Here is a 72,089-nt window from a genome sequence, read left to right as displayed (position 1 = left end):
AAGTTTAAAGTATTTTTAGTCAATTCAATAAAAATGCTTTCCAATAATGATATGTAAAAAAAAATTAAAATTAAAAAAATAGCCTGGCTGGAAAGTAGAAATGGCAAATATCACAGGCCAAGCATCTAACTTAGATGCACTGCTTTCTCCTTCCTGGGCATGGCAGGGCACTAGAAGTTTTGGAGAAGTTCACAGGTCCATTTAAAAACCAGTTTGGCTTGTCACTCAAGGCTATACCTCAAACTGAGCTTCCTTATTTTGTACACCACCAGGAAATACGAACAGACTAAACAACTGCATGTTCTATCAAATATAATTATCAAAACATCACATTTACTGAGTGAATTCAATTATAAAAATAGGGCCCTTTCAGTCACAGATTTCTCTTTCCATCCCAAATAATGTTTTGGAGATTAGGACAGCTAGAAAATAAAGTTTCAATACACAGCATTCAAACACCAAAACTGACATCATCCAACAGAAACCTCAGGAGACATTGCCCTCTCCACCTGCAGGAATGACTGTAGTGCAATTCAGGGTGTTTGCCAGTGTAGGCCATCATGAAATTGGCAGAGAAGTGGCAGATCCTGACATTTTAAATTAGTTGAAAACAAAGAATGAGACTAATGAAGAGGTGGAATGTGGGCAATAAAAATGTACCCACATCACATATGCCAAGTAAATAGAAGAATGCCTGATACCTCAAGCTTTGGTCCTGAGAATAAGGAAAATTTGCAAATAATTAACTGGTGTGCTTGTTGCAATACGCAGCCTTAAGCTGGCAAATTTCTTGGGATAAATGAAGGTTAGTTACTGCTAAATCTAAAATAAACCAAAACCTGTCTGGAACAGAACTAGATAAGCATGTGCATGAGGGAGGAAGTTACAGAAGAAAAAGTGCAATATACTTGAAGCTTATAGGGTGGAGTCTAAGCATGTGAAACATCCTCAAGGAAACTCAGCATCCCTGGCTCAGGAATTTGAGATGGAGCTCAGCCAATCTCCTTAAAACAGAGAAAATAAAGTAGCAGGACATCAGGGTGTAAAAACAAACCAACCACCACACAACTACACAAAGCACCACTTCCCTCCTGCCAAGCCCACATCAAATACATTATCTGTGAGGTCAGTCTTCTCTCAGTGAAGGAAAAACTACAGGAAATGCAGTTGGATCACTATTTGGGGAATGCAGAACACCTTAATAACAGATGGACCATCCCAGCTTCACATCCTTTTTGTCCCCAAGCAAAAGTGCCCTTCACTAAACTGCTGGACCTTGGGTCTGTCAGAGCACACTCAGAGCCAGGACACCCTTCCTGAGAAGGGGAATTCTTTTCTCTCACCCTGACCAGAGGTAAACCTCAGCCATCCAAACAGCCAAGGTCTGATTTTCATCCAGACTGCAACACTCCTGCTCTCCTTGAGGGCCTGCAACAGTGATTAGGCAGGAGCTCTCCTATTAGAAGAGTCCTGTTCATTGAACTTAGAGAAAACATTTATAAAGGAAAACAAGTGGGTTTAGGTTCTGGTGGTTTGTTTGGCTTGGGGTTTTAGTTTGGGTGTTTTGTATATTTTTTAAAATTGTTTTAAGTTCATCTGGCTGTACATGAATTTATGTTTTCAACTTCAGAAATGCACTGAACCTTCCTAGCATGTAACTTCTGGCAAAATATGATGCCTTATCACCTCTTGGAAACAGGATTTTTGAATGCAGCTGATGGAGTCCTTTAGGGTTCTTGGTGTTTATTTTTTAAACTTGCATGCACATACAAACCACCAGAAAGTCATTCTATTGCTGTTGAGCTTTACTTTCTTCTCTCTACCCTAAAGGGAATCAGCAAATTGCTTTCACATAGCGAGCTCCTGTAAAAGAGAATAGTCTTTCTTTGCTGACCCAATTACATAAAATATTAACAGAAGGGAGATTATTGCCTAACAACATCAACACTGAGTTACAACCAAAGTTACACAGTTCTTGCTGATGACTTGTGGTACTCTATATTAATTTCACCCATTTCTCTTCAGTGCATAAAATTCTTATGCATTAACTCATTCAAATAATCTAAGAAGGCTTCCATACAGAAGTCTTCATGTGAAAATTATTATTTATGAGGTGTCAAGTGAACAGTACTACAGCTGTAAGAGACTATGTGGTAGAGACATGGGACAATGAAATTTTTAAAAACTGACACACCTTGTTAATTAGAAATGCCAATATTTGACATTTTTATTCCCAAGAAAATTGATTTCTTGTAGATTCATTTAAATTTTGGGAGAAAGCTGATGCTGGGATTCACAGCAGATTTCCAACCACAGGTTTCAGATTACCTTCTGTAGCACAAATAGATATAAATGAAATGCACCAAGCCCTGTATATCTAAAACTCAGAGTAAGCACTGCTGTGTCAAAGAACTGATTTCCAGCCACTTTCTGATTCCTTATTTCCCACCCAGGACTGTGCAAAACACTTTTTAGCCAGTCTTCCCAGTGGCTGGAAGGAAATTTATGATTTCACTCCTCAGTAGACAGAGGTACACCAGTGATCAGCTGTGGCTTTTTCTGTGTTTCTTTTTGTGAAAGTAAAAAAGATGATATATGAATACAAACAGAATAGACACATTCCTGATTCTCAAAATTATTTTTATACCTGGAAGTTCTATCCAATGAGGGCTGTTCATATGCAGGGAGAAGATTCTCTTCTACAGTGGTAGAAGGGAAACCTCCTGTCTTAGAAGTTGCTTTTTTCCAGAAAACTTAATATTTCTGTATACTGGGGTACTTAGAGCATCAGAGAAAACTGCCTTCAGTGTCGCTGTCCATCCCAGAACTGGAATTTGTTTTCTTCACTAACCCAGATATTGAACGGTGTCATATGACCAACCTACAGCCTCTCTGGAAATCATCACAGTGGCTGATAAATTCACACAACACAGCAGTTGGGCTAACTGTGCCTCATGTGCCAACATGGACTTACAACAGGGAGGAGACAGGTACAGTATTTGCCACACCCCTGACCATACACCAGGAGTAAGAGGCTAAGTTTTTAACTTTTTAGGGCAGCATTTGGAGAGTTTCAGGCCAAAGCCCATCAGCAGTGATCCTTTTAGTCTGAGAAAAACAAGTGCTGGCTTATCCACACAACTGTGTCATAGTTCATAGAAAACCTCATTCCAACTCCCAGCAAGGTTGCGTGTTTGAGCTTCTTTGTTTCTTATGCAAAACATGAATCCTTCTGCAAAACCTGTGTACCAGAGGGAATTCTCCTTTTCAGCTCTTTGTAGCAGCTGGTTGAGTAGCACAGGATAATTAAATTCCAGCACTCAGACGGCTGAGATTTACTGACTGTGAGAAGTAATGCTGCCCCCAGTGAAGAAAGCAACATAAATAGCTCTGGCTCCAGGGGTACCTTGGACATATTGACATTGGCTTCAGGAGGTATCAGTATGCCAAGGTCTCCCTGTGTGGGATTCACAGGCAAACCTGCTGGGATGGGGTTAATGTGCCAAGAGAGTCATGGAGAGGTTATTTGAAGCATCTGCAGCATCTCTCAGTTTGAATCGAACACAAAAGAAGAGAAAGTTTAAAGGAAAGATACAGTAAGAAAGGCATAGCAAAAACAAACAAAAAGGTCAAGGAAAATGAAAAAAACAAAGAAACCAAGTTTGAAAAATGTTCTAGAATTAGAAACAAAGAACTAATCTACAACTTCTTAAAATCCAAATCATTGTGGACTATTCTATAAAGAGCTGCTGTGCTATGGCTGTGTCCAGGCTTTAGGTTTCACCTGTGTCCCTATAATATTTTTGCCCAAGTTACCTACAATCCATGAGTGTATTCTTCAGGCCTTGTTGCCACTGGAAGGCAAGAGTTAATAAATGCCCTTCTGTATTTGGAAGGAACATTCTTCCATGGCTTCCTGAGGGGGAAAATAATCCTTGGACATTTGGCACTGAGAATGTTGCAATCCATCTGCAGAGACACAGGTGAGAATAGCCCGACCGCCAGGGTGCCAACAGGACAGGATCTGCTCAGAATCCCTGCCAACCCCATGGACTGATTGTGCAGCACACTTACCTTCAGCTGCATCCCAGGTAATTTTGGAAGAGGGGCAGGAAATTGTTACAAAAGCAAAGCTTTGCAAGAATCTTTTGAGACACCACTAGGAAGTATCAAAAACTGCTGAAGGTAAGAAGATGATAAAGGCAACAGAAAGAACATAAGGCATAGCTTGTCTATTTCTCCTGCTGATGTTCAGATGCTGTTTCAAAAGGGGTTATCTCAAAGAATACAGACACGTGCTAGGCACTGAGCATAATTATTTAGACTGACTGACTCAGAGATGTCACCTTTAACTGTTTTGTCAGTTGTCATGCACTGCCTGACAATCCTGCTCAGAGATGAAGTACAAGCAAGGCTGCACATGTACTGTCTAACAGTGCTGCACATTGCACCAAAGGCATTGTCAATGACAAATCTAGAGAGCAGCTCTTCAGGCAGATTCTTACACAGTAAGACATGAACAGAAGAGCCACATAACTCACCCCTGAGATACTGGCCTTCTGCTTTATGTACTGGGGTCCAAGGTCAGAGACATGCAGGGCTGAGGCGTTAAAGCTATTCAGAACCATTAGGAATATTTTGCTCTCAGGGTATGAGGTCATACCCAAGAAACTTTTGCACAAGTCTGACCTCAACAGACAGTTAATCTAATCTTAATGTGGAGATTTCAAGTCATGATGCATTTATAAAGCTGTAGATGTCACCAATCTAAAAGAGTTTGAAGGCATTCTGAAGAGACAGAATAAAAATTGTTTTTGAAGCTGTTCGCTGGAGAACTGTATTCTTTCCATGTGTTCTGTGACAAAAACAATCAAGACTGACAGACTGGAAAATCTCTGCCTTTACTGCAAAAATATTGATGCCCTGTATCTGCTAAATTAAGCCCACCTCTGCAGGTGTTTGTTTTGCCCACTAGCAGGAGATAAAACAGTCAGTGACATGTTCTAGGCAGCAGGGAACTGTACCTCCATATATGCAAGCTTAGTAAATACAAAGTAATTAACTAATTATTTTCTTTTACAGTTGATATAATTTTTTATAGTGACAAATCAGAGGCTTGTTAGGAAGCACAGCAATGAAGCATCACTGCCTGTGCCAAACAAGGAGACTGGAATGGTGCAATATTCTTGGGTCCATGTAGTGACCTCAGTCATTATAAAACAGCACAGTATGGACACTTTTGCAGCTGTGCTTGGTTATATTTTCCAGGCCACTGCAAAGATTTCAGAACAAATACTTCAGTTAAAGAGACAAAGCAAAATCCTACCCATACAAATTATATTTACAATCAAGACTTCTGCTTCTGCCATTGTTCAGAATTGAAATGACAAGGAGAATTAAATGAAATTTTAAATAACTCACATGTAATCCAAATCTAAGTCCATGCTTCTAATATATTTCCTGAAAGAAGCTCTTGAAATATTCTTACACACTTATTTAACACTGCAGCTATGCCTAGTCACTATCATTAAGAGAGATAAACATATTCAGAATAATTCAGCTCCACTAATTCCCTTAAGGAAAAGAAAATGAATTTTTAAAAAAACAACTGCATCTTTGAGTGCATCAGCCCTAACATATGCTAGAAATTAGAAAGCAATTACAGCTGCTTAGAATGTTTTAAATATTGGCTGAAATATTTTAACTTCCTTTAAGACACCAAATAATTGAAGCCAAATTCTCTGCTCAGAAAAATTAAATGTTTCTCCTTGAAAACAGAGCTTGAAGGTGATAAAAAGGTACCCTTTTAGTTGTGCTCCTTAGAATTTTTTGTTTAAAAAAGAAAAAAAAAAAGTTTCTGAAATTATGGCTGAGATAAACATACCAAATTATCACAGCTAATTTTTGGGCAAGTTTTGAAATGTGTTGCTTGAATAAAATTTGATTCCTTTTTATTTGACTAGATTTTAGCTTTTCCAGTGTCAAATCAAGGAACATTTCTAAAAGCTACATTTTTTCCATAGACTGGTCTCTCCTGCCTGAGGTCTGCATCTGCATAGAGGAGAGACACAAGGCAGTACCCCACAGAGGATTCCTGCTACCAACCAAAGAAAACACAATGACATTACTGGAGTTGATAGCAGAAAACAGGGACTCTGAAGCCCAGAAGGAAGAGTTTAAAAGTAGACATATCAAATACACAAACAGAAGTATGGGAAGTCTTGGCACATCCCCAGATTAAATCCATGAGACACTACAGACACCTCAGAATATGAAGGGGTACGATACATACAACTGCTGTCCTGTGGCAAAAAGGCACATTCCTTCAGACCATGACTGGGTCAGGTGGAACCTTCTGATGAGAAGAAAATTGTTCTTCCTCTGCAAGCTACCTCATTTTCAGGGAGGGAAGCTTCAGTCAAGTATACAGGCAGGCAGAGAAAGCATTAGAGAACAAAAAGAACTCAGCAAGATCTGTGAACCTGGAGTTTGTTCAAAGACCAGGAGACAACAGAGAAAATAGAGCTATTAAGGGTAACAGCAGAATACCAGCTCTGGGATTGACCAGCAATAATGGATACCAGGAACTATGAAGGAAATTTGAAAATACCAACCCCTGTAACAAACCAGGAGAGAGATAACACAGAATTAACTCAGAAAGCATCCAAAGATACAATGGGATAGCAAAGTATCAAATTCTCACTGAAAATGTGTTGGAAACAGGTGGCTGATTCTAAAGGTTCCCCTAAACCACCTCTGTCAGCCTGTAGTTTCAAATTAACACTTAAATCAATTTCTTCTCAGGACATTTTCAGATTAAAAGAGAGTCCATTCTATTTCAGATTGCTTCCTATCCCCACGTTCCTTCTATTTAAGCAAATGAATGCTTCCATATTTCTGATTTAATGCAGTCAAGAAAAGAAAACAGAACTTGTAGCCTCATCTTTATTTAACTTTAGGCTAAAATTTCCCAGTCACCAGTGATTTCACCTGCTTTGCCCCATATAGTATTTACTGAAGGGAAAAAGCCTTTCTGATGACATCTGGGACAATAAAACATTGGTATGCATTAGAGAAGCAACAGGACAAGCAGAACATCTGCCAGGGGCTGTTTTACCCTCCCTGCCACCAGTATCAGCTATTCCTACTGCAGAGCTTAAGCCAGGCTACAACAGTACCAAGCTTTAAATACAGATGAATTCTTCCCAATATCTTTTTCAATGTAATTTCTAGACTTATTTTACATTTTTATTGCAAATTCAATTCCCAGAGGAACTCAAGCATTTTGGACACTATGTGAAGGGCTGAACTTCAACAGACTATTAAAGTTTGGAGTAAGAGGCAAGGAAATATTTATCAGCAAGAGGCTCCAGGTATGGGTGAAGGTAACCTGGGACCAGGACTGCAGAGAGGGGACTCCAATAGATGCAACTTCATTAAAATGGGATTCAATACCTCCACAATATTAGTTATGGGATTTTTTTTTTGCCATACTTCAGCACGTCTTGTTAGACATTTTGTAACCATACTGTAGTTTCACAGGAGGAGTTGTGAAGTTTAATATGCTAAACACATCCACAATATATATTATCTTACAATTCATAAACAAAGAATCATTTAAAAAGGGTAAGAAATTTACCACATTTGAATACAATTACACATTCTTAACAAATACTTAACACATCCAGTCTCCTCACATGTGGCAGATCCTCTAGCTTTCAGTGGGCACCAGCTCCCAGCAAGGATCTCAGCCAGCTGACACCATTGCTCTTTTAGTATGAGCTTTGGCCATTCTCTGCAGCAAGACATTCAATGCATCCAACCATGCTGGGTGCACCTTACAGGTATTATTAACCCTTGAATCATCACAAGGTATCTTTGCATGACTATATAAAGACACATTGCATGAAAATTCACAAGCTGTTTTTAAATTTTTAGGAGTAACCAAGTGTTCTGGAAAATAACATGTTAAACCAGCAGATTCTTCTAGTTGCATACTTAATAGTTCATCCTGTGAGTCTCATCCTAGTTAGAGATTTTTTTTAACCTGGGAATTCCTTTTGTGTTCTTTTGCCTTACTTCTAATGCCACTGCCTTTTGTGGGCTGCTTTTTCGTAAGAAACTTCCAGTTCTAGGAAGTACAAAGTCCTCATGAAATAAAAATTAATAACTGAAACATTTTAATATTTAAGGTAATGAATTAATGCTATATTCTGATAATGTATTTAAAAAGACCAAAAGAAAAGTATCCTGGAGGGTACTTGAAATACCATATCAAATTGAATCAAAACGCAAAAACTCTCCTGCTTTCTAAACACAGAATGGTTCCATGCCGAAAGGAAAAAAGCTGACACAGGAGACCTATGTTAGGAACAGATAGAGGGAGCAGCCAATTAAAGACTTACAGATTAATCAAGATTGGGAAATGTAATTTGGATGATTGAGTATCTTTGGGCTTCTCATGAAAAGGAACAGAAGGAATATATGGAGAACCAGGTCCAGATTAACATCTACACGTGATGGGATCGCTGAATCCTCCTGCATCTTTCAATACAGTTTCATCACACCATGCCCAAGAGGCACCTTCCCAATAATTCCTATTAGAGAATGAACTAATTAACTGGGCAGAAAGACAGCCACCAACTCCCTTCAGCCTAAGTCAAGGATTAAATCTGGCAACATGGCTTTTAATGTTTTTGAAAAGGGTTAGGTAAGATTTCCAATTAGTGTAGATCAAGTAGAGTCACAGATTTCAAAGGCTTTCTAACACTTCAACAACTGTTTCAAATCTCCAATAAAGCATTATTTGATAACAGATGCTACTGGCCTTTGTTTCTAATTCAAAAGGCAAGGAACAATACCTTCCAAAACAAGCTGGAAAGCTGTTTCAATAAAAAACAATGGAATAAAGCTTCCTATTCACAGGATCAGACTGATGATGATGATTACATTGATTTAAAAAAGAATGGGAAAAATTTAAAAAGGAGGAAAAATCTAGAAACTATTCCCAGTAAAATGCAAAGAGTAGCAGCAAGAGATAAATAAAGACCCAATGGAATTGCTTTTCAGAGAGAGAGAATGGAAAAAGAATTTAAAAAGTTGCTTTCCATTAACACAGAAATAGCACTATTACAACTACCCAATCAAGAGATGCAGAAAATGTGTAACTAGAGGAGAGTGGCATAAACAGATTTTAGTGACACAGTGATAAAAAGGAGATTAAAAAGCAGCAGAAAGCACAGAAGCAAACAAGTATTTGTAAACAGCAGATAAAGAACAGCTGAAGGCAGTAACTCAGGCTATAACATGGCTGATAAAGCAGCCTTGCAACTCTCTAATCACCTAAGTCCCAGGTCTCCTGGTTCTGTGAGGAGCAAATAACTCCTTGTTTTCATAGAGCCATAAATTTCATGCATAATTTTCAAGTACTGCAACATGAGGCATCCCTTAGGAAAGCAAACAGTTTGCAACTGAGGAATGGACACTGGAAATGGAATACCAGTGCAGTTTGGATAGAACTCCCATATGGAGAGATTCCTGCAGAGCAGGGGTCCTGTTGGTACCCAGAAGGAGCATCACTTCTGCTGTTGGACTGTGCACTGGGAATTTCTGAAAAGAGGGAATGTAACATCACCAAGGCGAATCAGGAACAGGTTGTAAGAAAGGATGTCTCCCACAGCCATTCATGGATGCACAGAAGCTTCAGCAGAGGATTACCAGGAGGGATTTTATACATCTTTTGGTGTATAAAATATACATGTATATATAAGTTAAGTGTTATCATCTTATGTACAGGATGATAAATTTTAACATGCTTCCTTGCTAAAATCCAGGCAAGTCTCAAACTGGTTTTACATCTAACTGGGTTCCCACCTATTCCCTTTACCTAATAAGCTCCTCAGAAACTACATGAGGGCACACAGATCTGACTAATAAGAGTATGGCCAAAGCCCAGAATGAAATGTCACTTCAATGCTATTAAAAAGTGCCTGTATGTATTTTATTCATGGTGTTTAGGTGATCCTGAAGTACAGAGAAATATCTGGAGGGACCTTAGGCCAGTAATAAATCCAACAGCAATGAAGCCTAAGAATGCAAACAGATGACAAATGTGTGAGAAACAAGCTAGGCACAATAAAGTAATTGAACATTAGTCTTTGTCTAATTGATTTGTTACTAACTGACTTTGATTGTACCTATCCTTCTGGATTTTCATGAAGCTATTCTCGAGCACACAGTTTCTAAACTGCCTAAAGCCTTGTGAAGAAGCAGCATGTGCAATAACACAGGGCAATACTTTCTGTAGTTCCCTGCTGTTACATTCTAAAAGATTTCTATCTCCACAGATTAATCCCTGTTTTCTCTACATCTCTATTAGAAACAGAACACTTAGCCTTGCTAAAGGCTTTGGGAATCTACATACTGTATACAGCAGATTAAAGTTTGCATCAGGAAAGAATCAAAATTCAAAGCTTTGACAAGGCATTCTAGATTTTGCTGTACATAAAAATATCCCTGCATACTCCTATGAACAATAAAAAATACAAGTCTCCTCTTGATCCTTTACCTCTAAGTTTGTCCCAGATTCTGACAAACAGCATGCAATTAAAGATCAGAACGAGAACAGAAAAGGAATCAGATTTCTAAGCCTCTCTGGAGGGTGCTCTATCTGCACACATGTTGATAGGACTCTCGCCTTTACCTTGGTGATTATACTGCAGTTTACAGCTCTGTCCTAGAGAGTAAAAATCACACCTGAATGGGGCTTCATCCACTAAGCACCTTTAAGTTTTTAAGCACAAATTTTCCCCTTTGAAAAACACATTCCTGTTTCCACTGGCCTGATTGATTGGGGTTTTTTATGGATTTTTTGAAGGCATACATGACAGTAATATAGTTTAGTCTACATCTGACAAAAGTGCATCAAACATTAAAGATGGCACGAGATGAAGTTTTTACCAGCTAGAGCTATGTGATATTTTGGTCACCCAAAACCTCTAAGTTTACAATCATGTTTAATTTTATGAATTCAGCTTTTTGCTGCCTTAGCTGCAATTAATTCTAAGAGAAGTCAAGTAAAAAAATTAGATGGCAATGAGTAAATTTTAGGAACTCATTAACTTTTTGTTTGAATTTTGATTCTTGCCTGCACCTGGGAGAACTGAGGAAAAATCTCAACCCATAGGGGTGCAAATTTAGGCTTTACTAAGCATCAATCATGTAAGGAGAAGCTCTGAAATACAGCAGCAGAATTTCCTCATCTTGAACCATTTGGACTGACAGAAAGACTTGGACACAGTATCTACTGATGTTTAACAAGTATTAATTTATAGGGTGCTCTGTATGATTAAGTGTTCTTTGTTACTTTAAGTATTTTTCTGTAAGATTTGTGCCAATTTAATGTGGCAAATCTCCTGCAGAAACTGCAAACGGAAAAATATCTGTACCCTTTTTGTCCACCAGTACTTGTTAGGCTCCAACAGAAGAGAAGTCAGTTGAGAGAACCTATAACAACTCTCAAATTCAAAAGTCAAACCTGAAAATTTGGCAGATGTCGAATCTTAACGTGCTGAACCTTACACATGTTTTCAGGTAAAAGTGTGGGGGCAGAAACCTTCCCCAGTTCTTTTTGAAAACCATACAATTCAAATATTTTCACTGGTTATCCTCCATTTGATCTGAATAAAAAATTTTACTGTTTCAATTTTCCACAGTCTCTTAAGAAGTAAAGATTTGAACACTGCGGGGCCACAAGTCCTTAGTTATAGTTTAGCTGTGGCTTAATTTATTTGTGAATTATTTATTAGAATGAGAGGTACACAGCAAATATTTCTATACCCACTGGAGCTGGGTTCTGCCACAATATTTAAATCTATGGCACGTTCTTCAAGGATATATACAAAAATTTTTAACAGGCTTACATACTTAATCAAGAATTGAGAGGCCCAACTCAAACTTACCAGATATGAAATGCTTGGTTATTTAATCTAGTATCTGTAAAACTTCCTGTTCTTTCTTGAAATTTAATCATCACAGCTTGAAAAAAACACGGAGCAAAATAAACCCAGACCACTTAGCAAGCTACTTCATCATTGGATGTCAGCACAATTCTTCATCCTGTTTCGTGATACGCACAGCAATGATGTTTTCCTACTGGTTTCTTACTGATCTAACCCATGTGGGCTTGTTTCCAAAGGCATTCTCCTAATCTTTATGTACAGCAATGTCAAAAGAGTGTCCAAAGTAAAACAGAAAAGGAACTTGAAGTAGTAGGCTGAAATCACAGAAAGGGTTTTAATAAACGTGACAGAAAACCAAAAACTCTCTTGTGACATCTGCTACAACTGAGGGCAAAAAATCAAAACCCCCAAGCTATGAAGTACTGGATGCTTTAGAAGCTGTAACACAGCTGAACACAAGACCTTTGTTCTCCAACTGCACCTGAGTATCTGGGTGGGGTTTCTGCTCACTGACTGCAGGTGTTCCACACCCTTGTAATGAAATTAGTCTTCAGGTCTTTTACCCCTGCAGATACTTGCAAAGTTCACAGATACTTGTGTAGTTTATAACTATACTAAAATTTCACCTAGTATTAGGCTAGCAATACTAAAATATTAATTGCTTGTAAAGTACATTAATCTAAAAAAGAAGCTTCTGGCATTCATTCTCATCACTGGTGCTTCACAGGTATTTTTTTTAAAAAATCAAATTTTATCACAAGGACAGCACTGAAAAGAAAGAAGTCTGAACACTGAGCTGCTAAAAAATGATTGAATGTTTTCAGATACCTAGGCCTGAGTCACTTAAGCATTTAATTCCTATTGATCTTAACAAAGCTCAGGCACCTTTATACTTCCATGCATCTGAGACTTGAAATCTTAAGGCCCTTTAATCATGATGAAAAAATGTACCCTATCGCTTGCTAAGTAAGTTCACTCTAGGTTGTATTTATGTCAGCTTTCATACAGGCAAAGAGAACAGCAATCATTTTCATGTAGCTTGGGGCTTGAAACAAGCTCTCACTTAGACAGGAGTAAATTCAGGGTAATTCCATTTACTTCATTTGATTGGATGTGGCCTCTTGCTTCTGATGCTGCCTGTGGTAATAAAAATCTGTACTGTAACATTTTTTCCCCTCCAAAATAAGACTGCATTTTAAGGAGAATGCTTACTAAGAGAAATGTCAAGGGTTTGTACCACTTACAGAGATTGCTGCCCCCTCTACATGGATACTTGAGCTCAAGCAACCAAGATATTTTTTGTAAAGTGAGATAGGGAAGACATGCACAGACAGCACGTACTACAAAATACCATCTCCTTACACAATTACCTTCCAATCCCCACCACCCAAAAAATAAAATGGAAGTCTAAACACATAATGGCACCACTGCATAAACCGCATTCAAAAGGCAGAAAGATCCATGCTTTGGATTAGTACTGCAGTACTTAGGAGAAGAAGAGAAGTCAGATACCTAAACTTTTCTGGCACAGTAAATAATTTTAACTTTTTTTTTGTTTGTTCTGGCACAGCTATTCCCAGCAGTCACCTGCCAGGCAGGAGCAGATGTACAGCTGCTACTGTGCCAGGTAACACATCACTGAGAAGGGGAGCAAATTTCCAGCACTTGCAGAACATCTTCTATCAGGTCTGCAACAGAGTTTCAAGTCTGGCACATCTTTGTATCGTTACTCTTGAAAATTTTGGCTTTTCTATTTAAATACATAAATAGTCCATAACAACCTACTTACAGTTCTCTGTGATCATTATTCTTTCCACTGAAAATTACGGCAACTGGAATCCTCAGCACCGCAGCACATACTGTGCACACCCAGAAAGAAATCAAAATGTGTCATCATTGTTGATAGAAGGATAAATATAGTTGAAGTCAGATTAATATTTCCAAGATTACTCATTTCTACTTCAAAAGAGAAGCAAAGATCATGTGCAAAATGACAGCTACCCATCTGGGACTAGAAAAGTCACCATATGGATGCCTTTTGCTAATTATAGATAAATTTTTGATCTAAGGGATTTAAAAGTAGCGATCTGTCAGTTCCAAAATATACTTCCTCTCCTCCCTCATTCAGGCAATGCTTTGGTGCTGGTTAATCAATTAAGCAGAGCACTGGATCATACAGATTTGCTTCACCTTTAAGAAGGCACTTTTCTCCCACTTCATGCAATATGGGGAGCCATTTGTAGCTCAGCTAAAGAAATATGTCCCAATGGGTCCTTTTCCCCCCCACCCCCCAGAGCAGAGTAGCATCTATAATTTTTTAGCCCAGTGGCCCACACATTCAGAGGCCATGAGACTGCCTTCTATTACTGTTCTACATTTGATATCTCTACTTGAATTACAGCACATACTCCTGAAACCATCCTAAGTGGACTATAAGATGTTTCAATAACATAATTATCATCCAAGGTAAGTTATTCCAAGAGCAATTAATTTACATAAATTATTAAATACATATTCCTAACTTTGTGCAAGTTGCTTCTTATTAGACTGTAAAATTAATTTTTTCTTGTATTTTGTCTGCTGAATTGACTGATTAATTCTCTATCAAATTAGTCAACTGCCTGCATTTATTTATAGACTGCATTGTTCTTCAGACTTTGCTTTGATACACTGTTAGGGTGAGTTTGTCCTTGGGACAAAAAAAAAAAGGGTTTCTCTAAACCTTCCAAATTCTGGCCTCCTTCTAGACTGCAAGCACTAGCTGATACTTCAATAGCAATTAAATCGCTGCCAAATGCAGAGGCTGCAGAGTCTTTTCATGCCTGCTTAGCATTTTATAGCATTTATACATGGACTGCATCAGCCTTTTTGTCACTACAGTAGAAATTCACTTCTGCATGTAAAGGTAGCTGATGTGAAGAAAACTGCATCCCTTATAACTGGGAGAAACAGGCTTTTCCATAAGACCGTTGAGAGCACTCACATGCTTACAATAAAGCCTCGTTATCCTCCCCTCTGCTCAGTTCACTGAAGGTTACACAGGGCACATGTGTTGGATGTTACCCCTCTACCTCCGAGGTGTTAGGGGTGGGGAAGAGCTAAACAAGGGCAATTAAGTTGAATTCAGGTCAGCTGTTGTGTATTCACTCCTCTCCAGAGGTGTTCCAGACAAATCATAGCATCCTCAACCACTCTCAACCACTTTAGCCACACAAACCCAGTATGAGTTCATGCCAGAGACATATTTTCACACTCTTCCTCTCCTGTCCCTGTAGAGTCTCACATTCTGTCCATAATTAAACCAAGCATCTGCCACTGGTATGCACAGAATTAATCCCTGTACATGCCCTTGACACATCTCTGTGCCTCCTGAAGATAACCAACATCCACCTTTGGCATGCAGGCATCAGTGAGACTGAAAAGGCAGATAGAAAGGGCAATTGCACCCAACCCATTTAGTTTCCTACCTAAAATATAGCAAATTTGCCTTGTGGAATCCCTAGTTTTCTCAAGAGCTATTGCTCCCAGAAAAGCAGGCTGCCAGCAGCATCAGGTGCCTTCAACAAAGGCCTATATTGTAGCTTCTCCCACTACCTTCGCTCACAGCCCAAGGGGAAAACAAGGTACAAAGAGATAATCACAAGCAATCAATTCCTTTTAATGACTTTTAATACAGGTGGCAATGATCTCTTACAATGACCATCTACTGAGTAATCTAATTCTCAACTTGAGCATTAGTTAAGTAATGCTTTATCCTAAATATCTTACCCTATCAAGGAGCCAGCTTAACACAGCACTTGTTCCTACACCTCTAAAGCTACAACATTTAACCATTTACACCAAAAAGTTGCTCTGTCCTCACCACTGAAGCCATATTTCCAATCACATTTCTAGGAATGACTTAGTGGCTCATGTTTTATCCATGCCATGAAAACTTTAACCACACATAAAAGCGTCTCACCTGCTGCAGAGACAAAGGGAGTGTGGCCATTCCCATGCATACCACAACCTTCACACCACTCCATCCCTGTTAGCTCCGATTTTCCCTCATAGTGGAATTTCCTTATAGTGGAATTTTCCAGCCTTGCTTTCAAAGCAAAATCTTAGCACACAAAAGATTTAATCCTTCAGCTACCCCAAAGTTCCCACACTTTCCTAGAGAAAATGCAGGTAAGTCAGCTTTCTAAGGATCATCTAAAGTTCAGCTTTAAACTCAATATAGCACCCCATGGACAAGAACTTCAGTTCTCATCAGAAGAAACGTAACACAAGGCACTACAATTCCATGCCAAGGAGAATGAATTATTTCATTCTGCACTGACTTACTTGCTTTTGAACACAAACCGAAGCTGCATCTGCTCCAGGCACTCCCCTCACTCTGCCCGACAGCCGCCGGAGGTCACGGGCACCTCCTGCGCTCACAGGGACCCCGCGGAAGGGCTCACCTCACCTCGCCTCGCCTCACACGGAGCAGGGCTCCCCTCACCTGGAAAACATGGGGCAGTCCCTGCAGTGCCGCTCTCTGCTAACACGAGTCCCAGGGTGGCAGCCCGCCGGGGTTCAGGGTTCCCAAAGTCACTCACGGCCAGCAGCAGCCGTCCCCGCACGCAGTGCCCCAGCAGCCACCGGCGAGCCCCGCAGCGCAGCCCACGGACACCTTTCCAAACCTTCTCCCCAGCCAGGCTCCTGTTTTCTGGGCTGACCCGTTCCATGCCCTCGGGCAATCTCCCCGTTCTGCCACTTCACCTCAACCTCCCTCAGGTGCACCTGGAGCCCCCTCACGGGACCCGCCCCGCCGTCCCCACCTGCTCATCAGCATCATCCTCCTCACCTGCGGCTCTAACGGCTCGCCTTGAACGCGCAAATTAAATTGAGGCCTCCCTCTTTGTACAAAAAGCTTCACAAAAAATCAAACACAAAACTAAAAAAAAAAAAAAAAAACACAAAAAAAAACCCCAAACAAACCCCCCCAAAAAACCAAAACAACAAAAAAAAAAAAAAAAGGAGGGGAATGGGTTCAGAAATTTTAACACTTCAACTTTCTAAGTTTTTAAATATGCAATTCTGAATTGGGTCTGGAAAACTTTGTGACACAGAAAGGCCCAAGGAGTCACAGGCCTCACGACAATATCCTTAACTTCTATGATCAAAGAGTTGCCTAAAGGCAGCATGAACAAAAACATTCAGAATAAGCTCCTGAAAAACTTACCTTTTGTGAGATTCAATAGTTTACATGCTGCTGAAAGGCAGCATCTACTTCCACTTGAAGTTTGCAAGGCCACACTTGAAAGAATTTAAAGGTTTGTTTTGGCTTTTAAAAAATCTGTGGCTGTGCCCTATGGTGCTCAGGAGAGCACTAAGCTGGAAAAAGGGAGGCAAAGTCAAGTCCCTTGCTCATCTGAAGCAGTAATAGCAAAAACTCTCTTTTGTCACATTTCTCAAGAACAAACTATTTTCACAACTAACCTAGGCCTTTCTTTGCCCCTTCCATCAAAGCCCTACCTCTCTACAGCAAGAAAGTGCTGATTTATGGGGCTGGAGAAAAGCAGAACTTAGCCCTAATGATGCAGAGCGTGTTCAAGGTCAGAGGGGATGGCGAGGCAGAAACTACCTCAAACAGCTGAAACCTCTGTGTCCTCCACTCTGGGTTGTTGTTCTACTGGGCTAGATTTTTAAACCTGATAACAGCACAGAGGGATCATGCATTAAGAAATGACTTCCAAAATGTACAAGCATTTTAGTAAAATATCTAATACTTTTGCCAGCTGGTGCATACTGGGAGCTGACTTGTAGGATGCTGATGTCCCATGTTGATGTTTCCCAGAGACATTTAATGTTTTCAAGCAGGTTCAGTTCTTTGCTGCTTTCACAGGCTTAGGTTGTTTAGGATGACTTCATTTGCATTTAGCTGAAGAAAAATTAGGACTGAGGAAAAAAATTCACGTGGTGTATCTACTAAAGAAAATAATTCTCCTAATTCCCCAATGCTGTTCATTGTCTCAAGAGAAAGTCAGGGAAGAAAGAAGGAAATCCCTTAGTAGAATGAACAGCAAGAGAACCTAGCCTGTCTGCTGATAAAAACATTAATATTAATGGATTTAAGGGATTGGCACAATCAGGTCATTTATCTGATGAAAATATGAAGAACAGTGTGAATCATGACAATTTCAAGGAAAAGAAGACATATTTGAAAATGAATGAAAAGAAGATATGAAATGAACAAAGCATATGTTTATGCTTTCTTAAAAACAGCTTCAGGCCTTTTGTTAGTATCCCATGATAATACCAAGAATGAAACAACAGAAGAAAGTTTCTACATTTTAAATTTCCTTTAGAAGTGTATCTAAAAGTAGATGGAAATGCAGCGAGCACTGCTTGGGAGAAAACATATCCAAAGTCCTCTTCTCCCAGCACTGCTTGTAACACATTAAGTAGAAGGTTTGGTGGATTAAATGTAGATCTTCCCCATGCAGGGAACAGGCAATGTGAACTTAGGTCCTTTTCATAAAGTGCTAGCTTTCTAAATATACACAGCTATATCTAGGAGAACCAGATGTAAGGTAATGATCCATTCAGAGGGTTTAACAAATGGGTACTTCAGAACAAATGAATATTTGTGTTGTGGGGGCTGGTTTTGTGTGTTAAAAGCCCACAAAATTTTAATCACAGAAAAATTATGCATTTTGATGTGCTGGCCCAAACTAAAACAATTAATACATACCCTAACAGCATGTCATACTGCAGAGTTAATGTCATTTTGCATATCTATGTCTAAGGCAAAAATTGTTTGTAAGCAACTACACATTGAAATTATGCAATCCTGAACAGAATGCTGGAATATCAGCCCATATGAAAATCAGATTATGTTATCGGAAAATACTTTAATAAAATCATTCATGAATTCATGGCATGCTTTTCTGCCTTAGCACAGACCAACTATTATCAAAATACAGAGGTATTTGTTTCTCTGCTCACTATAACTAAGATTTTGGTAAGTTTTACAAAAGGAATGCTTTTCTCTTTTCCTTAATTGGACATTTCTTCACTAGGCAATATTCTCAAGTTTTATGTTTATACTAAGTAAAAGAATTCTAATGTGACATCATAAATGTCTCAGGTGCTTTGCAGACCTGTAAAGTCACAAAATGGAAAGTCATGTCCCTGTCTAAGAGTACTGGCTGAACAACAGGAATTACCTTCAGGCATTCTGACTCTTCACAGCAAAATCAAAACAAAAAACTGGGGCAAGCTGGCAGCTCAGCAGCCCATTCACACTCCATGGGGACTGGCACTGATCAGGAAAAGGTGGCCCACGACCCGTCCCTGGTGTCAGCCAACATAAGCAGAGCTGCTGAGGAGGTAATAAAGTTGCCAAGGTGGCACTAAAGTTGCCAAGTGCATGGACTGCAGCTGCCACAGGGAATATCAGCCAGGAAGTGTAAGGTGGCTGTAGGAGGGCTGGCACATGAAGTCCTCTCATTAATCTCTTAGAGATGATGTCTTTGCTACAATCTCACGCAGGTCTTTAAGCAGTCAACTTCTCTTAGGTTTATTATGCAGAGTACAAGGACTACACTGAACTCAGAGAACTGCCACTGGAGATGCACTCCCTCTCTTCTCAGTGGAAGATGTCTTGATCTTCTCTAGCATAGCTAGAGGACAGAGCAAATGTCACAGAGGGAACCTGCTTCTCCTGTGCAGTAACCTAGAATTTTATAGTTTGAGTAAATATTCACACCAGCTCTTTATATAAAAAACATATAAATGCTAGTCTCTGTAAGTACTGATTAAGCTTTTAAGAACTATGAGAGCTTTAATTGTGTATTTTGTGTGTGAAGATGTATTATTACAGCAATTAACAACAGCTTCAAGCCATGGCAGTGTACAACAATTTCTTTGACAGCTCCATGCCAGTGCAGCAGTCTCCATGCTGCCCAGAGGGACCACTTCTGGAGTAAAGCTCTGCCAGGGCTTAGCCATGAGATCAGAAACTCTTCCTGCTCTTGCACCCATTAAAAAATGTTTGGATAGATGTGTGTTCATTTATGGTCTTTGCTTTCACCAAAGCTCATGACATTCATAACAGGTGAACACAGTTATAATGTCATTACAACAATGCATTTTGAAACAATCACTTGTGCTGCTTAGTATTGGACCAAGGAACTAAGAAATACTGGCCCTGAGGGTGCCAGGAGTTGACCCTTTCAGTTTTCTTTGTTGTTGTTTCCTATCATTGCTACTATTTTACACAAATGGAAATGCAATTGCATCAGTAAGAATATGAAATCCTTAGAAATAATCATGCTTAAATATTTGGTAATCCTTTATATTTAAATAATTAAGACTTTAAAACCACACAAATCTAACTGTGGGTGTATTGGTGCTGTTTCCTGGGTAATTGTTGGAAGTGATATGTGCTCATGTAATGGAAACTTATCAGAATGCACAGTCTTGTGCAGCAGCAGCTCCAGACTGTGAAACAATTTTTAGCCTGACTTGGCACTATTATACTATGAGATGTTACTCCATAGTAACACAGTAGGACCTGGAAAAAAACCTGCTGTTTGACCTGGCATTTCTGTCCCTGCTATGCATGGATTATGCCATGGAGAGATGCAGGTCTTGCCCCTTTGTTCACATGTATAGCCCAAGTGTGGATTTCTACGAGAAGCCAAGAGAAAGCTCAGCACACTTTTGCAGCTTCCTGGAGCCAAGGCTGTGGTTCAGAGGATCTGTTTTTTTGGCAATTTATTCAAAATACATTTCCAAACCCTTAATTTCATTGAGGGCAGTGAAATGTTAAGGCTGCCATTCAAACACACCTCATAGAACAGTCCCTATAAAAATATCTACTTTTTCCACATCTATGTTATGTTTAACATCAGTGAGTTAAACCACAATTCCATTTTTTATAATAATTTTAGGAAAGCATTATTCATGGGTGTGCTTCTATGATGGTCTCAGAAAGGGAAGCCAAGGGCTGCTATTAAAAATGTAAAGCATGGTGACTGTGCTTTAATACACAATGCTTCAAGCTTCCCATGAAAATTTAATAATTTTTGATGTTTCAAAGAAACATCTGACTTAACAAGTGCTTGTGCCATTACTCACATGTATTTAAGTGTGTGACATTGTTGTCATCTCTTCTTCCGTTTCCACCCTCTGGAGAACATAGCAGACAGAACAGGAAAATTCTCCCAAAATGTTCTCTAGTCCCTAAAGGCTGAGGAAAAAACAAACACACACTTTAAGACATGAAGTCATGCAAGAAAAGTTGTACTTTAAACCTCCTTCTATCTCTTGCTGCTTCAGTTGTCACACAGGAGCCCAAGATCAGAAGCAAATGGGAGACAGAGCCTGAGCCAGGCCACAAGTGTGACTTAACAAAGCTGGTTTGAGCTCAAAAGTAGGCAAACTCCTCAGACCTACATAACTATAAAAAAGTCTCAACACCCCAGAAAATGATCAGGGAACCAAGAAGCAGGTAATAGGATTGCTCTGTACATTCTGACAGTAGCCTTTTCTTACAGGATATAAGAAATGAGCTTTTCTAGCAGATGGAGAAAAAGAAGGAGCACAGTACACCCTCTTGTTAAGGAACCATCTCCCAGAAAAGTAGTTTGACAGGTGGGTATAAGTTAACATAATTTACACATTTCTATAGCTTGGATAAGTGTAGGCTATTAGTGCAGGCTGATGTAACCTATGTGACAAGAGGCTGCAGACTGAAAAAAGATGAAAGAAGATTGAAGATGAAAGACCTACAGTATATGATGTGCAATTGACACCATTATTTCTATCACCTCTGTGCCCCAGCTCTTATAGATTAGGAGTGAAACATGACCTGCATATAAATATGAATATATTGAAAGAGCCATAGGCAGGAACCAGAAGACTACTGAAATTGGACAAGTATCTGAAGGACACTTTAAAGAGTTTTACCCTACCTAAAGAAGAAAATTTGGTAATTTTTGCCTGACATTTTTCCTCTTATGGTGCATTTGCACTATAAAAAAGAACTATTTCACCTTCCTTCTGTGCACTCACTTTATTGAGGAACAAAAGCAGCAAATTTGAAAAATCAACTACTATATCTTGAGGTTTATTACTCATCATAAAAAAAGTAAAATTTTCATCCCAATTTCCATCAAAGATCTTTGCAACATGTTATTTTATTTTCCAGTTTTCTTAGAATGGCTGAATCATTCCACTGGCCTGACTGGCTTTTTTATTCATTACCTTGATAAATGGTGCTTATCCCCTCTGCACTCCCCTCTCCTCTTGACGCCTTAGACCTGTTGGAAGAGCTCTGTTGGAAGCTCTTCCTTTCTCAAACAAAGCCCCAGTGGTGTGTGTAGCTGTATAATACCTTCCTTGTTTCTAAAGATTTTTAAAGATCTCCAGGATCTTTTCACTGAGCAGCTTAGGCACTCACAGAAACAAATCAGAGCAAACATCTTCTGCCTCTACAGGAATCACTAAGCTATAGCTTTTGAAAATATTAATTTGGTTTGAGGAACACTTTCAGTTTCAAAAACTTTTTCCTTTGCTTGTTCTGATTTTTTTTTTCCATGAATGCTACAATATTTAAAGGATGTTAAAACTTTTATAACAGTTGGTGTCTCATATCAAGGCAAAAATAATATATTTTCAGCTGTCTTGCTTTGCATGAAGATTTTAAAGAAGCTTTATTTTCTACTAACAATAGTTGACAACTCAAGACAAAATCACTGTGTGATTTTTTTCCCAAAGAGTAAATAGGCTTTTTTCTTTTGTTTTGTCATTCTTTTTTCTATCAGTATGTTTTGTCCTTCTCACTTGGGTAGCCTCCAAAGCTATGATTTTACATTCCCCTATGTATGTACCAAGAAACCCACAGCTGAAATCAATGAAGTAATTCAGTTTGGAAAGGATCTCTGGAAGTTATCCCATCCAACGCCTCTCACACCAATGACAACTCTAAAGTTAGATCAAGTTGTTCAGGGCCTTGTTTGATTATCTCCCTGGAAGGAGATGCCACAGCATCTCTGGGCATCTTGTGCCAGTGCTGGACTGCCCTCACCATGAAAAATCCTTCCCATTTCAACTGCTTGGAACTGTCCTTTGTGCATCTTACCTCTGTTGGCTTTATTCCTTTTGCTGTGCATCTCGAGAAGACTCTGGCTCTGCCTTTGCTATTCCCTCCCATTAGGAAACTGAAGCAGCAATTAGATGTCCTCCTCCCTGGCCTTCTCTTCCTGAGACTGAGCATGAGCTCAGTCTCACCCTCCTGGCACACCATCCTGCAGCTCCCTTATCACCTCCACCCTCTTGGCCAGAGTGGCTCCAGTATCTCAACATCTGTCCTGTACTGCAAGTCAAAAAGGACTCGTACTCCAGATGAGAGTGAAATTTAGTTTTGCCTGTTTCTTATTATTCAGCTGTATTTAGCAGTAAGCAGGTAGATAATTTGCAGTTTTTCCCTCAGTATCTGCAAGCCACAAGGAATTCTTCCCAGTTCTGTGGCTGGACAGTTTTCAGGGAAAGGCCTCAAACAAGATGAGTTGCTCATGCCTTTGGAGTAAGAGTAGCAGTAGTTTTCTGCAGCTATCCCAAGAATCAAATAACAATCTTCTCTAGTCCAAATCTATCAAAAGTAGCAAATGTAAAGCTGTATATGTTATTTCAGAAAAACATGAAGGAAAAGAGCCCCCTCTCTGAAGATGAGATACGATCTACCCTTTGTCTCTGTTTCCACCAGAAGTTAAAGAGGCCTTGCAGCAAATCTATTTCCACAGCAGGCATTCCATCAAACTTGTGCATGACACATCTGAAGGTGCTTGTGAGGATCACCAAATACTACTCTGGCTCAGACCTGAGAGGACACCTCTAGTTAGTATTCTGTTTATAAACCCTTTTTTGAGTACAGATTGATTTTAAAGAAATGAGAAAAAGCCCAACTGAAAAATAGCAATGATTTCAAGCCTGATCAATTGAAAGTAAAGCCTGAAAAATTCTTTTACCAGTCTGTTCACATATTTGTTGTCTGAAACAGCTCTCAAAGGGAAGGGTCAAATAAATAACTTTCTACCACAGATTCAGGATTCCTATACAGAAAAGAATTAATACAAGAAACAGGGACAGAAATGTTGGTCACAAAGGGTCAAATATATCCCTGTTCTAATTCTAGTGGAACTATAACCTTGAATTAGATCCGCAGAACACAAACTTGTACAGATATTTCAGTAATAATTCGATAGAAGATTTCATGAAAGAATAGTTTTTCAGTAAACATCAAGTGCAAGTGGTAACAACAGAGTTCAAACTGCCTCAAAAGATCTTCTGCAAAATAAATAAAACTATGTTAAGTCCCTGCTCAGAGTATATTCCCATATCTAGCTTCAGGAAATGAAAATCAAACTTCTTTGTTTAGTCTGTTAAGTAGCTTTTCATACTTGCAAATTCTCAGGAGCTTTTGTTACATGGATCTGTCTGCTCCTCTGGAAGCCAACGTGCAAAACAATTCCATGAGCATGGCCCAGATTAGATGATCTAATGCCTTCAGCTCCAAGAACTAAATGTTCAATGTTCTCTTCTCCAGAATATATTCACAAACAATTCCCCTGAGCTTGGAATTCCTTGCTAATTACCCCAATGATATCCATTCCTGCTCTCCTATCATCTAGTTCTGTGATTCACCCCTATTACTCCTACAGCCAGTCTTTGCTGAAGACTGCTACCCTCCTGATCTAATCCAGGCACCATCCTCTCCTTCCCCAGGAGTCCAAATCACCATAATCTTTATTTCAGAAAGTAAGAAGTCTGAAGGGGGGGGGGGGGGGAAGCAGATCCCTGCAACAGAATTGCAGGCTGCCAAATATCTGCCAGAATGCAGGAATTGTGTTCCACTAGACATAGGTGTGAGGGCAAGGTGACCCAATTGCTCCAGGGAATATTTTACCCAGTTGCTAGGGCTCTCATAGGTGCAGTCACAACCTCAACCATTTATATAATCCAAACACAGCCCTTCCACCCAAATAATGTTATCTTGTGGAACACTAACAGCAGAGTATCATCTGTCCTAGGGGTGAAATGAAGCAAGTCTGAAGTTCATACCACACACTCTGACTGATTTATACCTCTGATCAGGACCATGGCTCTTGGTCTGGGTAACCAATCTGCAGCAAGGTATTGATGATCACCTGATAAAGCTGTAGCTCAACTCTGCAGAGAGATGTGGTGATAATTTTGTGATGCCCTTGCAATAGGCAAGTGTGACTCTGTAACTATGGCAAGCTCTTAGGACACAGTGCCTTTCAGAAGGGCACTGCTGATATCTAGGCTGGTATATTTAAGAGCAAGATTGACTGCAGGCTATTTATAAGTACTCCTGCTTGTGCACACTAGAATTGAGAGTTTAAACTAAAAAAATGCTCTGACTTCATGTAATTTGTTTTTCTTTCAACAGAAGATTGACCAACCCCTCTGAAATTCCCAGTAACAAGGCAGAGAGAAAAGAAAAACAAAAAACAGTAATGCAAAAATTTACCTAAAAGAAATTTTCAATTTTTTGAACTTGCTTTCTGTCTTAGAGAGATTTTAAGATGAGCAAATTTTTTTCCTGATTAACAGATTCCTTAATAGATAAAATCTTTTAATATATTATATGGTGGGAAATGGTCTGGCAATAGTTCCTTTCTATCCTGACTTGACGCTTTATTTATTAGGGATGCACTAAAGTGACAGTTGTCTTAAAAATCTCTATTGCATGAAAAGACTTAGAAGTACAAAAAGTTTTTTCACACAGCAAAAATAAATTCAAGCACAAAAGAGTGAGGGGAAATGCACAAGATTTTCCAACTAGAACATCAGAGAGATCTTTGAGAAAAGAAGAAAAATGTGAAGAGCAATAGCTAAAAATTCCTCTGACAGGTGGAGCTTTCTTGAGTTAAGATTCAACTAACCTTGGTCTTGTGATATTTACTCTCCCTGGGTGTTCTGTATTTTTTTATCTTTCTTGCCCCCAACTTTGCAGGAAACCTGTATGGCCTGATGTTGGCTCCAGAACATGCAGTAGTACGTAACAGTTTAATACTATGATAATAGTTCTTTTATTGTGCTGTGAAAAAGGTGTTTATTAGAAGTTGCCACAAGCTGAGTGGCATGGTTCGGAAGCAGGCAGAAGGAAAATGTATCCGAAAAAGAACAGTGGAAATCTCAGTGGAGTTGGACCAGTAATGACAAGATCAGCCACTTACTAAACTGCTTTCACCAATTACTGCTGGTTTTGATTGTTGGTAGTTTAATTTTTATAGCGAAAAAACTATTTATGAATTAGACCATCAGGCTGACTGTAGTTTTCAAAGCACACTACTGCAGCCCAGGATTGCTTACTAAACTGTTAAAAGCACCGATAGAACGTTTCAGTCCTTACTAAATTTGGAACATTGTTGTTATCATTCACAGCATTCTAAAATTAAAACAAGAGGTGTTCTACAGACAGCCTGCCAGTAGGGGCTGAGTGATTCAAATAATATGAAGTTTCCATCTTAAAGATGCTTCTAAAATACCGGATGAGGTCTTAATCCCAGTGTTACCAGGCAACATGTTTACAAAATCAAATGTGATTTTTACTCTCTGTGAATGTTGTGAATATTCTGAACTCCAGTTTGTCTCTCTCTTCCATTATTTGCTCACTGTAATTACACTCTTATGTTTGTGCTCCACACAGTTTAACAAGTTTATTTCTGTCAGAGTTACCTTTAGTACAAACTTGAATCTACAGTGAGAATTAAAGCATTTGAATAAACATCTTCCTGGAAAGCCTGGGTGATAAATTAGCCCACTGATCCCATTTGGTGCCAAGACCAACAGCTTAAAAAGAAGCCCAATCACATCACATTTTTATAAAGGTAGAGCCCCCAGTCTAAAGAAAGGCAAAACCCATCTGGCCTAGTTGATGTGCACACAATGCATAAAGAAAGAGCCTAGGTTCTCTTATACAAGGGCTTTTTTTTTTTTAATACCCTTTACAGATGATGGATGAGTAGAAGAGGAGGTTATATGAGCCTCCCACCACAATACAAAACATTGATGAAAATTCTAGAGACTGAATGTAGACAATGCCCTCAACTTTAGAGCTGGGTAAACACTGTATTTTAATTTTTACTTCCTTTTTTTTTTTCCCTGAAAAGACCATGTATATGCCAACCAAACCTACGGTTTTTCTTAACCAAACTGGTTTCCATTTTTTTCAAAGTATTTCATAACTGAAATCAAGAGTTTCACTGTTGCACAATTTTTCTTAATTTTTCAGCCTACAAAGAAATAAGCATCAGGTTTTCCCCAGGTTCAGTGTACTGCCTTAGCCACAAGACTGGTCTCTATCTCTTATTCAATAACCACTTGTATCTCCAATTCTACTTAGGCCTGGAATACCAGTATGCCTGATTTGGCATGTTTTTAAGAAGAATCTTCCCTTTAAATGTGATTTTAAAGGAAAATCAGTCAACCCTGCATGTATGTAATGCTCACAGCTTTTGTGGTTCTCTTTGAGAATGTATCAGACTGGAATAGTCCATGTAATATTCACTCTTTGTTCCCATTGTTCCTTTCAAACATGTCATGCGAGTGAGAATGGTTTATTATTGATGCTGGCCCATTAAGGAGTCTGTTTGAAGCTTCCACTGACAGAGGTATATTGAGGCTATGGAAAGAATGGCAAGAGACCCATTTTCCTGTATTTGAGCTGCAGACAGTATGCATTTTCTAAGCATCAGACAATAAACCATCAGACCTCTGTGCTTTGCTTTCCCAAACCTGCAGTCAGTGTGTGAAAAAGGAGAAGAGATGCTTAGTTAATAATGAAGGCTTAAGCCACCAGTCAGAAGACAGAATGACTACAGTGCAATATAATTTTTAATCACCTGGGTAGGTTAATCAAAGTATTTGATTTGTGCATTTGCTCCTGTCCATGGAAACTTCACAGCATCCTATGTCTGAATAGCATTTTTGCTGCCAAATCCACCTCAGTGTACTTATCTTAATTTTTATTGAAGGTAATGGAAGTACAATAGATACAAGTTGACATGTCATTTTTTCCTTCTATTTTAGTCATGAATGTATATTTTAAAGCTTTAGGCTGAAATATGGGACTTCAGTTTACTTCTAAGGGTCATGGACCTCTGCCATTTAAAGAACCAAATTGTGAAATTCAGACAAATTGAACTGGAATTCCATTTGGCTGCACTAAATTTATTTTCACAAAAAACACTGACAATCTTTCCTCTTTTTTTTTTTTCTGTTGCTGTCAATTTAACCACACAACCTAGGTGCTTAGAAAACAAAGAACAATCAAAAATATCTCACTTCTTAAAAAAAAAATTAATAGCCTATTTTCAAAGCATAGAAATCACAGAAAAAATTACAGATGTCTCATCCATGTTATGCTTAAGTGAAAATCAAGAAGGTTGTTGCTATTATGACTTTATATTTTAACTATGAGACAAAAGCGAGTAGGCTTTAAAAAAACTGCCTGAGTTATGAGTCTGTGAGTTGCCTGCTGAGCCCAGGCAGTAAAATTTTCTAATGTGTGTGTCTGTATCAATATAATGACAGCACCATGCTTCAGATCAACTGGATACTAATTACAGATTTACCTGATAGCCTGGAATGGCTCCCAAGGAGCTGTTGCACTCTACTTAGCAAGTGTGTTATTCTCCTAAAAACTGCATAAGGATTTTTAATGTTAAATAATCTCATCTGGATATCATTTGGTAATACACCTTCTTTAACTAAAAGTTTTGAGGAGGTTCAGCTGCCTCTGCAAAGATGTGGCAGGGTCCTGGCAGGGCCTCAGAGCTCCAGACATTGGGTTTACCTTGGATACATGATGTCTACTTGCATAGAGAAATTACAGCATGTGAGGTAGCTCCTCTTATGTCCCTTTTAACACTGAGAAAAGCAAGAATTCTCCATTTCATGCACTATGAGAAATAGGATTCATCCATTAAAATGATGAAACAGATTATTCAATAAAAAAAGAAAAAGAAAAACTAGAGAAAAAAAACACCCTCATTCTTCAAACAACACAGGATTAAATTGTGGGCCTCATGACCACGAGAAGTTGTGGAAGTGAAAGGAACAATTAGGTTCAAAACAGATGAGCACCAAGAATGCAGCTAACACACTTTTAATGGGGTTCAGATCCGACCTTACACTCAAGAGTGATCTAAAGCTCTCAGTTTTTTGCAAGGAAGAAGATGGGTTGATGGAATAATTGTCCTAAGTACTCTTGGTACTCTCCATCCATCTCTGAGCTGCCTGGAGAGCCCGGGCTGGGGCAGAGCCCCCGGAGCTGTGCTCCCCCTGCCCGGCAAGAGGGGAGCTGTCACTGCACGGCAGCAGAGCAGCAGGGCAGGAGCTGCACTCACTGTTTACACAAACTTGAAAAGCCTTCGAGAATCACTAAAAAAGACAATTTTTAATGAGCACTCTCTGAAGAGGTGATTAATTTGTTCATGAGCTGTTACTAAAAATGTAATCAGTGAAGTGTAAAAAAGGTTTTATACTCAATGTAATTGCTTGCCTATAATGTAATAGTAATAATGAAAACACCTACAGTAAAGGCTTGTTAACTCAGTGTGGGATACATGATCCTGTTTGCAGTTTAAAGCACAAGAACACTTGACACTTGCTTAGGCTCAGTGCATCTTTTGCATTCAAAAGCATAGTAGCTTAATCAATTGTTCCCATTCCTTCTGGAAAATCAACACTTACAGTTCCTCTTATGAATCATCAATCTCCTTGTCTATCATTTAAAACAAATATGTTTTCCTGCTCTTCTATTGTTCCTGTCTTTCAGGTGTTCACTTCTGGATAATAAAATGCACATTACTAATGACAATGAGTAGTTTCATAATTTCTGGCATATGTACCCTGGGCAAAGAAAGGAAACTCACACTTACACCAAAACAAATAATAATGTGATATAAAATATACTACAGTTTATAAATGCCATGTTCAGAGTATGTTGTAGACAAATTTTTGTAATTTTCCTAGGCTGTACAAGACCTTGCACCACAGACAAAACTGATATTCCTTTTTAAATAATTTACATTGCATCCTACGATAGTAGCAAAAGCCATTGTGCTCTTCTGGATCTGAATTAAAATCACCAGATACAGGGAGGAGAAAATATGAGAGTAAGTGAAAAATTCTTAAAATGTGAAAAAAAATTCATAAGTATATGGTACTTCTCACTTTTTACAAAGTAGGGTGTTTCCTGGTATGTTACTCAGGGAAAAAAAAAGATAAATACAATTGGCTAATGGTCTATAACTCATCCCTATAAATCAGATTCAAAATGCTGAAGATGATCCTGTGCCTCCACATGGAGATTTATTCAACAGAATTAATGTGAAAATGAGGTAACATTCAACATCAGTAATTATAGGTCTGCTCACTCATTTCCCCAGATCCTTCTGGAATCTGCCACAGTGATTTTTCACTTTTGTTTTAAAAATGCAGAGTAGAATGTGCTAATAAACATGTGATAGTGAAGTCAGTCCAATCAGGTCACAAATGAGACCATCTTTGAATGGAGAAAGGAAAGGCAAGAAATAGCCACTGCTGCTAGGAAGAATTCCCAGGGAGTATAGAGTAAGTCTAAAAGATCCAGTGGGAATTAAGATTTATCAAGTCATAATCACTTCCCCTGTGGCAAGAATGACAGTTCTACATAGTAATTTTCTTAGAAGTCTGTATTTTGTACTTATCTTCTGGCTTTCTACTTGTTTTGTAGGCGATAGGTCTGTAGTTTGCTAAGATTTCAAGGTTCAGATCTTTCTAATTTTCTCACAAATAATCACACCAAAAATAGCTCAAGAAAGGATTAATAGGAAGCTCTTCTTGGTATTGCTGACTTTCTCTAATTACTGCATATGGTTTACACCCAGATATCCACACATGCACAGAAAAGCCTTACAGCTCCCCTCAGAAAAAATAAAATTACAGTAACTCCTGCAGACAGATTGAACATAATAGGATTATCTTTTCAATCTATTCACTGAGTGCCTCCATGCAGGCTCTTTCAAATCAATAGCTATACTTACAAAAGAACTGGAAAATGCATTGTATTTAAGAAAAAGAAAAACACCTTAAAAAACTATGCTTTTGAAGTTGATTTTCAGTAAACAAAGTCTTCCCTTATTCTAGGGAAAAAAAAATAGGAACATATTATATTTTAATGCTACATAAGCTTAAAAAATGGGATTTTCTAAGGAATCCAAGGAGGCCAGGCACCTACTCCCTCAAGCTCTTTTGAAAATTGTAGCATTTATCTTCAGAAGTGCTTCAGTGCCAGCTGGAGAGAGGCTGGCTGAGAGCATCCCATCAGGATTTCACAACCCCGAAGTCATGTAAATTGTATCACCCTCTTGACTCGCTGGAGCTTTTTAGCGGCAGAGCTCCATTTCTGCCGCGGCAGAAGGCGCAGGCCAGCATGTCCTGAGCGATGGGGGCGAGGAGAGCCCGTCCTGAGCCTGGCCAGGTGCCCGGGGCTGCTCCCTGCGGGCACGGCCGAGGCTGCCCCGGAGCCCCGCGCTGCTCCCCCGGCCGGCCCGCACCGAGCCCCGCGGGCCGCCGCATTTCTCTTCACAGGGAAAAGCAAGGCACAATTCTTCCCCAGAATATTTCTGGGTTTCACATTCTCTGAACCTCAGAGAAAGGAAAAACAATTCTTATCATTTGCTGTGCCTGTGTTTGTGCCGAAGTAGAATGCAGTATGGAGATTGTTTACCCAGAGGGACGGTGCTTTGTTTCCTTGGCCTGTCAGGGCCAGGTGTGTGTGTGTGTGGGGACTGTCACTGACAGCCACGAGATTCTGGGCAGTGTGAGCAGAGTTGAGTGCTTGGCAGATTCAGTTTAGATGTAATGTAATATAGTATAGAATAATATAGTGTAATAAAGTAATTAATTAGCCTTCTGATAAGATGGAGTCAGATGCATCATTCTCTCCCCCTCATTAGGGGCAAAAATATCATCGATACCCGCAGGGAAACTGAGGAGAGAAAACCTGAGAAGGGCCCTGTGCTGGCTTCTGGCAAGCTGAGAGGATTCACCACGAGTCTCAGCCATGAACTCCTGGGACCTGAAACCAGACAGCAGCGAGGACAAGCCTCAAGCCCTGCCAGCCTGGGCATCCCTGCTGGGAAGGGCACTCGGAGCCACTGGGTTCTGTGTGAGTGGCAGCTGATGGAGGGGCTGAGGAAGCTGGAGACAAGGCAGTCTAACTTGTTATTGCACCTTTCAATGTTAATACTGTGTTAACAGAAAATAGGGCTGAGGCTGGGACTTTTAGACAACTCACAGTTGTTTAGTACTGCTGGGGAAAAACTGTCCCAAGGATGTTGGTTCACATCCGCCAAAAGATGGGAAGCAGGAACGAAGGCAGCAGCCCAGACAGCTGTGAGGGAAAACAAGCAAGAGAAAAATAATAAACTATGACCTCTGAGAGCCTCTTCTGCCTAAGTCTTACTCCTAGTGATAAGCTGATTGCAGATTTTCTGAGAGCATTCCTACTGCACCAGATGTCAGAAATCAATGTTCAGGTTTTTCCTTCGAAATTTGAACCAAATACATTAAACAGAACCTTCTGCTTGGCCGCAATCTCATCATTAGTGAATGGACTCAGGCTTTTAAAAAATGTAGTTTAAAAGAGGCACAGTAAATGCTATTAATACAGTTTTGTTAAGCAAGTGGAGATGTGTGAAACCTCTGACTAATTAAAATTGATTCTTGTACAGAAATGTGATATGTTTTTAAAGGTTTATGAACACTAATTAAATTTGTTTTTATAGATCGGAAGTCACCAGCTGTTCATCTCAAAGTCTGAGTATCTTTGTTCAGTGTCTGTATGGACAGAAAAATGAATTTTTCAACACATGAGTTATATTTTAGCATTAAAGAAAGTGGCTAAATGGTACATAATACAGTATAGAACTATATACACTGAAGCGTATTGAGCACATATCTCAAAAGGTAAGAGTACTAATTGATCCTATATTTACGGTCTGATCCTTCTGCAAAACAGGCTGCATTCAATCCCCAAAGAAGCAAGTTCAATAAACAATTATATACTATTGCATGCTGGAAACAGACAAGCCAAGCACAGAGAGCTCCTTTCATGCATCAGTTTTGATTGTCCTACTTTGCTCTGTCAGGAACAGCAGTGACAGCCTAAGTGTTAAAGCTCTTTGACATTGCAACAAACGAAATAAAGCCCAGTTGCACATTTTGGAATTTATTTTATCCCACATCTAAAATACAAACAATATAGGGAGTTTTCATTGCTTTCAAACAATAGCAGCCACTGGAGACTGTTTCTGGAGCTCATGTTTTCCTCACATAAGGATTGTCACTAGATGAGTAGCAAAAGCATGTTTGATAGCCAGCTTCAGGAGCCAGGCTGGCCAACACAATTATTGCACATTCTGTCAGCACATTTCCTCCCTTCAGCTTTACTTCTACAATCTTTTTCAATATTGTTAAAATGAGCAATCATCGTGATTCACACTCCCAAAAAAGGCAGAAACCAACAATTCCCAATGGCTATAAATTATTAATGCAATTGTGCCAATCACACAGAGCTTAGTGCTTTTAAAAATGGAATGAGATTATCTGCACAGTTATTTTCAATCAGATTCATCTCTTATTAGGGGGCATTATGCATAGGGCTTGCTTTCAGAAAACCATCTCCTTCAAAGAAGATTGTTGCACAGTCATTTCTTGTGAAATACTATGCAAGCTCTATATTAGATACCAAATCAATTTTTTGTTTCAGGAAATAATTATATGTAATGGGTATTTTACTTTGTAGATAGACTGATTCTTTCCAATGTAAAAGTCTGTTCTGTTCTCAGTTGTTATTCCCATTCAAATCATCCCTGCCCTCACTGATTTACACCAATCTAGCATAAATATAGGCAGAACTGGAGGCTGTGGCAAATCATTTTTTGCTGCAATAGCTTTAACAGGCTGTAATAGAAAAGTTTGTAAGCGTTACTGTACAATGTATCTGTTAAAACAGCTGGGGCACACAGCTGTCTCGAAAAATACAAGCTAGAAAATCTTCCTCTCTGGTATACAAAAATCTAAAAAAATATTATAGAGCAGAGAGCAGTAGAGATTCAAAGGATGTAAGTGTCAAGGTCAGTTCTGGGGAATCCACAGGGTTGTCTTTCCTTGTGCAGTCTCTCTGCTTCAATGTTTGTTAGATTTTGGACTGTGTTGCCAGGGCCTGCACTGGAGGCCATCTGGAACAGCCTAAATGAACTGGAGACACAGGATGCTTTTATATTTACTGTTGCATTTTGTAAGAGGATTGGAAAATTGTCTTTGTGCTCCCAACTCCCTATGACTTATTCAAATTATCCCAACAACATGCCATGGAGCCTGGCAAGACACCAAACACAAAGAAACTGGAACGAAATTCAGTGATGCCTCAAGCTTCAGGAGCAGGGGTATTCTCTTGGGAATGACTGGCCAGCAAGGTGGAATGTGACCTGCACTAAATGAAGATAGTTTGAGAGCTGAAATACTGACATCACAAGGATAAAGAGACTCAGAGCACATAAGCATGTTCATTTAAAGGAACTTAAATATGCTGAGTCAACAAAAACATCAGTGGCAGACTCTTAGCACATGCTTAACTGCCCTACTTAATCCAGGCCAAGAAGAAGCTCTCAGTTTCTAAGACCCTTGCTTTTTGCTGCAAGCATTACAATATTTTATCTTCTGTATTGGTGAGAAAGTGATCTTTAAAGCACTGAGCTGTCAAAATGCTGCACCAGGATGTTGCTGTATTATTTTACATATTTCAGCTCTGTAACTGGAGTACTGGCAATCCTTGGGTTGAACACACCTTCCACAATATGGGGAACTGTCTGGTTCTCACGGTCATATGCCAGGGTGCCATTTAACAACATGAATTCCCATCTGTGAATCTGCTTCCTGCCATTTGCCTTGTACTTCATTTTTCCCATCCAGAAGTCTGGCAATAGTTTCTCTCTATTATTCTGATAAGAGTGTGGGTCAAACTCATTCCACTGTGAATGTGCATTTGTGCTTGCAGAGAGTGAGTGATTGATTGGTATCAGGCAGAAGTGACATCTCCTGTTACATTTCTGGCATGTTATTCTGTGGTTAATCAGTGCTACTGAGTGTCAGTCAAACCTACCAGATGTGACTCTAATGGATAGCTGCTGGTTGCCTGATGTCTATTTTGTCGCTGATGTGACTGGAGTGCTCCTAAAAGTTATTAAAAAAAAAAAAGGGGGTGAAAAAGGAGAACATAGCTTAGCAAGTATGAGGAAGCTGTATTTAGAAAGTAGCTGTATTTGTGAACCTCTGCTTTTAAATATTCAGTCAGCTGATTTTTTCAATATTAATTAATCACAGGGCAATCCACCCTTGTTTGATCAGGAAAGATTCATGCAAAAGAGTACTTGGGATTTTCTGGTGTGTCCAGTGGGTGGTAAAAGATTGTTACTCTTAATTTAGTTATTTAAATTCTTAGTGGTTCTGGAACACATGCATTATGAATAGCCTTCACCAAAAACACCACAGAAACTTCTATTATGACTGTGCCTGTTAGGTTGAAGCAGAGTCTCATTGAAGTAAACTGTCATCAAGACAGAAAGGAAGTTTGTTCTCTCCCTGAAGAAGCTTAAAAATCAATCAGAGTGAAAAACTGAAATTATTTGTTTGTAATTATTTGTAATTATTTTAATTACAAACCACAAATCCATCCAGCTGTAGACACAGTATGAATCAAAGACTGAAACTTGAAATACTCCAAGACTCTTTTTCCATTCTGGTTTATACCTGAGACTGGCTCTAGAATTATCAGTTATTTGACACTGGCACAAGCAGCCCACTGGGAACTTACAGCTCATATTTCTGACTTAGATTAACCAAATTACAGATATTTAAGTATAGGTATATTTATTCAAGTACCATCTTTAGCAATTGCTCATCCAATTCCACTGGGTGGAGGCTTTGTTTATGGATCCAGACAGAACTGATACAAATTTTTTAACAAAAGGCCAATTATTTCATTGTTGTTTAAGACTGTGTTGAGCTTTACTTACATGTACACAAACTTTTATTGTGTATTTGCCAAGACTTTCAGGAGTAGGTAAATCTGCTGTCTGGATATTTTAATTTTTCTCCTCATCTTTTAGCTTCAAGAATACTATTTCTTTCAGCAGATTATGGATTCAGAAAGCTTGACTGGCATTTGAAAATAAAAGTAAAACATGTAATACAGCCAAACTGCTCATCTTACTCAGTTTTACCAGAATCAACAAGGTCAGAGAAGGAAGGGCTTGGTAGAGACTAGAACAGAGAAGGGGAATGACTTACATGTCCTGAGGCCTGTCAGAAAGCAAATTTCAAAACTACCTCCACATCTGAGATTTCTAAACTGTGAAAAACTTCTTTGGAATATAGAAATCTCAAAGTTCAGGGTAAACGGGAGGTGGACCTCATTCACAAATTGCGGCAAATCACCGATTTTTGCTTTCTGGCTTCATTTTATTTTCAGCTCTGAATTTTAATATGGTATAATTGATAAATGATAGTTTCTGAGGCAGAAATCGGACCTAAAATTTAATTTTCTTGAAAATTCCGGGGTAAGTTCTTGTCCTAAAGCAAATCTTTATCTGCTGATGTCTGACAAAATTTATCTTCAAATGTATTCCCAATCCAGAGATCAAAAAAGTGTACATGATGTCTAATGGAGAGCTTCAGAAAGGCAGTTTTTCTAAGGAACAACATCAAGGAATTTGTAATTTTATTTTTAAGCAAACTGTAATTTAAATAAAGCATGAATTATAAACCTTGCAATGAGAATGGGGATGGTAATTGTGCTTCATTTTGGTCTCGCAGCAAACATGACCCTTTCTCTTCTGACGTCTTAGAAAATATTGATATATATTTAATGCAAAGCACAAATTGACCTTAATTCATGGACCTAAAACATTTATATGCCTTTGTTGCTTTTAATTTTCAGTGAAAATGACATGGTATCTTAAACACACCCCCAAACTGCATTGTGGTGGTTTTACATTTCATTACTAGGGCAAGACCAAGATCATACTCATTAGTTCTAAAGCTAGTGTTCTATTGAATAAAACAGAAAGGAAGTTGGAGGTTTGGCACTTTTCTGATGGGTCCTGATGGGCTTTTCACATTACCCATAAATCATGTAAAAATAATATGTTAAAGAAGAATTCTGAAGAAGAAAATCTAACCTTACCACGGTCATATCTCCCTGCAGCTGAATTAATAATACTGAGATATGTAGCGAAACTATGAATTATTCTAAGGACTCCGAATTCTGCAGATATTATGTTTTACATCTTCATACTTAATATATGGAAATGTATGCATGTGTCTCTCCACAACTGTACACAATCAGGTCCACAGTTCTTTGCATGTGACTTCCTTGCACCATAAACAGACTCTTCACTGTGAGCTGCAGCTTCAATAATTCCTTGTAAGCAAGTAGAGTACACAAAGTCGGCCAGGAGGACACCAGATGTGGATAACATTGATAACACCAAGAGAAAGGATCTATCTAGATGTGATTTTAGAAAACAGAGCAATTTAGCATTAAGGATATTTATAGTACTGAAGCACAGAAGAAACATGAAGCTAAACTTAGAAAGTCAAAAGGACCAATCAAGAAGAGATAAAGGAAATGTGGTTATAACTGAGTCTCTCACAAATGCAATGATCACCTCGATGATGTGCATTGCAATCCTCTCTTGTACGTGCTAGAAAAATGGAACACTGAACAGGAGAACTTTAAATTGCATAAACCTCTATAAAGGGGCTTAAAAACCCATCACAAGGCTGGCTTCATCCCATTAGGAATTTAGGGAAACCATGCTTCCACTCTGTTTATCAGTTCACCTGTCCCTGCCTATGCTGCAGCAGCACTTCTACAGAACTTAATTAACTGGTACCTATAAAGTACTGCAAAGTTTAATATTAAAGTGGCTAAGCAAGTACAAACTCTTACTGGTTTTAATATGGAGACTTGTTCTTTGGAAAGGGATTCAGTTTTACTGCATACATATGAATGGGTTAGATCCCTAAAAAAGAAGTGAAGAAAAAACAAAGAGAAGCAAATCCCAAAGTATAAATCGTGGCCTCTCTCAATTTAGAGGTATGAGGAAAAAATAGCTGAGAAGATGAAGCATAAAAAAAGAGTAGTAACCTTTTCGTACTGTAGGTAATACTTCTTGTGTGCAACTAAAATACAAAACAGAAAAATAGCAAATGCTAGAAAAAAAAAATACTAAGTATTTGTTGTGAGTGTTTGTCTATCAAACCAATTCCCTTCACATCAGTGTTTGGAAACCTTTATTATGCTCCTAGATGTGGTCATTGTTGGTGAACAAGTTGGCACAAGTGATAGAAACTTGCTGTGGGGAACTGCAGGGTGTCAGTCCTTCCTCTCTGGGCAAAGCTGGCACTGCCAGGGCTCAGATCCTTCACTGCAGGATTCCACTTGTTCCATAGATCTGCTGATTTTCAGCAGGCTCTGGTGCTCACAGGGGGAGGGACCATTACTGCAGAGTGCAATGAACAGGGAGGATGCTCACAACACAGATCCAGGGAGAAGAGGAAAGCCCCTCTACAGTAACACCATCCAAGCCAGTGACAGAATGAGCACAGGCTCCCAGCCACGCTCACAGGGACACAGGGACTTTCTGCACTGCAGCTGGGTTAAGCCTCAGCCCTGAATGGCTTTCTGACAAACCTCTGGTTGTAGCTGCAGTAGCCAGCAGCTGTGCCCTTTCAAATTCCCACTTTGTTTTTAACATCTTCATCCCAACCTACTGGCAGGATGCTCTTTGCACACACTTTTCTTGTGTCTACATTCGCATCACAGGATCCTGCTCCAATAAATACCTTTGAGTGCCTTCAAACCACTTGTCTGCTGCATCTTTTTCTCCTTCTTGGAGAGTCCATCAAGCACAGGAACACAAGCTCTTTTTTTCAGACAAATAATATTAATAAGATGAATAAGATTTCAAAACATCTAACAATGGTACTGAGGAAATGTATTACTGAGTTGGACTCAATAAACCTGTCAAGTGATTTGGTCACTGCATTTATCTCTATTTCCAGAAAGCTGGTGATCTCTTATTTCAGAGAAAATACAGATGCTTTTAGAGCTCCATAACTATTTCCATCCTTGGAATTCTCTAAGTTTATCACTGGGTCAGAAAGACATGATGGAAAACTTTCTAAATGTCATCTAGCTTAGCATGGAGGTCTACTAATAAGGACACAGCACTTTAAAAAAAAAGGCCTTCAAAATACCCCAAACCCATACACTTGTCAATTTTTATATACACCTGAAATTAATAAGATGTTCTGAAAAACCAAACTCCAACAAAAGATGAAAAGTGAAAAGCAATAGTACAGATTTTCTTCTACTCTTAGGACCAATATTTTTTAGATTTGTTGATTGTCAGATTGGAGAAAAAAATAGAAATTAAAAACAATGCAGGAAAAATACACATCAGCCACATTTTTGGAAGAGTTCAGGCACAGAAACAAGCATCCAGATGCTCTTGCTCTGTTAACATCTTAATTAGTGATGATTAGTCAGTAATCTGAAATCTTAAAAATATCACATTTGACAAAAGGTTATTTCCACTTTTAACTGGTCTCTAACTGCTTACTTAGACTGATTTAAAAAAACCCTTTCAGCTGCCTAGGTAATTCTGTTTCCGATGTTCTTTGCTAATTTTTTTAGATAATATTTCTCAAGAGGCCTTATGTAATTAAAGAGGTTTTAATCACTAAGATCCTGTAGAGAAGGAAGGCTGTTAATGATGTGCCACAGAGTGCTCAGTACGACACAGAGCCTAAAGGAAGTTATGGATCTTCCTCAGGGATGTTCCCTCCTGCACTCTGAGTGTCTAACCTGGCAGAGCAGGCAGTGCTGGGGAACTGCAGAATGATATCCCAGCCTACAAGTTCTCCAGTTTGAATCAAACAATGGCCTCCTCCTGGCTCACATCTCCTGCTGTCTGTTCAGCTGTGTGAGAGCACACGACATCCCTGAGCACCTGGCCAGCCCTGCCACAGCACCAGGCTGCTTCACATCCATGCCTGAACTTCTTTCTCCAACTTGCACTCCAGATAGCAGGATATCATTCCTTATTTCCAGTTGGAGAACTGAAGTGACAAAAAGTGAGATGAAATTGGAGATTTACTCCTGCCCCACAGCTCAGTTCAAAGCACTAGTCCCTGCTCCAGCCCTATCTGGCTTCCCTGGTGCTGTAAGGAGAGGGCAGCAATGCAGAACCTCTCTGTGGATGGGATGAACTGGAGAGGGCTGCTCCAAAACATCCTGCAGTGAGCTTTTCCCACAGCTCTGCTTATACTCTGAATTATTTTATAGCCCCCTCGTTGCTGAAGGTAGTGTGCATTTTGATGTTCACAAGAAACAACCCAGCCTGCTTTAATGCACATAATATAAATATACTCTTATTGAGCCAAGAGCTTCCATTACCTTTATTAGACACAAAACTTGTGAATTATAAGACACAAAACAAGTCCAAGAAGTTCATTGTCTCTTGCAGAAGACAGGTTATGGTGTACAATGCTACAGTTCCTTTGCTTCTGGAAAGGATGAGTTTTATCATTAACTCCTCAGCCTTTGCATTTCAGATAGGTGTGCTCTGCCATCCACACAAGTTTCCAACCAAAGATGAGTTCAGTATGTCTGCAACTTTTCTGAGTCCCAAAAGACACTGCAACATTTGGTACATCCAAACATCTTGCTTAATTCATTATTCACTATATAAAATTTTGTCAGAAATCCAGGCATGAAGTGAAAGAATAAAAAAAAGTCAGATGAAGAAGTTAAGCAATCACACCTTCATCAACAACATAAATAAATCAGAAAGCCCATATGCTGGGATTCAGGAATCCAAGTTACATGACTATAAGCTTACACACAACAGAAATAGCACCAAACCCAGGATAAAAGGGGCACATTTCCAGTGAGTAATTGCCACAACTAGTACTGCATGTTTTTTTCTCTGAACATGGAGCTTTATTAAATGTGACAGTAAACATCCCTTCCTGATGCTTCCTGTAAACTTTCACATCCTCCTGGAAACACAGTGGTGATCAGGGATACGTAAAAAGCTGTGCTGTCAGAGCTCCCCACCAAACCCTACAATTTATGTAGCAAATGCACAATGTTTCCCCTCCCAAGGCTGCACTGCACTGAACCAAGAGCAAATGCAATCTTTTCCTTAAGTCCTTGTACTCCAGGAACTGCACTGCAGAGCAGGGCTCTGGTGATTCAGCCTGGGGATAAGGGCTGCACTCTCACTAGGTCAAAAGCTGTTGGAAAAGTCTCTTGCAACCTGCACAAAGAATGAAGTGGCTGTGTAGCTCTGGCAACCCAGCTTTAGCCTTTCTATTACATCACTGGTGGAGAAGCATCACTCTTGCTTTTTCTTTTAACAGATCTGACTGACTTAAAGCTACAAACCTGATTTTATCTGCACAAGTATCTTTAGCAGACATTACAGGAGTCTGAGAAGAAGGCTGAGCCTGCAAACAGCAGACCAAAAGCCTCTGCTTGGAGGCAATGGGGAGACGTGGAAGCTGGAGGGATGGGTCTGGCTCGGGGCTACTCCAGAAGATGCTCCTGGAGAGATAGGCTGGAGCTACCAAAGGAACAGGCACTGCTGTCAGTCTTCAAACAATGAAAATAGAAGGCTTTCTTAGCAAAAATATGTCCACTGTTTTCATCAAAATACAAAGAATTCCAATTCTTCGCATTCAAGATACAGCTGACTGCAAATAATGAAAGTGCACTTTGCTATAAAACAGTTTATACAAATCTGCTCTGAAAGGATACAGAACTAGGTAAAGTGTCCTCCTCTGAAAGAATACAGTCCCCTGATTGTGGGTTTCAATATACTTATTTTAGGTTTTCCATGGGAAACCCTAATTATTAACTGCTCTATGCTGCCACTGAATAAGGTTTTTGTGTAATAATCCATGGGAAATAAGATATTAATAATAATAATTTGGTTACAAAATACACAGGATTTATATATTGGAAAATAGCCTCTATCATCAAAGTTAGGTTTTGTTGTTATCTGAAGAGACTGGCTGAAATTATTGATGGAGTATTAATATTGCCACAAAGTCAGAAACTGTAGGTAGGAAAAATACAAGAGAAAATAGAATGTTATCAGAGACCTTCAGGCTAGAAACCTGCCTTTGAATTCCTAAATGTGTGATAAGAGGAGTTATATAACACGTGTAAAACTCAATAAACAAAGCCTGTCTGCTCAGGAAGCCTGAACTAGACCATTTGTTTCCTATGAGGAAGAATGTTTAAAGTTATTTCTCTGTCAATTGGAAAACTATGAATAAACTTAATGAAAAATATAGAATGTGTGGGTGTAAAGAATATGCTTGGCTATATCTCCACTTTTGTTTCACTATAGAAGTATTGCTAGTTAAGTGTTCCTCCATGTGAAAATATTGCATCTGGTAAGATAGCTCTCTATTCTGATCACCCACTGAGTAGGGAAAAAAGAAATGGGGCACTGGAAACAACCAACATCTTCCTGGTGGTCTAAACCCCTTCATTTGATGAAAATCTCCAGGAAAGAAAATCCCCCTTAGCCAGCTTAACAGCACCCTGGTTAGCTGCTGTTTGTTTTAAGACTGCCTGTGTCGGGAGAAAAGTGGAGAGCTTTCAAAAACGTTACCAGAGGTCATAACTTGGGAATCAGCAATCAATCGTTCAAACACTTTATCCTGCGGCAAGTGGCCACTTGCACTGTTCAAACGCTGCTCGAGTGTTCCAAGGCACGGTGTGTTTTGGATGAAAGGTACTCTTGTGTTTCTACTTCCTCCTTCTGCTGCGCGGGTAATCTGAGGAGTCCAGGAGCGCACTCAGCTCCCTGACTGTAGGATGGAGTTTTTCAGGGATCCCAGCCCTGCCGGCAGCAGAGGGCGAGCGGGAACGGGCCCGGTCACTGCGGGCTCAGCGCTGCTGCCCGAGAGCGGGGGACGCTGCCGCCGGGGCTGAGGGAGGGAAGGGCGAACACGAGCCAGCACTGCACCCTTGGGGCAGTGCATGCAAACTACAGAGCCAGCGGGAGCTCGGGCCGGGAATGGCGAGCCTTCCCTTCCCTGGGACACGCCAAGCGCCCCGCTCTGCCTCCAGCCCGGCGTCCCCGGGACGGAAAAGGCGCGGAGAGCCCGGAGGCAGCCAGGGCTGGCGAGCACAGCCCTTGGAGACGGGCGAGCCCCAGCCAGGAGCTGCTCAGGCTCCGGCGGAAGGGCGGTGCTGACACCGCACAGCACTGACAGCTACAACCGGACACAAGCAACAAGAATTGCTGTGGGAAGGGCAGCCAAACACTGGCACAGGCCTGGAGGTATTGAAGACTGGTCAGAACTAGACCCAAACCAGCCTGATCTAAGTGGCAAGTCAGGTAACCCAGCGAGAGCCCTGTAAAGTGAGGATTTCTGGGGACCGTGTGGTGCCCGGGGAGCTGCGGCTGCTTCACTGGCGCTCACCATCCACCACCCCTCTTGGAGCGGCACCTGGGCAAATACAGACAAACCTGGCAAGGAAAATACCTACGAGCTTCTTGTCCTTCCATGACTTCTTATCACCTGATTTTAACAAGGACTTACAGCCGAGGGCAGGGCAGCTCTCAGCAGACCAGGGTTACTTTTCCAATAAATCAATAACCTGTGGTTTGAGGGCAGCTGTTAAGCCTTAAGAAATAACTCCATTAAATTAACTCCAGATACATGCCACTTTAGTTCTAACTTACATATACTCTTTAAACAGGAAAAAAAATCTGCTCATTGCTTGAAATTTCCTACAGAATAATAATTGTTACTCAAAAGCAGGATTTGTTTCCAATACTAAAGGGTATTTATAGAAATGCAGGTGGGATATGTGTGTGTCTATTGTGAGCATAGTAAGATAATTTTATTTACAATTTTTTAAATTTATTTAAATATTTTACCACTATCCATACTCTGACAACTGGAAAACAAATAGGAGAATGATGCATTTCTTACTTCCCAGTCAGTAAATTAGAGAGTGTTATCAACACAAGGATTCAACAGAAGATGGTTTATGTCTGAATTCAACTTTTGGGTGGTTCAAGTTTGATGATGATTTTATGCCTGAGCCTTTAGAAATGCCTTAATGAAATTTAAAAACAAAAAAAGGTTTGCCCCAACTTTTTTTGATCCATTTGGGACTACTTCTAACTCTGATTTTTTTACAGCAAGATCCAACAGGAACTGCTGTTATTTAGGAGGTTTAGAATGGATCTTAGTGGAGTTCTTACAGAATGTGTATATTACAATCTTACCTACCCATGTTTTCTCACAACAGACAAAATCCCTTGCAGAGTTTGATGGTTAACAGTAATTAACTGAAAATTCTTATTTGCCCTGAAATTACTTTTGAATCAATAATAAGCTATAGAGATTTAGCTTGAAAACTCCATCGTGAGAGAGATTCAAACTCTCAAGTGAGAGGAGCAGTTTCCTCCCCTCAGAGCCCTGTGGGTGAGCTCTGATCTTTTACTTCTGCCTGGGGGCCCTTACCCTGCTGTTGTACAGGGTGCTCCTCTGAGCCTGAGCACAGCAGCCAGGCTGGGACACAAGAAGGGATTGTCAGTCCTCCTCAGCAGCACTACTCACCTTTGGCTCAATGGTGAAATGTTGACTGCAACCAGAACTGGAATGCAGGTGCCATACATACAGTTCAGGCTGCATTTCCCTCTTCCCTCCCAACACCCAGTGAGCCAGGACAGAATCCAGCTTTTCACACATCAGTTCCTGGGTGGCACTAAGGCAATGCCCCCATTCACTGCTGCACTTACTCAGCCCTACCCTGTGTGTACAGGAACAAAATGGCACAATCAGCCACAGCCTCCTGGAGGGAAAGTCTTCTCCTGTCCTGAAACCATCCCTTTGTTCCCAGCCTCTTCTCTCTCACATCCCCTCATTTAATCTTACCTGTTCTTGGCCTCAAGCTGGAACTGTGCAACAAATCTAACACATAAATCAGCAGCAAAGATTCCACTGTGATACCAGATCAGTGTTATGAAGAGCTTCCTAATTTCAGGGCCCACTGTACCCCTCAACCAGTTCCACAGGTGCTGCCCCTCATCCTTGTACATCTCCCCTCTCCACAGCTACACGGGTTTCCCCTGGATTATCACTGCAGAGACCTAAATACTGAGACTTCAACACATCAGGAAGTATTAGATCAAAAGGAGAGAGTAAGAAATAAACTGACATTTTCCACACAATAAATAGCTTATCATTAGCATTATATAAAGTGTTATGACAAACTTAATTTTGGAACTATTGACAAGAGCCTCAAAGTTAGTCTTTAATCATGAAAAGGATTTTTCCTTTGAAAAGGAAAGTCTCTACTCTTGCTCTGTCACATCTGTTCTCAGTTTTGGATTTGTTAGCACAGAAATTAACAAAATCACAAAGCTGATCTTCAGTCATCACCCTGGGGCTTTTTGTATCTGTTTGGACTGTTCAGACTTTAGAGTTACTTTGATTTATATCATGGACAATCATTACTCAAATCCTTCCAATAATAGGCCCTACTTCAAATGATGTTTTCCATGAAGTGTCATTTAGGCAAGGCTAGGAGGTGAACCTGCTTTCTTTTAATGTAAAGACTCTACACTGTAAAAATATAGAATTGAATGTTATTTGAAAACAGATTAAAACAGGCTAAAATTCCCAAGCAAAGAAACTTTGAGGCTGGAAAACCAGCTTAAAACAAAAGGACTTCTACTCTCCAGCTAAATCATTGCTGGGTAAAGCCTAAGCCTCAATTATCATTTCTAATCCAACACATTTCCATGGTTCCTGGTTTTCCTGCAAGCCCTGGCCATTCTTTCTTGATCACTGTAAATGCAAAGAGCCCTCTGCCCTCCCCTCCCAGGCTTCTCTGTGACTGCACTTGCATTTTCCAGGGGATGCTCCCAATCATCTGCTACTCTCCCCACCTCTTTTAGCTCTCTGCCAGTGCCTTCTGCTGCAGGATCCACTTTCCCACTCTGCTGGCCAGTTCCCCTGGAGCAGGGCAGGACCAGGACTTGTCCTCTGATCCCTCCAGACTCTGCTACACTCAACACTGTGAACAGACAAACCAGACAGAGCATTAGTCTGTCACACATACATTCTATTACATATGGTATATCAAGCATGCTGTGAAGAAAAACACATTTAAAGTGCTTAAATACCTGCTCAAATAGGGCCATCCCTAATGAGGCCTGAAGCCATCAGGACTCTCTTCACCCTTCCCACTAAGACCAATTCATGCTGACTGGAGCTGTTAGAAGCCCAGACTGCCAGTCTCTTGTGCAGAGACACTGCCACTGTACTTGAATTCTCAATTATAATGATTTGAGTGTTTACTTTTGTTTGAAAATGTGATCAAGCATTTACCAGAACGGGATCACTCTCCACTCTTAAGTCTTCCTTTCTGAGTTTGTCTGTTTCCTGACTTTAAAACAGACAATCCCTAAATTCTGCAGACCACAGCTATGTAACTTAATACCCAAATCCTCTGAGCCTAAGAGTGATCCAGAAATGGTTCCAGGGTAATGCAGCAACCAAGAACCCAGATTTTGAACATTTCTGAAATGAATTGACAAGATCAAACCAGTGTTTCTCACATGTTTCAGAAATCAACATCCGTGTATAGCTCTTACTAAAAGTCAGAAGAGGCACATACAGTGAAAGGTTCATGTCTCAAATGTAATCTTTTCTGGTTTTGAAAAATAGTCTGTAACTAACAAGCATTTACTCAGAGAATATAAACCTCTTATCAGTTGCCTCTGAAACTAAGCTCACTGCACCCACTTGATATAAACTTCAGCATTTATAAAGGCTTACAAGATCAAAATCAATTGTTCATACTTATGTTCCAAATTGTGGGAAAAAAAAAAAAAGCTTTTCACTTCTAAAATTTTCACATTTTCAGTCTGATAATCAAGATTATTAATATACTCCTGCTGGAATTCTTTTTTCCTCTCCAGTATTTTTTGGGAGACATTTCAATGGAGATAAACTAACATCCAGGGAAATATATTAAACATACACAGCACGTGTACTGTATTGTTTTGCCTAATCTATAGATTGTGCTTGGCTACTGTGAAAGCCTCATTTCATTTAATTTACTCTGTGAAGGAATAATACATTATTCCTTCATTATTCCTAACTGATCACCAAGTTCTCAAGGAATGAGCAGGTGCTCATAATTACTGCAAAAATACTTAAATTACAAAATGTAATCATTTAGCAAGTGTAGACATCTCTGTTCTCCTCATATACTTTATAACACTATCTATCATGTTTATAAAACAATATATCCTGTTTCAACACCCATGGGATGAGCCAGGAACTCCCACAGCTGGGCCAGCAGCTGCCTCTCCAGCATCCCTTCATCCCTGCCCAAAGGCTGCCACTGTGGACACTTCTGTGACTCTCACCCCACTCCCACTCTGGTTTTTCTGCCTAAGGTCCTGTTGGTGTGTCTGAACCTGCTGAAGCTCCATGGGTTGCTGGAAGCTCAGCTGTCTTCTCACCTTACAACACTTGCAGGAGGTGCCAGCAGGAAAGAGGAACAGCAGCAAAGAGCTGTGTTTTTATTTCAGTGGTCAGCAGTAGAGAAAGAGAACCCCATTAAGAAAAATTTTACACATGTAGTGACATGCAACTGAATCTAGAGTGCCATTAATATCTGTAACTATGTATTTAGGTCAAAGTAATTTATTCTTACACTTAAAGATAATGAGTGCTCCAATTATTTCCTACCAAACTGTAAAAATCCTCAATTCAGCTCAAAATTGCTTATAATCTGGCCAAACTGCTGAACATAAAGTGTCTCTTGGACAGAAGCTGGCTCCTTCATCACCTCTTTCTCTCTTTCAAGAGGAAACAGAACAGAGTTTCAGAAAACATTTTCTAATAAATAGCACCACTTTAACATGACAGAGCAGAGCTCATCAGCTTTATTAATTCCACTGCACTGTGGTTGGCCTCCTCCCTGCATAATGTTTCAATGCTGAATGCCTTGCAACAAAGGCTAACTATTTAAGGGAAAGAAATTGTATCACTGACAAACTTATCCCCTTAGTCATCCCCTTCAGTTCCCACCCCTTCATGTTTTTTTCCTGTGACTTGATGAAATCCCTTTCCAACCAATTCAACAGTGCAATGCACATGAAGCAAATTATTTTGAGAAGATTTTAGAAGAACATAAAGACAGTTTTCAAACCCCAAGACTCTTTTCTGAGCTCTTTTAAGCTTACAGGACTTTCCAAACTCTACTGACACTGCCTGAAATGGCTCATAAATCCAGCCTTGTGGAGTAGCTTCAGGACACAGGGGGGGGTGTGAACTCTCCAGAATGTTGCTGAGCCCTTCAACAACAGGAAAGCATCTCTGGAAATGGGGAAGACAATACTGTGATAGCACCTGAGTGCATGAAAGACTTTCCTGAATGCTAGATGTTCTGATATTCTTAACAAAGTCACTTATCATCAAGTTGACTTGAACAGTTCTTTACAAGGACTCTATTAGAGTCAGTTTACGCAAAGGAACTATGATGAAGTATTATCAGAAGGACAGAAAAAGAGCTCTGTAAAATCTGCTTAATCTTAGGAAATCAAATCAAAGAACAGATCAGCAAATGAAACACCTTTGGTGCTTGCTAGCAGAAAAATTCATTATAAACATCAGGTGAAGGAGGCAGAGTTTAATAGTCTTTTATTCTCTAGGAGAATAGAATCTCAGCTCCTTAATTTCCAGGCTGCTGGGGTTCATTGGCAGATAAGAAATATGTTTAGCAAAAGAGGGATGTTTCAATAGTTTTCCTTCCACACCAAAGCCTAGCAAAACTTAAAAACTTTCAATACTTTCAGGGAGAGCATAGGAAACTTCTTTGCTTCTTCAGACATAACATCCAACACTACATCTCTAAACACGTCTTGAGTTCTCACCTCTGGAAAATATTTAACATTATTTACCCTAAAGCCATCCCTGTACATTGTGATGCATTGCAAAAACCAAGCATCCCTTCCTTCTGCCCTAGGTGATATGAAATGTATTTCTTCTCATATCTCACATTTTTCCCTCCTACTTTAAAAAATGATTTTGTGAAGAATTGGAGAGACTGCTCTTTTCCATTAGCCCTTAATATAATATCCAGTGCTTTGTGCAAGAACAATTAAAAAAAAGATGAGTTCTGACACAAGCCTTAGTTTTATAATAGCAAGAGAAAATGTGAAACTCAGATGGGTCTTGTTAGTGCTAAATGCACTCCTACTGACTCCAATTTGTTTTGTTCTATTAATTTATCATCTTACATGGGAATGATTTCATAGTCTGCTAGGAAAAGGTCTCAGAAGCATGAAGCAGTGAGATAACAGAATGAAGATGCAGCTAACTGTGATATTCCAGAGCTATTTGAGTACTATTTGTGAACACACTATTATTCTAAACACAACCCTGCAGCTTTTTCTGCCTACAGCACACACAGGATTGTTCAGTAATAACAAATCTGACAGTCTCAGTGGGAAAACTCAGTGAACCCCACACATGTGAGCTTCCAATTCTTGCTACAATTCAGCTGGAGAAGACCTGGAATTTATTCATCTGTAATGACTGTGTCTGTATTGATCAACTTTCCCAAGTATATTCAAGTCAATCCTTGAACAGAACATGCAGCAAAATAATAAAATCAAAACAGTACAAAGTGGCAAAGGTATTTGCTGATGCTATAAAGAAGATTTTGTTGGAACTGTAACTTAAGCTACACCATGATGCCTTGTTATTGGACTGGAAGCCATGCTTTTGAAACCTCTAGTGTGCTTTACTGGTTTCAGGATTTTCAGTTGAGGCTTTCTTTTTCTTCAAAACAGAAGAATTTCTTGCTTCATAGTTTTCTTATTTTATCTACTTAGAATTCCTACTAGCTACCAGTAAACAAAGGCCATGGGAGGGATTCTCTGATATATGGGTACTTCTGCTTTCCAAGATAACAAACAAGTGTTCAATAGCACTATGAAAAATGTGCCTTTAACAGTAGCCAGTGAGAGACACACAAGTGGAATATTCAATATTCTTCATGAGCTTCTGCAGTACTCACAAAACAATCATTAACTACAAACCCAGTTACACCTTGCTGAGCAGAACTATAAAATTAAGAGCCCAAAGAGTAGAGCTTAACTGGTTTTCCAGGCAGTTTTGGGTTTTTTTCCCTTTATTGACACCAGTGGTCAGCAAAGGCAATTCACTGGATGCCTCTCCTGAATTAGTGACACACTGAATAAGCAACATTTCCACAAGGTTCACCGGCTCTGGATGCCAGAGACACTGTACCAGAATGACATTCCTTAGGTTTAGTGACATTCCAGGCACTGATAGAAAATCTGTGCTATTAATTGGTATTTTTGCAACTTCAGTTGGGATTCTTATGCTCTCTTACTTCCCTTTTTGTTTAAATATGATTTTTTCTCTCTTTCTTGGCACTGCTTCAACCCACTTAGGGATTGGTGGGGTTAAAAGAGGCTCCATGTCTGTGCATAGAGCTCCAGTGCATGAGTCACATATGTAATGAGTTCCCTTCATTTCTGTACAAAATACTCCTAAGTCTGCACCTATCTGCCTGTGCTATGATACATAGAGACTCATAAACCACTTCATCTGAACACAATATTTACATTGTTGTGAAAAATACAGGATAAGTAGAGTTAAAACCCAACATTCTTCCTCAGAAACACAGCTGGGAAGTGCCAAGGAGGCATGATCATTGCAGAAAATGATTTCTATTGGTGATTATTGTGATAAAAATTACTTAACCAAAGGTCATGCCTGACCAAAAAAAAAAAAATCTGGAAAAAAGAAGAATTTAAACTTTATTTTTCAGCATAACAAAGTATTTCAAATTTCTTTGAAGTGTTTTGAACCAGAAATCAATGCAGAAATCCATTCTTTGGAGGAATGCCAAAGTAACACAAGGAGGAGGCCAAAGCACATTATTGATTAATGCCTGCATCCAGCTTCAGTCCAAAGATATGAAAATGCCCATGAACATCTCAGCAGTGAGCCAAGGACCCAGCGAAGCAGACTCTAAGGTGCTGAACCTCACAGGAAAGTGACCTGAGCAAACTTCTATCCTTCCACATCACCAACCCCAGCTCCCAGGTCACCTGGTGACCCCCTCAGGAACTCCAGGGATGAATTCCCATCAGGCTGGGCCTGAAGAACACAAATGCCCTGGGCCCTTCTGGGAGGGAAGTGAGATGAAGCCCAGCTTTAGCAAGTGGATCTGCCTGAGTCACTGAGCTTTACCTGGGCCGAGGTAAACACTTCTGAACTCGGGATGTTCCTCAGGAGCCTTCCTGCAAGTCTTGTGGAATCACCATGGTAATATTCTCCACTTACAGTAATTATGCTTACACATCCTCTCTGAATACCAAGGTAGCTATAATCTGCAGAAATAAAAGTAATTATATAGCTGTCAGTGTAATACAGCTGTGGACAACTGTAAATAAAGTGTTTACATGGAGATGGAGACATTGCAGAGCTTTAGAAAAGTGTGCTGTGAAAGAATAAAAAATAACCCTGTTCCAGTTTGAGAGAATATGCAATTTAATCCATGTAGAAATCTCGTTCATCAGTAATTACAGAAGGAGATAAGAGTCTCCTCAATTAAGATCAGGCAGAAAATGGTTTTATTTTATGTGTCCTGAGAAGTATCACATCAAAAATAATTAGAGAGAGAAACATAAAAACTTTCAGATGTTTTAAATATATTACCTACTTTGAAATTTAGAAAAGCTTCAAAGAAATGTCAGGTTCTGGCATGCTCTGGAAAGAGCACTTGTATGCAAAAAACAACAAGGCCTTTTCCCCTAGTTTTATATATATTTGATGGAGCCACTCAAAAAAGAATAATTGAAAAACTAATTTAAATTCAGACAGGATTCTTTGGATAACAGTTATAGCTCAATGGTTGGAATTATTAGGAATGAGCCTGTGGCAAACCCAAGATTGGGACCATGACACAAAGGAGCTTCTGTCAAGCTTTTCCAATTATTAGTCTTCTCTTCCTAGTTATTTATATTTCCTTTCAACTCACATGTCTAACTCCCAGAGCAGTAAAACAGAAGCTCCATCTCTGAGGAACAGGAGCAACCTGTGCTAGAAACCCTGTTTGCATTTGCATGGCTTTAAGATTTTCTATGGGAGACAAGAATGCACCACCAAGCTTTTTCTTTATTATCACATTTTTGGTTTGTAATCCTTCCTCATGTCTTTGGTAACCGGTCTTCAGGGCCCACTCTTAGTAATTAACTAATCAATTACACACTTGCTAATCTGTTCTATCCAAAGATAACAAAGCAGAAGGCAGACATAGATTTCTTTTTTCTACTTAAAGACACATTTTCTTGAAATCCTGGTTACACAAAACCATTCTGATCTGTCACTCCACGGCCTTCCATATAGATTTGCCAAGAATCAGTGTGAATTAATTTTGATTTGAGTCACTTACTATACTCACTCAGTGGGCTGTTATGTATGATATGGATTGGCTAAGCACTGTCATCAACTCATTTGAAATCAATTCATTCATTGTTCACACCCAGTACACCATTTTGGACTGAGATAAAGTACAATGAAACAAGAAGAAAGACCCACTGGAAGGCAAATAATAGCACAGAAAAAAAAAAGGAAGAATATAATACTCATAGATTGGAGACAAAAGAATAGAATAGATAGAAACATGGAGATCAAAGACAAACATTGATCAAAGATAGAAAAGGAACTGCAGACAAACCAGAACCTGTGATCAAAACCTGATGGAAAGGAGCATGGTGTGATGTGAAAAAAGGAGAGAGGAGTAAAAAACCTGAGGCTCACTGCTTCAGGATATCCTGCTTGCTTTTGATTCTCTGCTAGTCCCTAATCCAGCCACGTTAAAGAAAGAAGTATATGAATTTCTCTACAACCCCTAGAGATAAAAGACTGTTGCCTGGATGTCTTGTCATTAACTCTGCCTTGTCCACTTTGCTGTCATGTTCATCTTCCTAACACTGTTTTCAACATGCTTTGCTGGTTGCAAGAAAGGATTTTCTCATATTTCTGCCACACATTTCTCAACACAGAACATGTGTTAACTCTTACCAGCTAAACTCTGCCACCAGTCTACTTCCTGCAGAGCTCCTGCTGCAGACAACCCAATCTGTTGTTGTCAGCCTCCTGCCCAATGACCACTGTTCATGCCCTTCCTTCCTGAGGTGCCAGTACCTGCTCCCCAGGAAGAGAGAGAGGCCTTGGAGTTGCTGGGACACCTGGGAGATCACATTTCTATCAGATATTTTTTCCACTGCAGGTTTTGGCCCAAAATAGGGTGATATCAGAGGTTCCTGCCCCTGGGGTGATGGACAGTCTCAGAATCCCTAGGCTATGATAAATAATTCCTTTTGGTTTTCACTGTGTTTGTGAGAGCTGAACCCTGCACAGGTTCCTGCTGACAGCTCCTAGGACAGCTCTTCAATGGTGAAATTCCCCATTGGTACTCACAAATTTGGGGGTTGGTGGTGCTGTAGCAAATCCCTTCTGAGGACCACAGGGATATCCAATCTTCTTACTCTGTCTTGATGTTGGGCAACAGGAAAATTACAGCTGGAAGTGATTAGGCAGGTCTATTTTACTATATAATAGGAAATTTTCTGCTTTTTTCAATACCTTTTTTTCAAAAAAAAAAAATTGTTAATTTTTTCAGGTGATTTACCAGATAACTTATATTGGTCAAGCAATGCTATGACCACAATATCTTCAGGATATTACTCAGCAAATGGGTCAGTTTAAGCAGCCACATGGCTTTCAGGCGCTTCAGGAAATCTGAAGCACTGACACAAGACACATTTTCATTCTCAGAACCACAGACATTGCTTGACATTGGCAGGGACCTCCAGAGCTCATCTGGTCCAGCCTCCCCTCTGAAGCATAGCCAGCTAAAGCTCAGGACCATGTCCAGATGGATTTGGAATATCTCCAAGGAGGAAGACTTCCTTGGTAAACTGTGCCAGTGCTCAGTGACCCTCACAGTGGAAAAGTGTTTCCTGATGTGGTCCTGGGAGGGGCACACTGAGAGGAGCCTGGCTCTGTCCACTTGGCACCCTCCCTTCCAGTACCTCTGTATATTGAGAAGGTTCCCTTGAGCCTTCACTTCTCCAGGCTGAAGAGCCCCCAGCTCTTTCAGCCTTTCCTGAGAGAAGAGATGCTCCAGTTCCCTCCTCACCTTCCTGCCCTTTCGCTGGCTGCTCCCCAGTATGTCCCTGTCTCTTGTACTGGGGAGCCCAGAACTGAGCACAGAGCTCCAGCTGTGGCCTGAGCAGAGGGGGAGGATCAGCCCCCTCAGCCTCCTGGAAATGCTCCTCTCATGCAGCCCAGGGTGCACTCACTGCCTTTGCCCAAAGGACACTTTGCTGGCTCATGTAGGTTTCCAGAACCACTGGATGCTTAAAAACAGAAAGCACTGGCTTGGTTTGCACAGGCTCAGACAGAAACAATTGCCTGTTTTCAAAGAGCTGACAACCAACATTTTTCTCATGAGGACATCTTGTGGCTAATATTTCACATTATTGGCAGTAGGACATGCAGAGAAGAGACTGGAGCATCAGGAGTCTTAAATCACCTCTTATGCCAAATGTACCCCCTCATTTCCCATTTAGTCCTAGTTCATAAAGATAGGATCAGAATCCAAAGTTATATTTGTAAATGCCACTACAAACTATATTTAAATAACCAGACGTGGCCTTGTGAGATCATTCCTCTTATCATAGCTTTCAAAATATTCAGTTTTGCTGGAGATATTTTCAACTCTCATTATTGCAATTAATGGCTTGTTGAGAAATGACATTGGCATCTCCTGGATAAAGGACTGTTAATACTGCACCACTTCTGGGCTCTATAAATTACTGTATGTTTGGGAGACAGTACTGTAACATCTGTTCTGGGACACGTGCCTCTAGCAGGAAAAGAGTGGATATCTTTCCAAGACTTTCCAAGAACCACAGAGTGCCACTCTGTGAAGATGGCAGTAGTTTTTTAATGCTGCCAGAACACTGCTGCCTTAAGATATTGCTAAGGAAATAAAATTTGTAAACACAGCACTGCTTTGTACTGGATTTACCATACTCCACAAGGTCACTTAGGTGCTTTTCATTAGAATATTGCAATGTAAAGGTGCTGAGACAATTATTGACATAGATAGACCTAGAAGATAAAAAGTTTAAAACCTAAAACTTTCAGCAACTGGGATAGAAAAACAAGGAAAAAATCTACAAAGTAATTTCCAGTGAGACTGACTTTAACACTGCCACCATCCTGACAGCAGCTGCAAGAAAGCAAGGACACTTCCCATTTTATTTCAGTAATTCTCTAATCTCTACACTTGGCATCTCAAAGAAGCTCAGTTTAATATGCTTCAAAAGAATTAAAAATTCATCCTTCCCTTTATCCCAGATATCCTTATGATGAATTTTCTAGCACTGTCAGACACAAGGAAGCAAGTCTCTTAGATAAATTTGTTTGTATCATTTCTTGATCACAAATGATACCAGAAAAGAAAATATTTGCCTCCATAAATCATAATTTTATAGCTATCCTAGCAATGGCTTACAGTACATTAGGATCTCAATCTACAAGCTGCTGATGAAAGACAAACTACACAGTTAATGATTTAATCAGTATACTGTGTTAATTACAAATGAAGCCAAACTCAAGATGAAAATGAAATATAGCAAGAGCACATATAGGACCAATCCTGCCTGCTTTATTCACTGTGGCATTCCTGTTTAAATGCAATGGGACTAGCTGCATGGCTGAGGCAAGCAGGATTTGATCCTCCTTATATTACCTCTCATATAAAATATTTACACACTCCTGGCAGTCGTGTATTTCACATATTCTCATTATAGAGAAGATTAACTCTATAGCAAAGGAATAATATTAGAAGTTTCTGATGGAATCCAGAATAGTTGCAAAAATCACTTTTTTAGAAATGTTCTCATTTGAGCTGCCTCATTAATCCCTTTAACCATGGAACTCACATTTTAATTGCAGATAAGACCCGGGCTCCCAAGTGTCCAGAAAAACACCTGTTCCTCCAGTGCACAGAGGCTGCAAATCTCCACATTTTGTGGCCCCAGCTGTGGAGACAAGGCCTGGGGCAGGCTGATGGAAAGGCAGCACAGGTTTGTGGCCAAGGTTCTGGCCAAGGTGCTGGCCAAGGTGCTGGCCAAGCTCAGCTCCCTGGGAAAGGCACAGGGGCTCTCCAAAGCCCTGCTGACAGCACTTCTCCCACGGGACTGCAGCAGCAGATAAACCAAAACAAGAAAGGGAAGCTCACAATTATCCCAATAACTGATTAGTGGTAGCTTCATGCAACCTTTTCATCCTTACACTTCACTTCAAGTCCCTTTTTCTCCATACTTTGCATTGCAGAGGAGCAGCACCCAGAGGGAAGGCAACACTGGCTTTTTTCAGCTGATGCATTAGGGACTGCTTCAGGTAAAATAATTTAAATAAGCCTTCTGATTTCTTCATGGTTTCAGAGTTTGTTTCATTTTCACATGGCTCCAGGACCAGAATTACTTCAGTTTAGTTTACTTTTTTCTCTTGCCTCAATCCTGTACCTAGGGCTGTCTCAGTGTGTACCTTGCAGCTGGCTCCCAGCTTTAACACTGTTATTGATACTGTTAGTGTTAAATACATCTGGCACTGTTTTGAAGTAGTAATATAATAATTGACAAACTTTTGTAGATAAAACACCAGTACTGCATTTAATAGTGCCCATGGGTCTTTTCCTGCCCATGTGTGGAGTGCACACAAGGAAGCACCTCTTGATGGTGATCCCATCACAAGCATCTTAAATGCATGACACCAGCTCACTAAAAAATTGTAAAAATGGACATTGAAGAAGAATCCCAAAATCTTCACATCAGACTCCAACCAGATTCAAATAAATTAAGAAAACCCTACACATACACATACACTTTTCTTCTGTCTTTTTTAATTCTTGTCTTCAACTAGATGCAGAAATGGGTAGATAGATAGATAGGTAGATAGATACAGACTGCGAGCCTGTATTCTAGATTCAGGTATTTCTTTGATATTTTAAGTAATTTTCATTTTGCAAGATCTAACCTGAGCAGAGCATTTCCCATCCTTACCAAGTGGCCTGCATTTATCCATATGTATAAAGGAGGGTGTGTGTGTATCTTGCCACAAGGATGTAGTAGAAGCAATTAAACCCTTGATAATGAACGGTTCATCAGTCCGCAGGTGATGTACGAGAAGTGATTGCTCCTGCAGGTAGTAATCATCTGCTGCAATTGCTGAATTAGAAATTCCCTCTGGGCTGATTGGATTTTATCAAGAAGCCAAGAAGTAAAAAATGGTTTAGGGTGAGGTTTTTTATAGTCTGAGACCTAATATTAGAAATTTGCCAATTGGAAATGAGGCCCTCTCCTTTGAAGACATGCTCACAGTCACTGAACAGCTGTCAGAAAAATGTAACCATTTTCAGAGCAGCCTCTGGGACCAGAGTATATTCTGAGGCAGAAATTAAATTAAAAGGGTTTTTCCCACCTCCACAAAAATACATGCAACTCTCATGCACACTGAAACTGCTTTCCCATTGGCAGAGAAACATTCCATAAATCTACATAGGGACAGAAATGAAATTTTTACACCTAAATTCAAAGCACAAAAGCTAGTTACTATGATTATTTGACATTCTGTCAGTAAAGTTTATGGATTATATTTGCAAATATTGTTTGCAATATTTGCAAATATAATCCGGTTCCCTGATAGGAACCTGAAGGACTTCTATGTATATTAAATTTAGAACATTGTTGAAAATGGAACAGTAGTTTTACGTTTTAATAAAAGCCTTATCTGTTAAATATATTGTCCTTTTTTTCTGTTTTATTTAATTTTGTTGCATTAGTTTTCTTTTATCAAATATCAAAGCAGTAAATACATCTGTGAAAAATAAATTTTAAAAAATACATTAAAAATTAATCAAATCTACAAAATTAAAAAGTTCTTTAAACCGTCTAACATCTATTTCCACGTCACATACTTTCTTTTCAAGTTTTTTGGGGGAAGAAAATATCTATTTTTTCTAATCTCTAGCAATGTTTGTTACTAATATTGTTACTTTCCAAAATATACTTCATGGCAACAGAACACCCCAAAGAATACAAGTAATGAGAGTTAGTCTCAAGTTGATGTTTAATAGCAGGACTATGATTATTTTCTTATTTTTCCCAATGAATTCCCTGTGACACAAGGTGTTTGTCAGCCAATTCATCTTCAATTTGGCAACAGAATACAGTCCAGATTAAAAAAGGAAGCAGAAGACTGTTTAGGCTTTTATGAGCATGCATCAAGAGCCTAACATGGAATGTCATTATTTTCTAAAGTTATACCAAGCCCAAATGCAGCCCAATTTCTCCCAGCAGCCATTCCAGCTGGGAAAACCAGGGAGCCAGTGTAGTATCCAGCCACAGTGGTGGCAGTTTTTGCCAGAGAAGAGAAAGCAATGGTTTCAGAGTGAAAACTGGTTTATGAGGATATAGAACAGTGAGATGGTGAAGTACAGATGCAGGTAAATAACTTCCACACTGTGTCACATTGCAGAGTTTTCAGAGTGGCTCTGCCACACCTGCTCAGTGACACAGGAATCACCTGGCTGTGTGTCCAGAGCCAAGCAGGAAAAGCACAGGGAAGCTCAGCCCTGCTGCACTTCTCCTGTCCAACACACACTGATTTTTTTCAAACAAAATGACATTTTTTAATTCTCCCGCATAAGCCTCTCCTATATCTTCATCCCTGTTCACTGCTACTGCTGGGAACCACCATGACCCATCAGATCAGCTCCTAAACTGGGAATGACCTTGCCCAATTCTGAGGAGTCTCACACCAGCTAAGGCTGACAGTGGCCTCCAGTTTTTGCTGCTTAGGGCAGAGCAGGGCTTAGGACAAGCAGATCCCTAAATCCTGCTGTAAACCTCAGCTGCATCTCCAAGCACAGGCATTTACTTCCAGCTTGGACAACAAAGACTGCCCTGGACAAGCCTTGTTCCCCTCCTGGATTTCCTTCTATATGTTCTTTCTGCATGCAAAAATAATACCTAATTACACATCATAATTCAAACGAAATAATTATTTCTATAAATAAAAAATAATTCCCCTCAGTGTCAATGAGTTTTTACATAATGCTTTGCACTCTTTTACTGCAGAGATTCTCTTCCCTTTTTTTCCTTTTCCTTACAGCCTAAATGAAACTTTGGGATGTGGGTTATAAAATAACACACTCAATACACATCTAGATGCTTTAGCATAATGAACAGCTATAAGAACTTGACATATTTAAGACAAATTAAAAAATGAGACCTTTGAAAACACAGCAGAGGCATCAATGAATAGTTGAAGGGTCATCCCTGTTAATTTGATTATTCTGACACTGAAAATCTACTTGCAGTGCAAAGTAGCAATTAGACTGTACTCAAATTGGACAAGAACCAATTTACAGCAATAACCCCATAATCCAAGAGCCAGCTTAACTGAAATTTCAAACCACTGACCTGCCTGCTTTGTGGAAACTTCAGGAAAGAAGGTGATGGCTGTTTTGACATAGCAGAGAACTTATTGTAAACGACAACTACACAGCTGGCCTAAAATCCTTTCATTTGGAGCTATGATGTAATTCTGCTTCCAGCAGAGAGTTATGCAAGAAAAAATATGAACTGATGACAGCCATAAAGTGAAACCCTGCTATTTTAGAGAGAACTTTTGCATTAATTCTCTTGAGGAAGGGCATTGATTAGCTTTAGAGCTAGGTATAGAGAGCCAAACTAACCAAGTGAGGCAGAAAAAAACCAAAGTCTTTGAAAAAAAGATTTCCCAAAAGCCTGCATTGCTAAGTTTGCAGCCACAAGTGGTTCTTCTGGGCTTCTTTGGAAATTGCCAGACACTGCACCTAACATTTCCAACAACACATGGACACTACAGCTCTTTGGGAAAACTGTGAGGGGGGCTCCACATCACTTGGGTGCCTTTGAAATATGAGAGGCAGAAGAAGAAAGACAATCAGAAACCAGGTAGAGTCTGTCACTGTGTCCCTTCTTCAGGCACAAACTGAGGAAAAGTTACAGCCAGTTTTAATTAATTGTTAATAGATTTCTAATTTCTCCATCTAACATCAGTTACAATTTTAAGAATCCAGAAGTTAAAAGAGATTGGAATATAAAAGGGGAAAAACTAGAGGGAGGAAATCACATTTCCATTGTCTTTCTGACTGGGGGTAAGGAGAAGGTACATGCAATTTACTTGTTTCAGCCCCTAGCAAAATCATTCTCCTGAAATAGATTTTGTCTTTGGGCATCTTGATATTTGCTCCATAACATGAAGCATGGATCTAAGGAGATTCTTTCAAGTTTCTTTTCATGAAGTTCTGCTGCAAATCCTCATCTGCCTGGAAGACACAGGGACCTTCCAAGGCCATCAGGGTACCAGAGGCACAGGGCACCTACATCCCAGTGCAAGACTTGCTGAGTGCATAAAGGCTGCAGTTGTTCCTCAGATGGCACCAGGTCCTGTTGGCTTAGTGATTTAGGCCTTTTTTCCCCTGGGTACAATTACCCTACAGGGACTCACAAAAACCATTCATGCATTGGAAGGCTGTTCTGAGGTACCCTGAGCCATTTCTTCACCAGGCTAAAGGAGCCCACTTCCCTCAGCAGCACCAGACAGGAACTCCAGCTCCCTCACCCTCCACTGGGCTTGTTCAGCTTCACCCACATCTTCCTTGTGCTGGGAGCCCTGTACTTCCAACACTGAGCACCAGACTTCATTCCAGAACTCTTCAAACTCCTTGGGCTTAGTTTTATGGAACAATCTAGCACAGCCACCAACACCCAGTGGTTCAGGTCATGGACATCATGTCTTGTAAATAGTGAGTTCTGTCAGTTTAGTTCATCACATGCAATCCTACTACCCAAAACCAGATTTTTCCAGGGCCACCTGCCCAGGAAGAGCAATGGCAGCAGTGGGCAAAGACAGGATCTAGAGGGGACAAAAACCAAAGAAATAAAAGAAATGGCAACAGAGTTTTCTTTCAGATTTGATATCCACTACTCATTTTAAGATGACAGTGTACAAATGATTAATCCAATTAATTAGCATACCTAAGTCTTCTTCACTGACAAGCTTCCTTAGTGATCATTTTACAAGTGACATTCCTATACCATCAAGGAGATGAGCTGGGAGCTCTTTTATTCTTTTGTTTTAATGGAAACTAAGAGTTCAGCAATTATTTGATATCTTCCATCGATCTTGTCACACCACACTATTCAGAGCAGCATCTCTAGCTGCAATATTAATGTACTTTTCTGGCTCTGATTGTTATCAGCTGTCTTAAGAGCATCCCCCCAGATTTCATTTTGAAGTGACAATACATGATATGCTGTTCCTGTTCCTTTTTGTTGTCTGTATTTTTAACTGTCACCAGTGGTCACGTTGTTGAGAGTGCTTTCAGGGCTCTGAAGGGCACCTGGATTTCTGGATCTAACATTTACCAACTTCTGCATAATCAGTTTCAAATACAGCTGAAAAAAATGCCATTTTGATCCCAGACGAATCTTCCCACTGGGAAATCACCTGTGGAAGAGCCACCATCACTCAGTTACAGCAGTTTCTGTGAGAGACTGCTCTGCTCAGTGCCAGCACCTCTTGACTCTGCTGATGTCCCTGATGCCCCAAGATCATCCTTCTGTCCCATAAGAACATGGCTAAGGGAATGTTCTCTCCAATGCAGGATGCATGGCTATGGATTTAGTGTTTCCAAAGCTTGGAGGCATTCAGATTACAGTGATTAAGGCCACGTATATAAAAATGTAGCTACTTCTGCAGAATTTCCCTGTGAACAAAATGCTCAGTGGTGCTCTGTAGCTTGCTAATTAACATGGCAAGGTAGCATGACAAGATACTCAGGTGCTAAACTATTTCTAAGGAGTTTGAAATCTGGATATTTACTTTCTTCAGCAGTAAGCAGCACAAGCCATATCCAGCAAAACTAGGGAACTGCTGTTTGAAGTAGTGTAAGTTTTAAAACCACTTCATCAGCATAGTGGAATTAGGACATTTTTAAGGGAGTAGGAGGAGAGAGCCAATATGAAAGAGAAAATACTCTCACTCTCTCAACTCAAACATGAGTGAAATGAAAAAAATCCCAACAAATATTTAAATTAACATTTTGAAATTTATTATGTATTTGGAAGAGCAGACTTAAAAGCTAGCACTTACTGATGAAGAGGATAAGATGACATTACCTTTTTAGATTTATAATAGCTTTTGAAAATTCAAGCTCAGAGGGATCCAAATGGAAAAACAACAAAGTGCATCAAGAAGATGGGTCAATTAAAAAACCACAAGAGCTTTATTGAATTGGTGAAGAGAGCCACACACTGTTCCCTTTCAGGAAGCACTCCAATTTTGTAAATCAGATTAGGTCAGTCCTAATTGTTTCAAGCACAAAGATGTGTGGTATTTATTTGCCTGGTGCCATTTTTTTCTGACTGATTAGCATTATGAAGATTAGCTGCCAGTAATTTTTGAACTGGCCAACATAAGGTAATTAGCTCATGGTGAGCTGCAGTTTGCACTGCTCAGGAGAAGAGTTTGCTCATCTCAGCCAAGACAAGGATTGCAGAAGACATTACAGAGGAAGAAAGAGAAGGTCAGCAGAGTTCCTGCAAAATTCAGTTCAGCTTTTTCCAAGATATACTATATGAACACAGTATGAAGAATACTGGTATGGCCTGAACTAAAAAGACTTTAAATAATCAGTACAAAGTGCTTCCAGAATGGCTTCCTTAAAAATCATGTGGTGTCTCTCCCAACTTTCCTCTCTGTGGTGTTACATTTAATCTTTTTCTGACGTTCATAAAGAAAGAACAGTGATTCAATGAGAAAACTGCTCTTTTAAGGAGGTCTTAGTGTATGATTTCTAAAACTTTCTTCTGAAAGCAGTTTCTAGAAAAACAGCCTGGAGTCAGAAATATACTAACCAGGGCATTGGAGAAGAGCAAGGAACTAGGATTTTCTACAGAATTACAGGAGACCTTGGCTCCCAGCTTCAGGAGGAAAGGGGAAAGTAAACAGGAACTAAAAGAAAAACAGGACTCAGCATCTGGGGTGAAAGGAAGGGGCAGTTGCACACACCAGCTCCTCCCAATAGGTCCAACTACAGCTTATGGAAAAGGCAGCAATGAAAATCCCCTATAAACTCTTCAAAGGCAGATGACTACAGGAACAGAAGAAGCAGCTTAGAGGGTATCACAAAAAACAGCTAAACACCACAATCTAATAATTATATTTTTATGCTAAATATGCTATTAATATATTTAATGGTTTTTTTTTTCTCTAGGTGTATTCTGTTATTAAAACCAAAAGGTTTTTGATAAATCTCCCAAGTGAAGGAAAGCTTTTGGTTACTCTTAGCACTGAGATCCTCATGGTGAAGTGCATTCCATGAAAACTCTAAAAGCTTTCAGCTAAGAAGTTTGTAAGGTGCTGATGCCATGAGGATGGTTATTTGCTCAAAGCAATGTTTCCATTAACCATGTCCACCCTGTCATTCAGCACAGCATTGACTGACACCTGCTCAGAGCCATGGGCACACGAGCCTCTGCCAAGCACTGTGAGCCTTCCACCCAGCCAGGGATCTGCAGCACAAAGTCAGGATCTCTGACTTTAAAGGATTTATGCATTATTGAATGACAATAGGCAAGTAACTAACATCTTCACTCAATTTGTATCCAATTTGCTTTTTCCCTAGAGCTACCTGTAGGCAGTGTTCAGGAAATATTTACAGGAATAGCTTACAAAAGTGGTTCATTTAAATACAGGAAGTTAAATATATTCCCCACTGTTGGGAGCCACAAGCTATTGGCTATGGTTCTCTTGTTCCAGCATGTCCTGGTCACTTTATTAAACCAGAGTGGAAGACTTGTAACATTTTAAGAGAAAATTTTTTCCATAAATTTAATTTCAATCCTTATTTTACTATGCATAAAACTTTTGGTTCTTCTTACATAAAACCCATTGCACAATACTTGTCAACATCCAGTGACTCAGTTAATGGGTAGGTGGGAATATATGACAGATAAAATTTGTTAATGGAAAACTTAATGAGAGTATCAAACAAAATACCTATTAGCATTAGGAAGGACTGAAATATTTTTAAATTATTACAAAAAAGAAAAAAAAATTAAGCAACATATTCAAATGCGAGGTGAGGAGTGAAAAAGAGAGTATTAAAAGTTACTTCACCATAGAAACATACGATGTCATTGGTACACAAGAATAGTGTGCTTGCCTTAAGCTATACCCAGCTACAAGACTTCGAGCTGCTATAAATAAGGTTGGGCAAAATTCTGGGGCTGAAAGATAAAATTAACAGAGTTTTTAATCTCAGGAGAAAACATGGTTAAACATTATAATTACCGAGCCCAGGTATTTTAATATTGTGTTAATGTTAATGACCTTATTCATCAAAAGACTTATGAAAAGGATGACTAAATCCTAAGTGGGGAGAGTAAAATATATTCTGTAAAAACAACAAAGAATTTCAGGGATTCATGGCTCATGTTTAAAACTCAACACACAAAGTGATCTGACTCATAACTCTCTTCTCTGTAATGTTAGAAATCTGGGAGATACTGAAAATCGTTAAGCAATGTTAGGGAGAGCAAAGGATTTAATTAAACCAGAGTGTAATCCTTTTAAGGAATTTCAAAGCTAGATCAGTGTCACTGTACAGATTCATTTGATGGGTTTTCTTTACCACCTCTCTTCCCCTTTTTTAATTGTAATATCACTACATGAAAAATTAATCACTTTAAATATACACATGCCAATTTCTTGTCAAGAATCTCATTATCTCCTGTCTTCAACTGCAGTATCTCCTCTGGCCTACTGCTATCCATGCAGAGTGCTGCTGCAAAAACAGGTGGTTTACCAGGAGTTAAACAAGTGTCAGCAATGGATAGGAACAGAGTAAAACAGGATTTCATCTCACTGGGAACATATCCTCCCTCTTGGAATGTTCATTTGAGGGTGTTCTACCTGCCATTTTTCCTCTACCTGGTTGACCAAGGTGAGTCAAAGCTTTTCCATGCCCAGGAATGCAAGGAGCACTCTGGACATGGGCCACAGGCTGCTCCAGGGTAGCACAGGCTGGATGGCAGAGCTGCCTGACAGAGGGCACACACTGTCCCTGGGAGCCTGCATGGACAGGGATCTGTCTGTCTGTCTGCAGGGGAAGGTGGCATTGCCCCAACCAGACCAGACAAGTAGGAGTACTAGTCAGAGGGGTGAGTGTGTGTTAAGAAAGGCATAACATAACATAAAATCTATGGCTTTCAGAGAAGTTTTCTCTTCTGCTATCATGACTTTTGAGAGAAGAAAATTGGAAGAACCAAATGCACTCAAAGAAAAGAGGAAAAAAAAACCTGAAGAAGTGGACTAAGCACTAGAAGCACTGATGCTTCTATAAAGAAAATGAAAACAATTTTTGGTTATGGACTTCTACAAAAAAATCCACAAAATTTTCTTCATCTTTTCCTTCCGTTTTCTCTTTTCCTATTCTGCAGCTTTTCAGGTATTTAGAAACCACCAGCAGAAATATTTCTTTACATTCTTACAGTGCAAGGGGGTAGGTGAGTTTTCATTAGCTTTTCACATTGATCTTCTCTGTGTTCTCTCTAATTTAATTGCCTGGTTAGCCTCTGTGAGCTCCATCTACACCACCACCTGCAGATCCATCGCTCCACTGGCCAGATCCACTGGAGAGCTTTTTGGCACCTTCCTGTGATGAGCAGAATCCAAATGTGCTCCAGTTAACTGGTTGGTAACTGTGCACAAACACACCTTTCCTTTCAAGTTGAGAGAGAACAGAAAACAAAAATCCCTGCAGAGGAAGCCTGAGAAAGGGACTCCCTGTCCCAGAATCTGGGGCAAGTTTTATGATGATTAATAGAAATGTGGAATGATTGAAAACACAAATGAAGAGCTCTCTCTTTTCCTGTAATTGCTGCATTGGATTATGAAATTAAAGTCATCAAGCAGGAAAGATTCTGTACAGATTTCCAGAGATACTGCATGTTCTGGCTAATTGTGTCAGCCTGGATTAGCTGATTAGCATAATTAATCTAAACTTCTGATTACCCGAAGGAAAGAGATGTTCCTGGAGGCACAGGTGAAATATAATGATTGAGACTTCAGTACACTAATGCACAGCAGCTAGCAAGATTTCAGAGTCCTGTTTGCTCCTCTCTTGCATTCTTAAAAGGTCTGAGGGGAATGAGGAGAGCACTTGTGCTCTTTGCTGGGGAGAGTGTTGGAAATCAAGAATGACAGAAGAGCTGTGCCAGTTTTCTGTACTGGGGAACATTAACAAGGGTTTATGGCACAACAACACTCAATGACCTCAACCCTGGCCTCAGACCTAACCTAATCCTATCCTAAACAAAAGCAACCAAAAGCACAGACTATATCTGGAAAAGAAGCCTAACAACAGCCTAAAAGGAGGATCTGTGATAATGTTCCAGTAGAGTTTTGTAAAGTCACTCAAAAACTATTTTAAAAACTCCAGAGCAGAAGTTGATGGATACATTTAGGATTTTTTTATTGACAGTCTGAGTCATGTGTTTTCTTGTACCCAATGATAAATCTGTAAATCTTCAGCAATTGCAACAGCTAAAAATCAAATTTGACGATTTTACTATTTTCTGCTGCCTCAGGAAGGACAGTTACATAATTCATAATGGCAATGTAAAATATTTTTTAATTATTACATATAAAATATTTCTTAAGAAAATATTATAATCAATTTTAATTGAGTGAAATTTGCATTACTGGAAACCTTCTGTTTGTTCTCAGTATGTGCACTGACAATGAAACATTGCTTATTCCACTCCTTGTCTCTCTTCTGCAGAGAATAATTATGGGATTTTCACTTAAAAGTCTTTGCTTCCTCCATCCTTAGTTCTCTGTTGATACTGCCAGAAAGGATGAGGCTCATCAACTACAAATTGGATTGAAATAGCAATTTTATGGCCACATAAGCTGCCGTGCAGCCAAGGCCAAGAAAACCCAACTTGTTATACTGTGTTAGGAGTCCAGATCAGGGGAGAAGTCTTTCAAACAGCCTTATCAGTCTGAGAGAATTTTCTCCTGGCTTTTTTTGTCATTTTAAAAAAAATTTCAAATGCTCACAAACTGTTGCCAGCAAGCATGAGTTTTAGACAATGAAAATGGTTCCATCCCACTAGAATGAACAGCAAGAGAAAAAGATAAGACTGCTCCAGTACAGGGTCCTGCACTGGCACAAGAAATATTCTCACAGGTTTGCTGCTGCCTTGTCCTGTTCCTGTGCCAGGACCAGGCCATCCACCCTTCCAGGAAACAAACCTCAAAGCTACTGAGTCAAAAACCCAAATACAAGTGTTGTGTCAAGATATGCCCAAAGCTGCACAGCCTTTCAGGGGAAAAAAATCCAATGACTGACAGAGCAGATGGAACACGAGACACTTCTTCAAACTGAAATCCAGTTGCTCTGAGTGGGGGAAGGTACTGGAAACACAGACATGAACATGTCACTCTGCAATAAAAACTGTCAGCACATTTGAGAAGTTCATTAAAATGTGAAAATGTTCTCCCCACAAACCAAGTTTCATAAACTCTTTGTCACCTTCTGAGTGAAAGAACAAAGAGTTTGACCTAAAATTTGTCAGAAACATAAGGAACCTTTAAAATACCATACTTTACAATCTAATGTCCAGGGGCTCAACAGGCACAGCTGTTTCATTAGTACTACATTGGTTGCCAGTCCTCACTGCCCATGCTGTTATTCAGGATGCTATTGACTTGTCTCTAAACCTTAACATTATGGAAAAATAAATCAATAATTGCATTAGAGTAGCCCTTTGTGACACTCCTGAGCAGAAAAGCAGCTGTCCTTTTGGAGGCACAGCTGCTGCCTCCTCCCAGAGATGAAGGCACATTTCAACCCCTCAGAGTTTCATGTAAGTCCTGAAATTGCTGCACACTGACAAAGCAGTTTTGTGGCAACCTGAGACTAAAACTGAGAAACAAGGGAAATCAAATGGCACAATATTTCAAAAAGGGCCTCCACTTTGCCTCAGGGAAACGAAGCATCCTGTTGCTCAGGACATGTCCTAGAAAAGTATTGAGAAACAGCTGTCTTGTCCTTAAGCTGGAAGGTTTGAGTGCTTTCAAACATCTGCTTAACTCCTTGCAAGTGGTTTGTTCAGTCATTCTGTGCTGGGAAGATCTGCTTGATGCTGTGAGTGCCATGCTGAATGAAAGGGAGACATGGGAAGGAGAAGCTCATGTTGTCATATGTTGCCAGGGGCTGGTTTAATTTTGAAAACCTCACAACACTGCACCATTTTTCATGTTAAATGGAGTTGCTTTACTTTAGATGCTACAAGATTTCAAATCAGAAGAAGACATTCCTCCAGGCTAATGTACTAACCTTCAAAGCATGAGCTCTCTAAAGTCAAGCCCTCACTGCCTTCCTGGGGCTGAGATGAGAATGCCTTTAGGTTCATGCAGAGCTGGATGTCCAACAAATTCATTGCTGTCAATCAAACACGAGCCACACACAGCCCTTGGCTTCCACAGGAAATAAACCTTCTACAGTTCCCAAGAAAACCAAGGAGTCCAGTCACACAACCAGTCCTCTCAGCTCCAGGGAGGTCACCCACCCCACTGACCAAGTGCTGCTTTCTTGTTCCCTGATATTCTCACAATGGCTTTGGCTGTAGGACAGAGACAACAGCATTTTCTAAACATGTAATTACTTACCTCAATGCTTATTTTAAATGAAGACAGGTGTTTATGAAATCCAGGTAGATGCTTTAGCTGATCCACAGAAAGATATGGATGGAAAGGCAGAGGGCCATTATTAGAATTGTGGTGTTCATATGAATTTGACTTTGATTTTCCAGAGAACTGATCACCTCTCTCTTTGCTACGCTGATGATGCCCTGGAATATTCCAAGAAATAGCACATTCCATGCCTGAAAAGCAGTTCCATTTTCAAAAGCTAGAACACCTGGGCTAATTAGAGTGGCTCAGATACTTTGATCAGAGATAAATTAGTGCTTTGCGTGAGATCCTGCTCTTAGTTAACTTCCTTTACTAAATTCCCACACTAATGCTTTCTAATTTCACTTGGGAGAGAATGGGAGAAGATGAAAGGAATTTTTTTTAATCAACCTGCTGAAAATTTAAGAATAGTTTGCTGTCTGTTTGACTTCATAAAAGCACATTATGATTTTGTCTTATTAACACCTTTTTTTATTTATACCACAATTTATTAAGCCATGGTATATCATTAAGCATGGTATATAAAGCAGGAGAGCCTCAGTGCATGGGGTGTTTTATGCCCCATTCCATATCTGTTATTTTCTCATTGCAGAGGTGAGAGCAGGGCCCAAGTTCTGGTGAAAACATAAATTGTACTGGCAATAACCTGTAGCAGTCAATACTCACTCTCCAGCTGCATTTCACATGAGTAACTCTATTAAGTTTAGTGGGACAATTCTGTACCTAAGGAGGTTTTTGATTTTAGGCATCTTCACATTCATGTGCTCTGGGGTTTCATGTGCTTGCTCAGCCTCCCAGGCCCTTACCACTAGTAGTACTGTGTAGTTATAAAAGCCAGGGCTCCTGGGTGAAATGATTTAGGAAAGGCTGAGGAATACCATGGCAGAGAAAGAAGTAAATTAATTCAACTTCCAAACTGCCTTGGATCATATTTCCACAGTGGCATCTATTGAGATAACAAAACAAAAAACCCAACCAACTACACCAACAAACAAAAACAACAACAAAAGAAAATTAGAGTGATGGGTTAAAAATTTAACAACAACCAAAAAAAAAGCTTGAAAACTGAAATCTTGATGACTATTCCCTTTTTCCCATCCACAGGCTTTACTAGCTTTACCAAGATCTGAGGATCTTGGTTCACATTTCTTCCATTTCTTTGTTTACAGCAAATTCTCCTGAATACCAAGGAAAAGACTCTGGGAACTACTATGATACAGTAACATTGTTTTCAAAATTGGAACTTGGGGCTTGCTGAAAGCCTGGGACATTTATATAATTATATAAAACCTACAAGAATTCACCAGGAGAGCTTCACCCAGCATGTCTGCTCCTTAGAGACCCCACACCTGGCTCTTTTTCATGTATTTCCCTATTGCAGAAGACATCTCTAGGATTTCTTTATAGCCCAGTGCCCTGTACCAGTGTGACTCCTTCAGCCCTACTGCACTGGGGCTGATGGCACACAAACACCACTAATTACTGACAGAGGCAAACCTTGCTGCTCTCAGAACAGATGTGACAGGCCCATTTCAGACCCCAAACAATCACATCAAGAACAAAATTACATTCATCATAATTTAAATTACTTTTTAAAACATAGAAAAGTAATTTGCAAATTTTCACGGAAAGTTTTTCATCTGGAATTTTAGAGTCTAATATTTGTTAGACACATAAACCAAAGAAATCATAGAGATCTGCTGTAATTATAACAGGTACCAGCTCAAGAGACACTTGGATACAGAAGACAACTGATACATTTTAAAAAATGCTGTTGAAAGTTATGTATAAGACTTACAATTTAACAGTCACAGGTCACAAGCATCAGTTACCTCAGGCAGTTGCAGATAGGCTGGAGAAAGAGACAGGAAGAAGAACAAGCAGAGACCCAATCCCCACCTCTCAACAGATGGTTAAAAGCTGATGGTAATTTTGATCCACTTTCATCACTGTGTCTAGCAGACTCGAGCTATTCACATGCTCTAAAACCTGCAATGTGTTTCTCCTCACACTTCCTATTCCTTCACTTGGATAACAGAGCTATGAAGAGCAGTTGGGGGTTTCTCCTTTCTTTCTTTCTTGCATTGGGACACCCATCTTTGCTTAACCTGGCACATGAAGGTGCAGGAAAGGCCAGCTCAGTGATTGCATTGGACACAAAGGATATTTTCACTGTATCACACAATGGATATCTCACAGCTGAGCAGGGAGGAGACACAGCAGGAATGCAACAATTCAGAGAAATTCACTGCATTAAAAGTAAATCAGTCACCATCACACCCAGCTGTTATTGTCACTGGATTTAATAAAGCAGCTTGCTATAATTTTCATTGTCATGCCTCTAGCACAGGGTAGTTTACCTTGCCTAAAACTGGGAGCTGTGTGTTTGCTGAGGGTGAGAGCTGCAGAATGACAGAATCTCAGGCTGGCTAAGAATGGCAGGGCCAGACCTCTGGAAGCTCATCTGGTCCAACTCACTATCTAATTATCACAAATGCTGCTGTCTTGTCCACATAGATCTCCTATCTTGTGGCTTTCTGCATGGAAACCCCTCCCTGACAACCCCTCTGTCAGCCTGGCTTCACAGGTTTTGTGGACTTTGAGCAGCAGTGTCTCAATGAAAGCTGCCAGTGTTGGTGTGGCTGACACTGGAGCTGCCAGTGCTGGCCCTGCAGCTCAGCTGGAGTCAAACCCACCTGACAGGCTGCAGCACAGCCAGTGTGGCCAGCAATGCAAGAAGCTGATGCAAAAGTCATTTTCTTAGGCTCTGTCAGCCACAGGAATCATCTCCTTGCAGTGGTGTCCAAGTGCCACAGGCTCCTGTCCAAGCCTGCCCTGACACACTGGCAATGCTCACACACCACAACACCTTGGGCTCCAGCTGGGAGCAAAGCCTGGCATGAATTCATAATAATCCTTCAGATCACTGCAAAGTCATTTCATATGTGTTTAATATTCACTTCATAGAAATATGAAGGAAAGTGCATGTCCACATAAAGAGGTATTTCTATTTCATGAACAGCATCA

The sequence above is a fragment of the Serinus canaria genome, chromosome 14 (assembly GCF_022539315.1).
Source record: "Serinus canaria isolate serCan28SL12 chromosome 14, serCan2020, whole genome shotgun sequence".
NCBI lineage: Eukaryota > Metazoa > Chordata > Aves > Passeriformes > Fringillidae > Serinus > Serinus canaria.
The sequence above is the reverse complement of the archived record's forward strand: the minus strand, read 5'-3'. Positions refer to the sequence as shown.